This window comes from Euprymna scolopes, chromosome 3 (genome assembly GCF_053919585.1).
Source record: "Euprymna scolopes isolate OS-2025 chromosome 3, ASM5391958v1, whole genome shotgun sequence".
Taxonomy (NCBI): Eukaryota; Metazoa; Mollusca; class Cephalopoda; order Sepiida; family Sepiolidae; genus Euprymna; species Euprymna scolopes.
This window is the reverse complement of record NC_136484.1, coordinates 169388114-169460202: the sequence shown is the minus strand read 5'-3', so window position 1 is coordinate 169460202 and position 72089 is coordinate 169388114. Positions and strand designations below refer to the sequence as shown.

The window sequence follows — 72089 nt, the reverse complement described above, 5'->3', positions numbered from 1 at the left end:
GCTCTCGTCTTCAGGAGGCCTCAAGTTTTGACAAGGTTCTGGGCTTGACCATTACTCCTGATCTTAAATGGAACACGTACATCAAATCTGTTGCCAAGGCCGCTGGAAAAATGGTGGGATCTTTTTATCGATCCGGTAGATATCTCACTGCTGATGCTATTCTCTATCTATATAAGAGCCAGGTACGTCCAAGGATGGAATACTGTTGCCACATCTGGGCAGGAGCTGCTAGAAAGGACTTGTCCTGCCTTGATAGAGTTCAAAATAGACTTCGTAGCCTTGTAGGAGATGTCCTTTTCTCTTCCTTGCAACCTCTATCTCACAGAAAAGATGTTGCGAGTTTGTCTCTGATGTATCGTTATTTTCATGGAAAGTGTTCGACTGAGCTTCAATCTATGGTCCCCCCTCGCCAAACTTTCACAAGAAACACTCGTTTAGCTGTAAACACTATCAAAAATTCCCCTCACTCTTTATCTGTGCCTAAACCTAAACGTAGATTTCATGAACAAAGCTTCTTTCTTAGAACTGCACGCCTGTGGAATTGTCTTCCATTTTCCTGCTTTCCGGCTGACTACAATCTGATCGTCTTTGAGTCTAACGTAAATAAGTTCTTGATGAGCCGTTCCATATAAGTTATCAAATTTACCAAATTTTCATTACTAATGATTTCTATATTGTCCAATTTCTACTGTACACTCTTTAACCCTTATCCTTGAGTGGCCTCTTGGCCTTGATAATGTGGTGATGCCTTTGTAAAAAAAAAAAAAAAAAACGTACATCAGGTCTGTTTCCAAGGACGCTGGGAAAATGGTGGGACCCTTCTACCGCACCAGAAGATATTTCACTACTGATGCAATTCTCTATCTGTATAAAAATCAAGTACGTCCAAGGATCGAGTACTACTGCCACATCTGGGCAGGAGCTGCTAAAAACCGTCTATCCTGCCTTGACAGAGTACAAAATAGACTTCGTAGCTTAGTGGGGATGCCCTTTTCTCTTCCCTGCAGCCTCTCTCCCACAGAAGAGACGTTGCGAGCCTGTCTTTGTTTTATCGTTATTCCCATGACAAGTGCTCCAATCTCTCGTTCCCCCTCGCCAATCTTTCACGAGAAAACCCCGTCTGGCTGAAACTACTGTCAATAATTTTCCCCACTCTTTATCTGTGCCTAAATCAAAACGTAGATTCCACGAGCAGAGCTTCTTTCTCAGAAGTGCACGACTGTGGAACTCTCTTCCGTTTGCCTATTTCCCACCTGACTACAACTTGGATATCTTCAAGTCCAACATAAACAAATTCCTGACAAACCGCCCTCTTAAGTAAGACACTCTATCAAATCTCCAATACTAATGATTACTACAATACTATCTCATTGATTACTGTATACGCAATAACCCTTATCCCTGAGTGGCCTCCGGGCCTTGATAAGTGGTGACCTCCATGTAAAAAAAAAGAAAAGAAAAAAAGGCATTAAAAAAGGCGTCCGATACACCGACAGAAAAGGCCCTTCAGCAATATCTGCAGGTTTGCAGAATCACGAGAAATCCAAACAAACCAGATGCGGGATCCCAGCAGCAATCATGTTTGGACGGAAAATAAAATCCGTATTTGATAAACTGCTATCCAAACACATAGTACACAACAGAACCTCTACAATGCCAACGAAACAGGTGTGGATTAAACACCAGAGCGAGGTTTGCTACTCTTTTCAGTTGTAACCTTTTTACGTTGTTGTTCCAGTAATACATTGTTTAAACTCTATTCCGTTGTTTTGTTTTCTTTGTGGCTTATTGCAAGCCATAACAATTTCACTGTTATATTTGTGAATTTTTTAACAGCTTATGCAAGTGTGAAATCTATGAAACCTTGAACTTAGTATCCCTAGCAATTAAAACTGAACGTTACTTCTTCAGTAATTGTCTGTATATTTGAGATAAGGTGTTTTCATTGATTGAGATTGTCGGACTGACTTCCTCATCAACTCGGCCATATGTTACTAGTGACATATGGCCGAGTGGTCCTGGACGGTGTATCAAAGTAAATATATAGACGGTGTATCAAAGTTTACAGTTACCCAAAGGTGCTGAGTTCAATCCTGAACGAAGGCAGTAAAAAGTAATATTCAAAACAGAGAATCAGCAACTATGTCCCAAAGCCTAGCTGGAGTCCGAACACGGTACCCCTGTAATAATAATAAAGGGTTGGGTTCGAGACTCCTGACAAACAGTTCCCCAGTTCGATACAAAACACCTGATGAAGGCCGAAGGGCAAAACGGCCGAAACGTTGTGACGATAACAACCAAGATGAGTTGCTTCTTCATTTAAAAATTACTCGAAGCTTCTTCAGCCAATATGCATATAGAAATACACACTGCGTTTATTTACATATCTATCTATCTATATATATCTATTTACACTGGCTGGCATCCCGACTTTGCCTAGTCGTACAATACAGTTAAACATATTTTAATTTATGCAAAGTTTCTATGTATTATCATGGAATCAATCCTCTAACTATTATTATATATTACGAGGAATAATTTGCCCGGTGGACTAATTTGCAAAATAAATTAAAAAAAATAATAATAATGAGAATGTCGTTTATCAAATTCCGTCTGTGTTTGTTCACAATATCACGTTAGTTGATATTCGAGACGATTACTGTCCTGGGAAAGTCACTCCTGATTAATGTTTAGTTTCCAAGTATGCAAACGAAGAAATGTTTAATTTCCAAATATGCAAACGAAGAAATGATTTGCAGCGATTTTAAATGGTACTTCTTCTTTTATCATAAATTATCGTAATATAATATATTATCGGAAATTTTATTGCAATAACAAAAAATAAAAATAAAATAGTGAGGTACACCCGGGCTGGAACAGGGGAACATTTGATCTTTAGTTAAATGTTCAAACGCTAAGCTATATTACCAGCGTATAATAAATATGTTTATTTAAAAAAAAAATGACTTGCTAAACATTTTTTTCTCTCCCCTATATATAAAATATTCCCTTGTAAAAATTATCATTTTTAATCTAAAGGAGAGAAAAGCTATTTTTAAGATCGGCTTTTTTTAATTTTCGATACTTATCGGATAAATATCTGTACAAAACATATCTCAGAACACTGCCAGGCATAAATTAGCTTCGTGTGAAATTTGCAAAGGATAAGCTCAGCCGTTTCAGAACCTATAAGGAAAGAACTCACACACACACACACAAAGTGACTTTTATATAATAGTAGAGATAAGAGTAGTCGATAATAATAATAATAACTAATGATAATGAAAACGACTCAAATATTAAGGAAACCCCTTGAATGCGGAGAATAATACAAGACAATATAACGAATAAGCGTTAAAGGGAATGAAGAACACCGAAACTGCATATTTACAAGTTCTACACCCCCGCCCATCATGCATCCCCCCATTGTTTCATCACCGACCCCCCCCCCCCAAAAAAAAATGATACCAAAGGGCCGAGAAGGGTTAATAAGGACTGAAAGACCGAGGAGCGAGCGCCAACCAGACCTCGGCTGGACAAGTGCAAAGAGAACTGGGACCTTGGGAAGGCTGAGTGCCACTCATATTCCAGTATAAACCAATGGCCACTACCAGCGAGAAATAAATGGTAAGCGGCTGTTGCGATGATGCAAATTCATTTTCAAATGCTATCGAAGGAGTTGGAGAGAGCTGGACGTCTGGGAAGACTTGTTGTCACTCAGCTTCCAGAGAATACCACAGGTTTCCAATCAGATCGTTGGTTGACTTGCGTGAAAGCTCCATGTGAGCCAATAATAATAATAATAATAATAATAATAATAATAATAATAATAATAATAATAATAGATATAAGAGAAAGAAAATTAAAACTGTAAGTTGAAATTTACAATCAAAATTATAATTACTAATAAACTAAGAGTTTGCCATGCTTAAAACTTTCTAATCCTTACTCCTCACCCTTTTAATATTGACATCGAATTGCAACACTTTGCCGAAAGAATTGTTTCGGACTGTCGAGACAATATCCGGTTAAACTAATACAAACTTTCACGTACTGACCTTTTTTGTTGTTTAGCCTGATTTTTTAAAATTAGTCCGAAATCACCTTTTCTAATTAAGCCAGCGATGAAAGATGACATACTGTTTTTCTGTCCTTTTTATTTCTCGATTCCACTTGACCGGACATCAACTTTTCTTTGGACTACTGCACTGTCCGAAAAAACAATTTCCATTATTTCAGCTGATTTAAAAACTTTCCAACCGGATTATTAATTATTACGTTCAAGCAAGCGGTTTTTTTTTTTTGTTTTTGTTTATTTTTTACATATCCAACATTTTTTCACTTGCTTTTTTTTTTGGCAATTTATGACTATAATGAATTGCGATTTCACTTAATGCCATAACAAGCAAATTCCAGCATTGCTACAAATATAATTTGCTGATTTCTTTGAAACTCCGCGGAATAAGGACTTTGTAATTTTTTTCTTTTTTTTTTGCGTATTCAGTCGAATAATAAACTTTGATTATAAATTTCAACTTACAGTTTTAATTGTTTTTTCTCTTATAATAAGCTTTACTTTCTATTTTGTATTAAGCTTTTTTATTCGGCTTGGATTAAATTATCTATATATAAAACTGGTATTTATATTAAACTAGCGGAGGTACCCGGCGTTGCTCGGGTGTTTGGAGGTGTGTGTGGTGTTAAATAAAAAAGAAAACGGGGGTGGGGGATAGGATCGAACCCGAAGCCCTGAGGCGAAGTTTGAAAATAAAATCGGCCAGCCAGAATGAGTTACTGAAAAATGTTTAAATTGACAGGTGCGCGCACGGAAGTCGTCGGGCGTTACGACGACGACGAGGTTTGTCTGTTATAAGCGAAGTAAAAAAGAAAACAACGTTAAAACTTAAGCGGGGGGGGGGGAATAAAACACACACACACACAAAACTAACGTAAAGCAAACGAACGATGAAAACAGAAAAACAAACACGTGAAAAATGGCTTGAATAAGCCTGTTTCGATATTAAAATTTAAAAAATCGGTGGGTACCCGGGTGTTTTTGGGTATGTGGTCGGGGTGGATAAGCGAAGTAGGGTATGTGGTCGGGGTGGATAAGCGAAGTAATATATATATATATATTACTTCGCTTATGTGGTCGGGGTGGATAAGCGAAGTAATATATATATATATATATATATATATATATATATATATATATATATATATTACTTCGCTTATCCACCCCGACCACATACCCAAAAACACCCGGGTACCCACCGATTATATATATATATATATATATATATATATATATATATATATATATATATATATATATATTTAAAAATTCTAGAGACTACTTTTATTAAGTCTTTGAGACCTTCTCTTTGCAAGCAAAAAGAAAATCTTTTAGGACATTATTTAGTTTCTATGTCATTTTTCCCCGTTTATTTTCCGTTATTCCCCCCCCCCCGCCATATTCATGACTTTTTTTAATCGCATTTTCCTCGATTTAGCTCTGTTGAGCGAGGAACGAATCCTGGTTAGCTAACCTTTATTTTCATTTTTTATTTTTTAAATCATCATGTTGGTTGGTCTTTATTTAGCCAGTATTAAATTCTGTACCCCGAAAAATGTTCATATATATATATATATATATATATATATATATATATATATATATATATATATATATATATATCTTGCTTTTCTGACTGCTGGAAAACTGTGGTATCAGTTTCCAAGAATTCTGGCGAAAGAACTGGCCCATTAAATTATCCCCCCCATTAGCCTTCTCCCGATTTTCGCCAAAATATTTGAGTCCTTAATTAATCAAGCTCTATCACCTTACAGCTGCTAAACTCCTGACCAACAAGAAATATGGATTTAGGCAAAACCGTTCCACAGCAAATATCCTAACTGTAATCTCTGAACGTATAAACCATTCACTGGACAAAACAGGTGAGGGTAGCTCTTGATATATCTAAGGCTTCTGACACGGTATGGCACGATGGTCTTCTAAGGAAAATTAGATCATATGGTGTCACTGGAAGAATTCATAATATAATTCAATCCTTAAGTAAGAGAAAATTCCAGGTTGTCCTAGACGGTCGTACATCTAAACAATAGGATATAAATGCGGGAGTACCTCAGGAGTCTATCCTCGGACCTTTATTATTCTTGATATTCATAAATGACCTCCCTGATAAAATTGTTTCTGAGATGAGTATATTTGCTGATGACACCACACTCTATAACAGGCACGAGGGGGAAACAAATGAACACATATCTAAGGAAATGGCAGAAACACTAGAGGATGACCTCCAATCCGTAGTAAATGGGGACAAAATAGATGGTCACATTCAATGCTACCAAGATTAAGCTTGTTTTCTTCAATAATTACAAGAAACCTTCACTACCAACAATAGCAATGGCCAAGAACACATTACCAGAAAGTACTTCCTTTAAACTCCTCGGCCTAACGTTTACAGGGAACATGAACTGGAATAAATACATTGAGAGCATTGCCAAGGCCGCTGCGAAGAAGGTAGGTTCTCTCTACCGTGCTAGAAAACTACTTACACCTGAAAGTATCCTGTACCTCTATAAGGCCACCATTTGCCCATGTATGAAGTACTGTTGACACATTTGGGCTGGTGCATTTGCTACTTCTCTCTCACTCCTTGTCAGGGTTCAAAAGAGAGTCGCTAACCTGATGGGTCCTGAACTGGCATCTAAGCTTCAGCCTCTGTCCCATGGATGAAATGTTGCATCCCTCTGCCTGTTCTACAAATACTTTAATGGAGGATGCTCTGACGAACTACAAACACTTGTACCTCCTCGACGTGAATACCCTCCGACAAACCTGACATGCAGCTAAATCCAACCCCTTTACAGTAGATATCCCTAAGTGTAAGAAAGCATTCTACTCGAATAGTTTATTCCCCAGAACAGCTAGATTTTAGAACTCCCTTCCGGGATTCTGCTTTCCAAACTGTACTGACATGCAGAAGTTCAAGTGTAATGTGAACAGACGTCTTGCTACTCATCTCTCTTCATAATACCCCTGCAACTTATGCCCCCGATAGTAGCCCCCTACTTCAAAGTGACACTGTGCCTTGTTTGGGGTGAAAATTGAATAAAAAATATTAAAATCGGAGTAATCGATATAAAAAAAATGATTAATTAATGATACTGTTTCTAAAGTATAGGAGAAATTTTGTCTTTACTTTAGATTAGAAGCTTAATAAAATCCAAAAATGAAGCAATTTCTCCCGAGCAATACTAGGTATCTTTTTTTGAACTGTACCAAAATGAGCAAAAAACTCATCATGAATAAGTGTAAAAAAGAAAACATGAAACAATTCAGATGCACATACTTCTATAATAGCTTCCTTCGCATTAATCCAAGCTTCAGGCTTCAAAACTAGAGCAGTATACGTTTCCATACGTTTCCACGAACACATCATGCATTATTTACACCTGACAGATTCGGTATAAACTTGCACATTACAAAGAGAGATGTATTTTAATGAACTCTAGGATCATTGCATCAGAATGTAACACTTGTATTAAGATTGCCACTGACAGGTTTGAAATGACAGGGGAGGTAACTTTAAAGTAAAGTCTTCCATTCGCCGCGATTGAAATTCAGTGGCCAATGGCGATAGGAAAATTATCAAAGTGAAAATGTAAAAATTGTCCACACATAATAGTGATTTCAAGATTTCAGGTGACATATTGTCACTTTCTTTGGTTTTGTTGTTTTAGTAAGAAAAACCTATCATCAGAATAGATTTACGTTGGATAGAATGTTTTTAAGTAATTCGTAATGTACAGCGCATAAACATTGCTTATCGTATGTTAAAGACTTAACATTATTAGATAGATGATCATTGCCATTTACATTTCTGCTCATGATTTCAGTAGTTTAAGATGAGGAGTTCAAACAGAGAAAGAAAGACGCTAACTTTTCTCTGAGATACGCAATCGTCCTCTATAAAATCTGGTGTTATTTTTTATTTAAAAAATACTGTCACTATTAAACACTAATATAATTTATCAGTGAGATAAGCAGCTATGCTCTATAAAATCTGAATTTTTAAAATAAAAAATATTTTCATTATGAAACATTAATTTATAGGTGAAATAGGTATCCACATTCTATAAAATCTGGGTTTTTTTTTTAAACATTAACAATACTTTCACTGTTAAACACTAATATAACTTATAGATGAGATAGAAATTCATGTATGTAATTATAAAACTCTGTGGACCGGCCGGCCATGCTTGCTTGAACTTTGTCTTCAACGATCGGACGATTCCATCTTTTAAAAAAGGAATGGCAGTTGAATTATATATATATATATATATATATATATATATATATATATATACTTCGGAATAGTTTTTATTTAACAATCAGTGGTTATGTAAACGTGAGATTGTTGGTTTACTGGCAGTAATATTCTATAAGTTATCCCATCTAAACAAGAATTGCTCGATATGCAAGATAGAGCAAATAAATTAAATTGTAATTCAATGAATTTCTAAAAACTCTCATTGAAATGAAATGAATTGGTTGAGTTTCATATCAAAGAATTTTTATTATTCTAAGCAAGACAAAGAATGTTTTAGAAAGTTTATCTCCTTAACCTAAGTCTACCATCTCATCAGAGGAGTGAAAATATTAGCAAATAGTTATAAAGGTATGCACCCTATTTGCTAAAGTCAGTTACAATTTAAATAATATATATATATATATATATATATTATTATTATTATTATTATTATTTATTCGAGGATAAACAGTTATATGGTTGCTACAAACAGCCATCTGCTTCAGTCAATGAGACTTCATCAGGCGACCGTGAACCATTCGACGCCATAGAGAAAAATCTGAAATAGATGGCTGTTTGTAGCGACCATATGTAACTGTTTACCCTCGAATAAATAATAATAAATATTTTGCTTTTTTTGCCGAGCACTATCTAACAACCTCGTTGTATTCATTAGTCCCTACTTTTGAACATCTCAAGCCTGAATTCATATATATATATATATATATATATATATATATATATATATATATATATATATATATATATATATATATACACACACACATACACACCGTATATTTCAGCGTATAAGAAGACCTTAATGTTAAAAAAATCATCTTTAGAAACCAATATTTCATAAGATATCGGGAGTTGAAATCTCTAGCTTAGGCTAAACAAACATGGTTTCGTGATTTAGCAGTCTCTTATACAAGCGATATATGATAAATTTATGAAAATTTGCTTCAATTTTGTACCTCGTCTTATCTGACGGTCGCCTTATATGCCGAAATGCATGGCTCAGAAGCTAAGGAATGAAGGTAGAGAATTGTATTTTTTTAGCTTCGATTCTAGATGATGCCACCCAAGTCATATATATATATATATATATATATATATATATATATATATATATATATATATTAGTTTTGATTTCACTACTATATATTACGATTAATATAATAATCTATAGGGAATTGTTTCTATAATAATAAAGACGTAATATACACTAATACATAGCGTATTTAAGTGTATCTTATGACCAGACAACGCCGGGCGGCCTATTAGTACTCTTTAAAATTTGGATTTTTTAAAACTGAAAATGAAATTAAACCGATAAGAAAAATGGCGTTCCTATTATTAGTAATAATCACATGAAACAACATCCAAATTGATAAAATTATAAACAAAAAAAGAAAACGAAGAAAAAAAGAAAGAAAACGTTTCATTATTGAAATAAAGTGACATATTTCTTTCTGAATTCATTTCAGACTAGAATTTGCTATTTGCTTTTTCCCTTTCCCTCAAAACTTTAAATGGTTTCGTCCTATATTTTTTCTTTTTACTTGCTAACTAAATAGTTCCAAAAGTAATGCCTCCTATTTTTTGAGTCACCCGAATGGTTTAAAGGGAATTTCAGATTGCATTGTTATGATGACTGAACTTAAGCATTCATGATCTGAAAGTTATATCAGTCTGCCGCAGATATTTATGACGGTGTGATCAAGAAACACCTGCCATGGACGTATGTCAAAAGCAAAGATGCATCAGTGGATTTCTCTATGCAGAAAAAAAAGTGAGCCAATCAATATTCCCCAGCGCCTGTTGAACGTTTATGAAGCCAGTGTAGTTAGGAGATGGATTCGGTCGATTTCAGAGTGGTGAAATGCACATAGAATGGAATGTGGGTGTCATTGCAGTGGAAACGATATTGTCATCCCTAGGATACAGCAAAGTGTATACTACGAGGGTTCCACAAATACTCATGCAGGACCAAAATGACCACCGACAAGATATGTCGGGACTTGTTGAATCAGTGTGAAGCCAAAGATGACGGATTCTTGGCCTGCATCATCACTGGTGCTGAGACGTGGTGTTATCATTACAAGTCAGTATCCAATCGATGGAAAGCACCACTCACGCTCCTTAGCAAAGAAGAAGTTCAATATGCTGATATCTGCAGGCAAAGTAATGTACATCGTTTTCTGGGACAGAAACTGTGTTATTCTCCCGGATTTCTTGTTGAAATATTGACTAAGCTGATTACCTAGGTAAGACCAGGGAAAAGGGAAACATTCCATTTGGAATATGATAACGTGAAGTCACACACAAGTTTGAAGATCACAGAATGTGTGACAAAGTTCGGATGGACGGTGCTCACCCACCATATAGTCCCGACCTGGCATCCTCAGATTTCCACTTGTTTGGACCTCTGAAGGACGCATTATGTCTCCAACCACACTGTAATCGCAGCCAAGAGAAAATGAACAGGCACTGATTTTTACAAGCGAGACATCAAGGCTTTTGTTCATCGCTGTTCATTGAGAATAGCGGTGACTATGTAGAAAAATAAATTCTGGAACACAAAAGGTCGCTTGTTTTAATGGTACTACTCCCATCTTTAATAGCTGTTCAACCTTCTGAGTTAAAAAAATAAGAGGCATTACTTTTAGAATGACCTTCATGTATGTTTATCTCCACTTATATATAAAAGACACTGTGTGTGTGTGTTTGTCTGTCCGTTTTGAGTTCGTTCCCTATGGACTTCGAAACGGCTGAGTCGATTATTTTGAAATTTCACATCGATGTACTTTATGTGTCTGTGAGTGTTCTTAGACAGGTTTTGTATCACAATGCGACCAATAAGTATCAAAAATCAATAATAAAAAAAAATGTGATTAAAGAAGAAAGAGTCCAATTTTGACACCCTTATACAGCTTTACATCGCAAGTGCATTTGAAAAGTTTTATCACCGCACAAGCAAATTCAACAGTTTTTTATGAAAGAGTGGCATGTTCGAAATGGATGAACAATGATATTGACTTTTAATTTTTAAACTTTAATTCTAGCCATTATATAAAATAATTTTATGAAATTAACAGTCGTTTCTCTACTGTATAATTAGACAACAATGTACTGTGGATTGAGTCACTGCAGAGGAGCATGTGAAGCTTCCTCCTGGTGCACTGTGACGGAGTCTACGACAAGAGCAGGCAATAAATCGATTTGATTGAAAATTGTTACTAATTTCAATGGCAATAACAGTCAATCCAAGCAACATGACGATCTCCCTGTCAGTATATATATATATATATATATATATATATATATATATATATATATATATATATATATATATATATATATATATATATATGTATATATATATATATATATATATATATATATACTAGCAAAAGTACTCATCGTTTACTGGATTCAAAAACAGCCTACAGAAAATGGACTCTGATTTATGAAAGTATGATAGGTTATGAAAACGAAGGGTTGTAAAAGATAGCTTCGAATTTGGGAGTATCAAAACCAAAGCAAAATATGATGAAAGTAAAAATAAAATAGATAAACCCCATAATTTATTATACCATACCTGTTCATACTGAAACATTTATCACATTATTCTGTGGATCTATATTAAAAAACCTTGTTAAATTTTGTGACATATTTTCATTCTATGTAGGTCAGGCGCGAACAAACACCTCATAATTTTATTATACCATATTTCTTCAAACTGAAACATAATTATCAAAGTATACTTATGCAGATAGATATGAAAAGTCTTTATCAAAGTTTGTGCCTATTTCCATTCTATGGAAGCCAGGCGTGAACGCAGACCCCACAATTTTATTATACCATCCCTATTTAAGTTAAAACATACTTATCAAAGTATTATTATGTACATCTATATCAAAAACACTTGTAAACGTTTTTTTTTTTAATTTTTTATTTCCATACTTTGCGGGCCAGGCGCGAACACAGACCCCACAATTTTAATGAATCATCATTATGCTAGATCAAACATACCCATTCCTGTGTCTCGATACATCTATCATTATATGTGATCAGTTTTCTATAAAAGTCAACCATATAGGAGCCTATTCGTGACCAGACACACACACAGACGTTCAGCTTTATATATATATAATCGCCTATGCATAAATTTTATTCAAATTTGGAAGAAACTTTATGCGATTGCTCTTTACTATTAATGATTTTCTTTTTATTTTACCTTAATAACCTTTTACAGACAATAAATGCAGTTATATCTAAACGTCGTGTAACTATTCGTGGTAACTATGGTCCCAGAATTATGACGTATACTTTTGTTATATACTGTTCTTTATCCACTTTTTATTAACCATACCACTGTGTTTGTCTTGATTATTACTGGCCTGCAAGGCTACAACACATTACAAAGATTAATTTTCTTGTAAACATGAAATAAATATTTGTGTAATTTTATTTAATCTTTAGCAACCAAAATAATTTTCGTATTCAAAATCTTAACATTTTAGATTTCATAATAAGTGGATGGCTTTCTATAAATTCGTCAAAGAAATTAAAAGAAATTTTTACATGATTATTTGGATTATTCAAACTGATTTTCTAATTTTATTTTCAGAACGTTTCAGCCAGCATAACCTCCAATCTTCTTAAAGTGCATCTGTTCAAACTTGGACATTTTCATGTCAAACTCAGCAACCAATATGCAGTTTCCAACTGAACTCTTTATTTTTCAATTGCGCTTCAACCTATGGTCTCATCGCATAAAAAATCACTGTTAAAAATTTCCCTTACTCTCTTCTGTGTCATTTTTTTTTTTTTACACAGTGATCACCACTTATCAAGGCCTGGAAGCCACTCAGGGATAAGGGTTGTTGCAAGTACATTACGTTAGTGTGGAGATTTGATGAAGTGTTTACTTAAGGGGGCGGTTCATTAGGAATCTAAAACTAAACAGAAATTCTACGAGCAAAGTTTCTTTCCTAGAACTACCCATCTGCGGAACACAATACTATGGAGCTGCTTGTCAGCTGACTGTGACTGTTTTCAAGTTTAATGTAAACAAGTTTCTGTGGAGCTGTTTTTTGTTAAATAATCAAATTCCATTCAATTTCCACTATTACTGATTATTATATTGTTTTTTCACTGGCAATCTAACACCCTTATTGTCCAATGGCTTTTGGGCCTTGATAAGCGATAAACCTCACGTAAAAAATAATAAAATGTAATTTCTGGAGGTAGATTGTTCCTATCATGTCAAACCATGAATAAATATTAATTATATTATTTTTACTTATCATCGCTTGTAGCAAAAATTTAATTTTTAATCTGTTTGTTAATCAACGCCTTTATCCTTTGCACTATTTGGGAGAATTATGAAAATTATAATCAAGATAAGAAACCATTGTTGCACATCAAATGTAACGATTTCAATTATAACTTATTTTTATGGTATTTTTATTTAAAAAGTTATGAAGCATATTATTAGGAGGGAAATGTAAATTAATTAAATTTAGAAATTATTTTTCAAGAAAAAAGGGGTGTAAACAATATAATTTTTCTTCTTCTTTTACCAATAGATTTAGGGATATGTTGGATTATAGTTTCTGGGTAATTTAAGGGTGGGTGAACATAGATTGGATTTGTATTTTCCTTATTACAATATTCATAGATAAAGAGTTATATCTAGGAAATGATGTGAAATCATTTTCACATTCGACAGAAAAGCACCACCAACTTTAAGTAAGCTTCTTCAAAATATTTCTAACACCTGCTCCAAAGTGCACACATTAATCATGTTTATTTTTGCTACACTAAATATATTTTCATACATTCACAATCGCAGTCACGAGTCCTTTTCTTCTGGAGGTTAAAGATTCGATCCTCAGTGTGGGCGATAATAAGGATATAATTACAAATTACTTAAGACTTCTTTCCACCCATAACTGATATAAAGAGAGTATGTTATTACCAAAGATTGAATAAAAGGTTCTGCTAAAAATTCTGTACAGATTCTTAAGTTTGACAGAAAGATTCTTGAGTTTGACATGATACACTTGCATTATTTACACCTGACAGATTCGGTATAAACTTGCACATTACAAAGAGAGATGTATTTTAATGAACTCTAGGATCATTGCATCAGAATGTAACACTTGTATTAAGATTGCCACTGACAGGTTTGAAATGACAGGGGAGGTAACTTTAAAGTAAAGTCTTCCATTCGCCGCGATTGAAATTCAGTGGCCAATGGCGATAGGAAAATTATCAAAGTGAAAATGTAAAAATTGTCCACACATAATAGTGATTTCAAGATTTCAGGTGACATATTGTCACTTTCTTTGGTTTTGTTGTTTTAGTAAGAAAAACCTATCATCAGAATAGATTTACGTTGGATAGAATGTTTTTAAGTAATTCGTAATGTACAGCGCATAAACATTGCTTATCGTATGTTAAAGACTTAACATTATTAGATAGATGATCATTGCCATTTACATTTCTGCTCATGATTTCAGTAGTTTAAGATGAGGAGTTCAAACAGAGAAAGAAAGACGCTAACTTTTCTCTGAGATACGCAATCGTCCTCTATAAAATCTGGTGTTATTTTTTATTTAAAAAATACTGTCACTATTAAACACTAATATAATTTATCAGTGAGATAAGCAGCTATGCTCTATAAAATCTGAATTTTTAAAATAAAAAATATTTTCATTATGAAACATTAATTTATAGGTGAAATAGGTATCCACATTCTATAAAATCTGGGTTTTTTTTTTAAACATTAACAATACTTTCACTGTTAAACACTAATATAACTTATAGATGAGATAGAAATTCATGTATGTAATTATAAAACTCTGTGGACCGGCCGGCCATGCTTGCTTGAACTTTGTCTTCAACGATCGGACGATTCCATCTTTTAAAAAAGGAATGGCAGTTGAATTATATATATATATATATATATATATATATATATATATATATATATATATATATATATATATATATATATATATATATATATATATACTTCGGAATAGTTTTTATTTAACAATCAGTGGTTATGTAAACGTGAGATTGTTGGTTTACAAAATATTACTGGCAGTAATATTCTATAAGTTATCCCATCTAAACAAGAATTGCTCGATATGCAAGATAGAGCAAATAAATTAAATTGTAATTCAATGAATTTCTAAAAACTCTCATTGAAATGAAATGAATTGGTTGAGTTTCATATCAAAGAATTTTTATTATTCTAAGCAAGACAAAGAATGTTTCAGAAAGTTTATCTCCTTAACCTATAGGGTTTCGATGTCTACCATCTCATCAGAGGAGTGAAAATATTAGCAAATAGTTATAAAGGTATGCACCCTATTTGCTAAAGTCAGTTACAATTTAAATAATATATATATATATATATATATATATATATATATATATTATTATTATTATTATTATTATTATTTATTCGAGGATAAACAGTTATATGGTTGCTACAAACAGCCATCTGCTTCAGTCAATGAGACTTCATCAGGCGACCGTGAACCATTCGACGCCATAGAGAAAAATCTGAAATAGATGGCTGTTTGTAGCGACCATATGTAACTGTTTACCCTCGAATAAATAATAATAAATATTTTGCTTTTTTTGCCGAGCACTATCTAACAACCTCGTTGTATTCATTAGTCCCTACTTTTGAACATCTCAAGCCTGAATTCATATATATATATATATATATATATATATATATATATATATATATATATATATATATATATATATATATATACACACACACACATACACACCGTATATTTCAGCGTATAAGAAGACCTTAATGTTAAAAAATCATCTTTAGAAACCAATATTTCATAAGATATAGGGAGTTGAAATCTCTAGCTTAGGCTAAACAAACATGGTTTCGTGATTTAGCAGTCTCTTATACAAGCGATATATGATAAATTTATGAAAATTTGCTTCAATTTTGTACCTCGTCTTATCTGACGGTCGCCTTATATGCCGAAATGCATGGCTCAGAAGCTAAGGAATGAAGGTAGAGAATTGTATTTTTTTAGCTTCGATTCTAGATGATGCCACCCAAGTCATATATATATATATATATATATATATATATATATATATATATATATATATATATATATATATTAGTTTTGATTTCACTACTATATATTACGATTAATATAATAATCTATAGGGAATTGTTTCTATAATAATAAAGACGTAATATACACTAATACATAGCGTATTTAAGTGTATCTTATGACCAGACAACGCCGGGCGGCCTATTAGTACTCTTTAAAATTTGGATTTTTTAAAACTGAAAATGAAATTAAACCGATAAGAAAAATGGCGTTCCTATTATTAGTAATAATCACATGAAACAACATCCAAATTGATAAAATTATAAACAAAAAAAGAAAACGAAGAAAAAAAGAAAGAAAACGTTTCATTATTGAAATAAAGTGACATATTTCTTTCTGAATTCATTTCAGACTAGAATTTGCTATTTGCTTTTTCCCTTTCCCTCAAAACTTTAAATGGTTTCGTCCTATATTTTTTCTTTTTACTTGCTAACTAAATAGTTCCAAAAGTAATGCCTCCTATTTTTTGAGTCACCCGAATGGTTTAAAGGGAATTTCAGATTGCATTGTTATGATGACTGAACTTAAGCATTCATGATCTGAAAGTTATATCAGTCTGCCGCAGATATTTATGACGGTGTGATCAAGAAACACCTGCCATGGACGTATGTCGAAAGCAAAGATGCATCAGTGGATTTCTCTATGCAGAAAAAAAAGTGAGCCAATCAATATTCCCCAGCGCCTGTTGAACGTTTATGAAGCCAGTGTAGTTAGGAGATGGATTCGTCGATTTCAGAGTGGTGAAATGCACATAGAATGGAATGTGGGTGTCATTGCAGTGGAAACGATATTGTCATCCCTAGGATACAGCAAAGTGTATACTACGAGGGTTCCACAAATACTCATGCAGGACCAAAATGACCACCGACAGGATATGTCGGGACTTGTTGAATCAGTGTGAAGCCAAAGATGACGGATTCTTGGCCTGCATCATCACTGGTGCTGAGACGTGGTGTTATCATTACAAATCAGTATCCAATCGATGGAAAGCACCACTCACGCTCCTTAGCAAAGAAGAAGTTCAATATGCTGATATCTGCAGGCAAAGTAATGTACATCGTTTTCTGGGACAGAAACTGTGTTATTCTCCCGGATTTCTTGTTGAAATATTGACTAAGCTGATTACCTAGGTAAGACCAGGGAAAAGGGAAACATTCCATTTGGAATATGATAACGTGAAGTCACACACAAGTTTGAAGATCACAGAATGTGTGACAAAGTTCGGATGGACGGTGCTCACCCACCATATAGTCCCGACCTGGCATCCTCAGATTTCCACTTGTTTGGACCTCTGAAGGACGCATTATGTCTCCAACCACACTGTAATCGCAGCCAAGAGAAAATGAACAGGCACTGATTTTTACAAGCGAGACATCAAGGCTTTTGTTCATCGCTGTTCATTGAGAATAGCGGTGACTATGTAGAAAAATAAATTCTGGAGCACAAAAGGTCGTTGTTTTAATGGTACTACTCCCATCTTTAATAACTGTTCAACCTTCTGAGTTAAAAAAATAAGAGGCATCACTTTTAGAATGACCTTCGTGTATGTTTATCTCCACTTATATATAAAAGACACTGTGTGTGTGTTTGTGTGTCCGTTGTGAGTTCGTTCCCTATGGACTTCGAAACGGCTGGGTCGATTATTTTGAAATTTCACATTGACATACTTTATATGTCTGGGAGTGTTCTTAGACAGGTTTTGTATCACAATGCGACCAATAAGTATCAAAACTCAATAATAAAAAAAATATGATTAAAGAAGAAAGAGTCCAATTTTGACACCCTTATACAGCTTTACATCGCAAGTGCATTTGAAAAGTTTTATCACCGCACAAGCAAATTCAACAGTTTTTTGATGAAAGAGTGGCATGTTCGAAATGGATGAACAATGATACTGACTTTTAATTTTTAAACTTTAATTCTAGCCATTATATAAAATAATTTTATAAAATTAACAGTCGTTTCTCTACTGTACAATTAGACAACAATGTACTGTGGATTGAGTCACTGCAGAGAAGCATGTGAAGCTTCCTCCTGGTGCACTGTGACGGAGTCTACGACAAGAGCAGGCAATAAAATCCAAGCAACCTATTTTTCAATTGAGCTTCAACCTATGGTCTCATCGCATAAAAAATCACTGTTAAAAATTTCCCTTACTCTCTTCTGTGTCTAAAACCAAACAGAAATTCTACGAGCAAAGTTTCTTTCCTAGAACTACCCATCTGCGGAACACAATATTATGGAGCTGCTTGTCAGCTGACTGTGACTGTTTTCAAGTTTAATGTGAACAAATTTCTGTTGAGCTGTTTTTTGTTAAATAATCAAATTCCATTCAATTTCCACTATTACTGATTATTATATTGTTTTTTCACTGGTAATCTAACACCCTTATTGTCCAATGGCTTTTGGGCCTTGATAAGCGATAAACCTCACGTAAAAAATAATAAAATGTAATTTCTGGAGGTAGATTGTTCCTATCATGTCAAACCATGAATAAATATTAATTATATTATTTTTACTTATCATCGTTTGTAGCAAAAATTAAATTTTTAATCTGTTTGTTAATCAACGCCTTTATCCTTTGCACTATTTGGGAGAATTATGAAAATTATAATCAAGATAAGAAACCATTGTTGCACATCAAATGTAACGATTTCAATTATAACTTATTTTTATGGTATTTTTATTTAAAAAATTATGAAGCATATTATTAGGAGGGAAATGTAAATTAAATTTAGAAATTATTTTTCAAGAAAAAAGGGGTGTAAACAATATAATTTTTCTTCTTCTTTTACCAATAGATTTAGGGATATGTTGGATTATAGTTTCTGGGTAATTTAAGGGTGGGTGAACATAGATTGGATTTGTATTTTCCTTATTACAATATTCATAGATAAAGAGTTATATCTAGGAAATGATGTGAAATCATTTTCACATTCGACAGAAAAGCACCACCAACTTTAAGTAAGCTTCTTCAAAATATTTCTAACACCTGCTCCAAAGTGCACATATTAATCATGTTTATTTTTGCTACACTAAATATATTTTCATACATTCACAATCGCAGTCACGAGTCCTTTTCTTCTGGAGGTTAAAGATTCTATCCTCAGTGTGGGCGATAATAAGGATATAATTACAAATTACTTAAGACTTCTTTCCACCCATAACTGATATAAAGAGAGTATGTTATTACCAAAGATTGAATAAAAGGTTCTGCTAAAAATTCTGTACAGATTCTTGAGTTTGACAGAAAGATTCTTAAGTTTGACATGATACACTTGAAGAAGGTCAGAGTTTACATCGGCCAAAACGTAGTGAAAATAATATTTAAATGAAAGAGTAGTCCGAATAATCCAAATTTAAATTCAATTATTTTTGTAGTATAAAAGTTTTGATGTTAAAGATTCAATCTTGCTTGAAAAGCATTTTCAGCTACATAAGTGTCAAGATTTTCTTCCATAACTAGTTTTCAAATCCTACAAGAATTAGTAGTCAGTGGATGATATGTATGATGGATATGGTGGGTGAGGCAAGAGCAAAATGGAACATTTCGTACTGATCACTGCTGGGTAAATCTACAGCAGATATCTACAGTGCTGATTTTTGTCAGTGCCAAATGGGTAACCATTTTGGAATACCTGGCACTGTATGTGGAATGATGATAGTTCTTCCTTCTAAAAAAGTTAAAAAGTTGTCACGTTATTAGAAATATTTTGCCTGAGCCAAATACAGATATCACTGGAGAACATGTATTTGATATTCCTAAGAGACTTTGTGTTTCAGGGAAAGCAATCTAAATTCATTTAGGATGTTTGCTGAACCAGAACATGGTCAAAAAATCTACAGCATGTTCTAATCAATATATTGACAACATTTCTCTGCAGTCACCGTTTAACCAAGATTATAGATTATCTCCCTTGTAGACTAAGCAATCGCCATTAGGTTTATAACTTATGAGGTTTAGAGAAAAATTAAAACACTTTGATCCAATCACTGAGTTGATCATCACTTATTATAAAAGGATCCATTTTTGGAGGAACAGAATTTTTTCAAAATTGATCGCTTTTGTTCAACAAAAATGCGCCTATGACATTGCAAGTTGGTAATCTTTTTACTTTTCTTTGTGGAACTTCTGGAATTCTCTAGTTGCATGAGATCGTGCAGAACTACAATATAACTTACATTTTCCTACCACCGTAAGATCAATCACTTTAAAATTCTCTAAAAATGATATTACACAAAACAGAGCCTTTTGTTACTTAGCAGACAATTGACTTCTGTGTAAAACTATGCCACTTTTTGCTGATGCAAAGTACAAAAATGTAAACGTCAAACACAAAAAAAGAAAAAAGAGGGAAAGGAATGGCATTTTTTCTTATTTTAGAGTAGTAGTAGTAGCAGTAGTAGTAATAATAATAATAATAATAATAATAACAATAATAATTATAATAATAATAATAATAATAATAATAATATAATAATAACAATAACAATAACAATAATAATAATAATAATAATAATAATAATAATAATTCATTCATTCGAACTTCATCAGCTTGTGAACTATTTCACCCACGACTGCAAGAGGTTTGGACTGATTATCAACCTGAAGAAGATAAAGATAATAGTGCAGGGAAAAGAGACCCTTGTATGCACCTCCATCGATGGATAGAGTCACGGACTTCATCTATTTTGAGTCTACAATCTCCAATTCACTCTCCATCCATTCAGAGATAAACACCAAGATAGTGAACTCAGAGATACAGATTACGTGTCTACCAAACTTGCATGCTCAGTACTTTCCTCAATGATAGTGAAACACGGACTACCTATTCAAGGCATGAGGAAACTGAACAGCTTCCACAAGAGATGCCTGCATCGCATATTGCAGATCAAGTAACAGGATGGGCTCCCCAACACTGAGGTATAAGGTAAATAGATGAGCCAACATATGCAGGATGCACGTAATACTCTCTGAAAGATGAGTGTGATGGCTGGAACATGTCAAGAGGATGGACACGGAATGCGTCTCTAAAGGGCTTTTCTACAGTGAGCTGGTTAAGAGCGGAAGAAATGCAGGGGGCTCTTAACTACATTTTTTAGATGTTTGCAAGAGGGACAGGAAGCAGTGTGAACTCACTCTCCACACATAAAACCTGGCTGATACTTGCTCTGTTTGCTGACCGGCAATGCAGAAGCTGTGTGTGAGGAATCAATTGCCATAAAGAGAGTCAGTCAGTCATAGGCAGCAACAGATGCAGCTCCAGCAGCCAGCCATCCAACTCCATCTCGACCAAGGGCGACAGGGACTGCTATTTCTGAGTTGGACTGTACGGCCATTCCCGGCGGTGCAGATAGACACCAGAGTTACACCATCATCTTCCGAGACGGACGGTTACCAACAATCAATAATAATAATAATAATAATAATAATAATAATAGTGGATTGCAAAGGACTGCATTATCTTATTTACGCTAGAATAAATAAAACTGCCGATAGATAGAATGTCTTCAGTCTATTACACAATCATTACATTATTGTAGAAAACAACCAAGAGGTGCATGAGAAAAAACATGACAAATGCCTAAGAACAAAATATTGCAATAACATTCAATCAATGCATCTTAATGATATTTACATATGCATGTATTTTTCTAGCCTCAAGATAGATGCATCTTATTTGTTGGTATTTTACTGGCAGTAAAAATCTGACAGAATGGCCAGCCAATTAAGTGAATGCATCAATAAGGATACAGAAAAAATAGAATAAAAATGCTTATTTGATTTATTTCCCATCCTATTAAAAAGAAGTCATTCAAGTGTGTGTCTATATATATATATATATATATATATATATATATATATATATATATATATATATATATATATATATATATGTACAGGAGTAATTGTCTTGTCGCCTTTTCACGCTTTCTCTCGTCCACAGCAGAACAGAATGCAAGTTATGAATCACTTATAGCCCAAGGTTCATTAAAATCACCAAAAATTCAAAATCAACAAATACCTGGCATCACCTTTTTCTCTCTGACTAAACTGGTCACTGACATTCTTTTTTTGTGATACAAAAGATTGAAAGCAATGCTATGTTAGGCGGAGAAAATAGAGTATTCATGTTATTTGGATTCTTCGTGCCACTGTTCTCATCTTGACGGTCATTTTCACGTTTCTGTCGATGTAACCTCCAGCCTTCTTCAAGTGAATCTTGTCAAAGTCAGAAATGTTTCTGCACTGAATTTCAAACGGAACTCTTTATATTTAATTTATGAGGGTAGCATGTTCATGTTCTCTCAGCCATAATGTAATAGGTGTTCTAAGTAATTCGCAATTGTATTTTTCGGTCGCCAACACTGTGGATTGAACTCTCAACCTTTGACACTTATTGAATTTTTCATTTGTAAGTATTTTTGTTTTTTATTAAATCATTTTTTCCAAGGCAATAGCATAAACCCTAGAAAACAACCTTCAGTCTGTAATGGATTTGATCTGTAAGTGGATGTTAGATTTTGATGCTACTAGGACTAAGCTTCTTTCCTTTTACAATTACAAAAACACTTCTCAGCCATCGATTGCCATGACAAATGACACCCATCTTTCAAACTCTTCAGCCTAACATTCACAGACAACATGAATTTGAACATATACATTGAAAACATTGTGAAGGCTGCTGCAAAGAAGAAAGGTTTCCTCCACTTTCCTAGAAAATTACCCACACCAGCGATTATCTTATATCTTTACAAAGCCACACTTCACCCATTCATAGAGTATGATTCCACATTTAGGCTGGTGCATCTACTATTAGTTTCTTACTCTAACACAGACCTTAAAAATGAGTTTCAAATCTAATAGATACCACACTATCGGCCAAGCTCCAACCTCTGTCCCATCAGCCTAGTTTTGCATCCCTTTTGCATTATAAGTACTTCGATGGAATGAGCCCTGATAAACTCAAAACACTTGTGTCCCCTCGATGTTCATACTCTTGACTAACCTGATAAGCAACAAAATTCCACCCCTTCATTGTTAAGGTGTTAAGATGCCGGAAAGCCTTCTACTCTAATGGTTTCTTTCCTCAAATTGCTAGACTTTGGAATTCCCTCTCTGTTTCCTGCTTCCCTGACTATACTAATATGCAAATGTTTAAATGTATTGTGAACAGGCATTTTGCTGTCCAATTACCCACAGTCCCTTCTTAGGCATGATCCCAAAGACTGTTGGATAGTTATGACCGAAACCTTGTAGATATCTCAGGCGTCCAAAGACGTTTATCTGTACCAAACATGGTTGGACTGAAGAAGAAATCGTGAATTTTATAAACACTTTCATGGGTGTCAATTTTTGGAACGCACACGTATGCGTATACTTTATCAAAGACTTGTTACCAAGGATAACAATATTACACAGTGAAGAAAACAATACAGCATGTTATGCAATGTAGACACCATAATGAGGCGTTTATAGTGAAGAAATATTTTGGGTGTTTTTTTCCGAAATAGTTAACAAAGCAAAAACGGATGAAAAAGTTAATACACAACAAATAAATGTTACCAAAGGCAAGATTAGTTACTCTTCTATCCATTTAGATAAGTTATTTTGTATTTTAACTTATCTGAAAGTGTTTCTTTAGTTAAAAACTGTCGAATCAAAATGAAAAAAAAAAAAAATGATGATCTCATTCAAGCCATAATCGAGCCTTGATAATCGCTCTAAAATCGAAAATTAAGCAAAATACTGGTAGAACATTACTTTTACACACGATTGTTTGTATTCATTGGATGTGTTTCTATCAGTGCCTTGTTTAATTTTCGATTTTTGAAGGATTATCGAGGCTCGATTGAGACCGCCATTTTGTTTTTCATTCTAACTTAATAGGTTTTATACTACATATATTTTAACTAAAAAAACGCTTTAAAATAAGTTAGAACCAAAAAATCATCTAGGTAGGTAAAAGAGTAACTTATCTTACAATTGGTAACATTTATTTGTTGTTTATAATATTTTAAAACCTTTTTTTGCTGTATTAGCCATTCTGGAAAATCACCGAATTGTGTAATTTCCAACTGCATTTTTCCTGGCTCAGTTTTGTTCAATTCGAAATTATAAAGGAAAATACAAGAGAGTTGAAAGTAATGCCGGGATATGCAAAAAATGATATATGTTATTTTAGAGGGTTTTTTTTTCTAATAGATCAGTTACTCTACCAAGGCTTGAGCATCTAGTTTAGATTACTACTTCACCTGTTGTGGAGTGAAAGTAGAGAATAATTAGTGCCGTATCAAATTTTTTTTTTTTCAATTTTCTTATAATTTTGTTTTAGCTGGGGACGAGGCATCCAACTGGATGCCAGACATTCACCCACTATCCGATATGTTCCAACCTAGAAATTTTTTTAAGATTCTAGCCGTCTATATAAGTACAATTGTTTATATCTCTCTTACACTTGATTCACTGGGTATATTTGCCAGGTAGTTTTTATTATTCTTTTTCATGAGTCTGGTTGCTCTTATAATTGCTGAAATGATGGAGATCTTGCTAAGTTTCTAGTTTCTGTTCCTGTCATACATAAGACCTTGGTGTTCTTTTTATCCCCCCCCTCTGCTCTGTTTAACCAAGCATCATTCTACTAAGGTTGCTTCTTTCGCCGCCTTGTTTCATATCATTATGCTAGGTTTTATAGCTCGACTTTCTAGATACATAGCTGTAGGAATTGCATAGCCATATTGGATGGTGTATGACTTATTTTCAATGTTTTTTTTTTTTTGTACATGTATATGGCCCCAAGACTGACTGTTACATTCGATATTTAACTTTTTGCAGATGATCTAATCAAGATATTCACACACTCCATTTTGTCGTGTCATACAGTAGGCGTTCTCCAACAGAACCTGGCAACTCGATGCCAGTCTCTAATTGAAACTGGCGTTTGAAGTCTATTCAGAAAATTAAAACAAAGGTGCTCACCTCTATTAATATTAAGTTAGACATCTTTATACGTTTATGCATTGGCAAGAATAGGATTCACTCCTAAACTAATGATCCGATCATTATGAATTTTACAACAGAGTTACCAGGTTAAAGAAGTTGTTACATGGTCCATATTTAGTTTAATTTAGCTTTGTGTGAAGGGGACAAAAAGGAGGGAGAAACCTCTGACTTTTTGTGAAATTTTAACATCAATTAACAAATATAAGATGCATTAAATATGTTTCCAGACTTTTTTTCGTATGGGAACTTTCATTGATAGTACACACATGAATTCTAATCTTTTTCAGGGCGAGGAACTGTCTTGATGCCCATCTTGGTCAAATAGCCTGTGACAAGGATGGAGCACACTTGGGACAAACTTTGCACAATCTTTCACATCTTCGTGAATTATTGTGTATACAGTTCTCACGCTGATAGAGTAATCTCCACCGGCTGCAATGTACTTGCTGTACCGCTCTAACAATGGAAGTCTTCTTGTGTGAGCGTGTCACTGACTCTTGTCACAACCTCTTTCATCTCCTCAATTGTCTCATAATGAGAACCTCTAAGGTCCCCCTTCAGCTTGGGGAATAACCAAAGTCACAGGGAGCAACGTCTGGAGTATAGGGAGGGCGAGGAACTGTCTTGATGCCCATCTTGGTCAAATAGTCTGTGACAAGGATGGAGCACCCTTGGGACAAACTTTGCACAAATCTTTCACATATACAGTTCTCACGCTGATATCAAACTCTGCACGTACTGTCTCTATAGACACACATGAAATTCTTTATTTGACCATTTAACTTTGATGTTCTGGCTTCCTTAGTCCATCCACACCTCCAATCATCCCTCACAGACTCTCTGCCTTCCTTGAATCTTTTATGCCAATCCAAAACTGATGCTCGTGTCATGCAAGATGGTCCAAAAGCAGTTTGGAGCATTCCATACATTTCACGTCCAGATAGCATTTTCGAAATTCACCCGCTGTGACAATCAGGTTTTGATAGGATGCATTCCAATTCCTTTGGTAGCTGTTCATTTGAACCTGAAATCATAAAAATTAGTCAATCATCTTATAAGATGTATTGCAATAAGATACTGAATTTTCAAGAGTCTACGATAATTTTGTACAAAAAAGTCTGGAGAACCAAAATTATTTTACGGATCCTGATAAAATTGAAATAAGGATTCTAGAAATAAAGTTTTGTATCATTGTATCTTGGTTTTAATCTTCAGTTGAATACATAAATAAGTGCAAAACAGTTTGCTTAAAGGACTGCATTTTATTTGTCCTGGACCATGTTAGATTGGTTGGTTGGTTGTTTTTGTTTTTGTTTCTTCTCAGGTTATTTAATGCCGAATCCAAAGATTTAAGAAAATTTTTTTAATAGAATATATTTGTTGTTTTCAAATCTGTTTCTATTTAACCCATAGTTGGACCCTAACCGGTATTACCACTCCGGGTCAGAGTGGACCTGGAAGCAATGGTAATTAAAGGGTGGCTCCACACTCCCCAAAGCCCGCAAGCTGGGGCCTCACCACTGGATATAGTTTAAGGTCTGGACCATGTTAGGGTTAGTTCTAGTTAAATATATAGTGATATATCAGGAGCAAGATAAATAGGACAGGCCACAAAAAGATTAGACATGGCATGTCGCTTCTGTCAGCTGAAACAGCAGAATTTTGTTTGCAATCATGTGGCGAAGCTCAACGGCGTATGCACATAAGTCAAATATATAAGTATTAAATGTAGAAAGAGAGAAAGAAGGGGGGATGATGATGATGATGATGATGATGATGATGATGATGATGATGATGATTTGTTAAGCAAAGTATATTTTGTCTGTTTTATTTTTCATGTTCGTCTGAAGAAAAAAGGAAAAGAGTCTGTCTTTTCCAGAGTTCAACAGAAACTGCAGTTCTTGTCTTTGAGCTGGGAGCAATAAACAGTGTGGCAAACCGAGCACTTCATTAGTCTTGATTTATTCACTTGTGAGATAACGTCTAATTGGAAGGTTGACAGTTTCTTCTACAGCTGAGCATGAAGAGAAGGCTCTTGTAACATCGTGCCACAGAAAGGCAGTGGAGTCAGGTGAAACTTATATTAATCACGACTGCATCTACTTTTTAGATGCGAACTTGCATCGCTAAGAGAGGCTTTGTCCGTCGTTGGGCCTAACCCGCACTTTATATTGAAATAACAATCTCAGCAATAAACGTGTACATTGAATGGATGCATTTGTAATACATTGAACCCGCCAAAATAAATCCACGCATTTAGCGTGATTATTTTCCTTGGGTGTAAAAACAAAAGTTTCTGAGTAGTTTACTCGGCATAAGCATATTTCATACGATTACTAATCTCCCCTCCCCCCAATATATATATATATATATATATATATATATATATATATATATATATACGAGGGGGGGGGTCCAAAATTAATGCCTGCATTAATATGATGACTGAACCTATAGATTCATGAGCTGAAAATTTCATTACTCTGTTGCAGATATTGACGGTGTGAGACTCGAAGAAAACAACCCCTGTCATGGACGTGCGTTAGAAGCAGAGATGCATCATTGAACTCCTGGCAAAAGTACATTTAGAATAGTCGTGATTATGCAGAAAAATAAATTCCGAGGAACAAAAGGTTGCTCGTTTTAATGGTATCACTCTCATTTTCATGGCTCTTCAACTTTTTCAGTAAAAAATAGGAAGCTTTACTTTTGGAACGACTCTCATATAATTAATAGGTGTTGGTGATTTTTTTTTTTTTTTTTTACACAGTGATCACCACTTATCAAGGCCCGGAAGCCACTCAGGGATAAGGGTTATTGCAAGTACATTACGTTAGTGAGGAGATTTGATGAAGTGTTTACTTAAGGGGGCGGTTCATTAGGAATTTGTTAACATTAGACTTGAAGACATCCAAGTTGTAGTCCGGAGGGAAGCAGGCAGACGGAACAGAGTTCCACAGGCGTGCAGTTCTAAGAAAGAAGCTTTGTTCATGAAATCCGCGTTTTGATTTAGGCACAGATATAGAGTGGGGGAAATTTTTCACAGTGGATTCAGCTAGACGGGTGTTTTTCATGAAAGATTGGCGAGGGGGGACCAGGAATTGGAGTTCAGACGAGCACCTGCCATGGAAATAACGATAAAACAAGGATAGGCTCGCAACGTCTCTTCTGTGGGAGAGAGGTTGCAGGGAAGAGAAAAGGGCATCCCCCACTAAACCACGAAGTCTATTTTGTACTCTGTCAAGGCATGATAGGCTGTTTTTGGCAGCTCCTGCCCAAATATGGCAACAGTATTCCATCCTTGGCCGTACTTGGCTTTTATATAGATAGAGAATTGCATCAGTAGTGAGGTATCTTCTGGAGCGGTAGAAGGATCCCACCATCTTTCCAGCGACCTTGGCAACAGACTTGATGTACGTGTTCCATTTCAGATCAGATTTTGTGTGTGATGTTGTCTTGCTTTGTACTTTTTCTGAAGAATCCACAGATAAAAGATCCGGATTGTAATGATAATGTAAATGTTTTTCCGTGTAGGAAGCAGTGTGTAAAAAAAAATACTAAATTCATTTTGAAAAGATGATCACTAAAATGAACACAATACATTATCTTATATTCTCTCACTCTTTCTCTCTAAATATACGATGGACGCAGCTTATTTTAAATGCATTGAAGCATTTCCTTAAAAGGCACTGCCAGTCAGTTCATCTGTCACACTTTAGTTTGAAATAACTAGTGTACCCTCCTTAGTGTGATACTATCAATGTTACCTGCAAGTGTTTGGAAGTGGGGAAGAAAGAGAAAAAGAAAGATAACAAACAAACGAGGAAATTGGTTTATCAGCAGAACAATGGATACGAAGTTGTTCACAAAGGAGCACAAAAGAAAGCAAAAATTAGATTGTTGATCAAGGTGTGACAGTGATTTGTGACAAAATAACGGAACAAACGATCGGTGATTATATTATAGATTAAGTTTTAGGTAAGCGATGGGTTTTGCAATAGTTTACAATGGTTGGACACATTTTATGACAAGTTGTGGCTTGGAGGAGATGAGGAAATGAATTGATCAACCGACTGATGAACATCGTCTTGAAAGTAGATGTAGATGTGAACTTTAGTATTCAGAGAGTCAATGGTGTCGGCCCCTTCAAGTTTGGAAGTTTGTTTTATTTTGATTTATACTTGTGAACACGTGCGCCCCCCATCCGCAGCAATCACCAATGAGGGTGATGATGACACAGCTAAAACAAAAGAGGAAACGATGTTGGAGTCGAGTGGGGGAGTGCATGTCGTTATCACATCACTAACATTAACTTATTATATTTGGTTCGTGAAGCAGGGCAGATGGAGGTAACAGAAACCTTTATTTTACTTGGCGTTGTCAGGGAGTAATAAAAATGTCTTTATTAACATTATATTTGGTTCTACTTGAAAATGTAAATTACAATATTTTCAATAACATTTTATCTCATCGGACTATTTTCATCATCAACATAATTTCTTGCGAAAATTGATGGGAGAACGGAATTACATGAAATCAAGAATATCGTTGTGTTTTCTTCGACGTTGCGTTGCCTAGGAGTAATATATAGGAGATTACAATATTACACTGAAAAGAGATAGCTCAAGTATATGAATTACATTATTGTTTATTTTGCAGTATATTGAAACAGAGAGGAATGGGTTGGACAGATGATAAAGAAAAGGCTAACTGGATGAGAAGGAAAGAGAGAAAGAGAAAGATGAAAAGAAAGGCGACGATAGAAGTTTTAATATAAAGATATTGCATACATTATTAAACTTTTACTTAGTTCTATATGATCCCGGGAAACGGTGGGTAGCCATCCTAGTTAAGTTATTGATAGCATTATTCTTGATCTGTAACCGTCGGGTTATTAATAGAACTTTCATCGCTTAGCACTGAATTAATCACGATAGCATCTAATTTTTAGATGAGTCTATGCATCTTTAGGAGAGGTTGTGTCTATAAGGTGGTTTGTCGCACCTATGATTGTAATAGAAATTTAAGAGTTAGACACATTTTTTAAAAATTTATTTTTTGTCTGTCACGGCTAAGTTCTACATGAGTATTAATTAATTAAATTCTGAATAACATTTTCGTTGGTCTGTCACACGTAAGTTATGAACTGCATTTCATCAATTAATACAGATCCAATTGACGCATTTTAAGAACATTTGCTTTTGTTTATCTTTTTATCATCGAAACAATTTGATAGATTCTCATAACGTTCGTTCATAATTACTAGTTGTTCTTTTTTATATTAGCTCATAGATTTCTGCACGTATATCTATATGCATACAAAAGCGTCTGAAATGCTCAAAGGAATATGTATGCAACTTCATTTGGTTCTCGTTATAAATTGATAATCCTAATTGTTATGGATGTTTTTTTTATCATGACATAAATATTTATGAACAACTTTGACGAGCAGAGCATAATATAACTTCAGGAATTTTAATATATATGGCATACGAATAGGTGCAATACATATATAATAAATTTTCTCTCGTTCTCTCTCCATATGCAAGTGTGTACATGCATTTATTTCATATGAGTCGAAGATGACGAAACATGTGTCAGTGGATAATTATATTTTAAAAACAATACATATGCTGCTCCCCATTTGGGGCTACCAAATTGGTCAAGGGGGAAATTATTTCCAATTCGCATTTAGGTAAAAATGCACTTTCGTTTGAATAATTGAATTTAGTCAAAAAGTATCGCTAACAAAAACAAATAAACAACATATATATATATATATATATATATATATATATATATATATGTGCGTTCGATAAATATATATATATGTGTGTGTGTGTGTGTGTGTGTGTGTGTGTGTGTTCGGTTTCTTGACCCAATGAGGGTATGTGATGCGTCTAGTGTGTTAGGTACAATTAGTGTTAAGTTCATGCTTGCATGCCTTCTTGCTTTCAGCTAACACCACTGGCTAACCTCACGGTGAAAAGGGAACAGCTATGCATAAGTCTTCCCTGCCATTACATAGCCTCTTAATCATCAAGACTCCTACAATGCCTCCACGTTGGCCACACATGGTAACTGGGTGCCTTGTGGCCCCAGGCTAAACTTGTAGGAGATCTCGGAGTAGTAGGGGACCCCAGAGGTAATGCGTTATGACCCACCGATGTGTCGACATGCCCTGGCACACTACCAACCCCTATTCCACTGTTTTGTTGGTGCCCTTGGTTGGGCGAAGACTAGGAGAACCAACCCCAAAATCAAACACTACTGCCTTGTGGGCTTTATCACAGCAAAAGACTAAGAGATAGCAACTCTGATTTCAAATTCTGCTGCTGCCTTGCAGTATTCCTTAAAAGGCTATGGAACCTTATCCAGAAAGAAAGTGCGTAGTAGTGGACACGATAGGGCGACTGTCAACCTCACTGAGATTACTTTGGGCCAGAAGCTGCAGCCCCCTGTGCTGCCAGTCGTCGTGGGTTCGCTCCACTGGACATGAGCATTGGAGGTTCAGAAGGTCTCTATCTGATGCACAACAGATACTACACCTAAACTGCGCAAGCAAGTTAGAAGCCAAGGTGGAATGTTCTGTGGCGATGGAGTGAGGATAACGGTGGCAGGTGTGAGACCTGGGAGCCACTAGTCCAACCTTTGCGCATAAGCGGCCGTGTGTGAAGGTCGCAGGTGTACCGAGTGGACGATGATACCCTAAAGCAGCTCCACGGATGACCAAGCAGCCCTGTTCAGGGATAGCACTGCTTGCTCTGGAAGGGGACGCCTCTATAAAAGGTGAGGTAAACAAAGCTCATCAAAAGACCATCTGACTGTCAAACCGCGGGCAGTTGATCTCCAATCCAGCGGTAACAACAGAAGAAATAACAGCACTCAAAACTTGAACATCGCTACATGGAACGTCAGAGCCATGCTCAATACGGACTTGGGTGACAGACCACATAGAAGAACAGCGCTCATAGATCTGGAGCTCGAAAATACAAATATCGACATAGCTGCATTACAGAAGACCAGACTCAGCGACGAGGGCCAACTGAGAGAAGCAAGAAGAACCTATTTCTGGAAGGACTGTCCTGTAGATCAACCAAAAAGAGCTGGAGTCGACCTAACCAGGAGTCTCTGAAAGAATAATGACACTGAGAATCACCACATCCCATAACCATAACATCATCATCATCATCATCATCATCATCAACGTCTATGCACCGAAAATGACCTACCCAGATGAGGAAAAGGAGGCCTTTTACTCTCAGCTGAAAGACACCACAGCAAACGTCCCTGCAGTGGAGAAGCTTGTTCTCCTTTGGTGATTTCAATGCTAGAGTGGGTCATGACTACAATACATGGAGCCCTGTTCTCGGAAAGTTTGAAAAATTCAAATGGAGAACTGCTGCTCTGTTTGTGCACAGAGTTTGAACTGACAATTATGAACATTTACTTCCAACATTCGGATAACCATTACTACTCCTGGGAACATTCCGGGTCAAAGAGACGCCATCTCCTGGACTATGGTATCACAAGAACGAAGGACCTCAAAGATGCCAAGAACACAAAAGCTATGCGAGGACCAGATTGCCAAACAGACCACTACCTAATCAAGACTACCTTCAAGTTCTCCATAAAACCTGTGTACAGCAGGGCGACAACGAAGCGCAAGAGAAGGCTAAACACATCAAAGGTCGGAGATAGAAAATGGCAAGATAGACTACAACTTGCAATCAACTCAGCATTAGAACAAATCACTGATGAGTCTGATTCGCCGGAACAAATGTGGGACTTGCTAAGCAGGCCTGTATTCTCCGCTGTGGCAGAGGTACTTGGTTACACAAAAAAGCAGAATGTGGACTGGTTCAATGAGAATGACCAAGAGATTAGAGATGTAATAAATGAAAGAAACGAAGCATTAAAATCAAAACTAAGCAACCCGACTAGAGCAAACCAGAAGAAGCTGAACAAGTGAGGGCAGAAGTCTAGAAAAACTAAGAGAAATGGAAAACACCTAGTGGCTGAAAAAGGCTGAAGATATGCAGAGGCAAGCAAAGGAAAACAATTCTGCAGGTTTTTTCAGATCACTGAAGGAAATGTATGGCCCTAGAGCCCAGATGACTAACACCCTCTTATCAAAAGATGGAAACATCCTACTGACCCAACCAAAACAGATAATTCAAAGATGGCAAGAGTATTCCGGCACCCTACTGAATGTACAATCCAATACGGATGAGGAGATTTTAAACCACATAACAGTCTTCCCCCAGCAGATTGACCTGAATGACACACCAACTCTTGGAGAAGTAAGAAAAGCAATTGACAAAACTAAAATGAACAAATCTCCAGGAATTGGCGGCATACCCGCTGAAGTGGAGTGGAGAACAACTCATGAGAAAACTTCACCAACTAGTAGCAAAATGCTGCCCATAAGAAACGCTGCCACAAGAATTCAAAGATGTCATGATCATCCCAATCTACAAAAAAAAAGGTGATCACAAAGACTGCAACAATTACTAAGTCTTTGTTGACTATTGCCGGGAAATAATGGCTAAAGTGGTGCAAGCACGGCTAGTCAGACTGGCAGAAAGGGTCCTAACCGAATCACAGTGTGGATTCAGGCATGAAAGATCTCAGCAGCGTAACTTGAAACACGTGTGTACGTAGATTACTGTTTTAAAAATAATAAAAATAAATAAAATGTTATATACGTCCAAATAAATTATGGGCGACTTTCTAAGTAAATAAAAATTAGCTTTGAGGCGAAGCCACTATTTCACCGTATTTATCGTTAAAAACAACAACAACAATATATATATATATATATATATATATATATATATATATATATCCTGACCTATTGTAATTATTTTACTTTTGTTTCAATCTAGAAAGTTAAACTTTGGAGAACCCGGTTTTCACCATAATAAAGACCGATCTGGTGTCAAACTTTGCCCTCGTGGGGAGCATGTAAACAGGAAGAGAATCAACCCGGATTACCATTTGTTTCGTTACTTATAAAATAATTTGGAAGCAGCAGTTGTTTTTAACGGAGAAAGATGTTGAAACTGGCATTTGTGAGTTCTTCGAATCAAAGCCAAAAGGATTTTACAGTGATGGAATTAATAAGCTTGTTAATAGATGGAAAGAAGTCATAGATAACAAGGTATTGATGATGAAATCTTTAACAAAATATAACATTTGGTCACTTCTTTTCTTTGTTCATAAATTCGGACAGAACATGGGATGACCTGATATATATCCTAACCCGTTGTGATCTGGTTTGGTTTGGTTTGGTTTGGTTGTTTTGTTTTATGGCATATCAACCCGTTACAGGTTATTTAATGCCTAATCCAGTTATTTTGGAGTTAGTATTCATGTTGCATCCAGTTATTTCGTAGAAGCTTCTTCAAGCTTTTTGTATCTTCAATCGCTAGTTTGTAGTGTTTAGTTTGGTTGTTTTATAGTGGATTTTACCGTTTCTGTTTCCTGCCCTGCAAAACATGCATACGTTTTGTGCCATGGGAGAGGGAAAAGGACTACAGTATAGATGTTTGGTACATTTTTAGTTAGGAAACCAGTCAGAAAGTGGGAGGGAGATAGGAAGAGAAAGGGGGAAAAGGAAAAGAGAGGAAAGGTGGGTTGTTGCTTTTATTTTTGGTTTTGCAGAACATAAGTTTTACAAAAGGAAGTAGAAAAACAAAACGCATCAATGGTAGGTGCATTTCGTCTCAGGAAGCCAATATCTTCAGACAGCCTGATCTGGTAGCAGCAGTTGTTGTAATTATTACTTTTTACATTGATGGTTGTGAAAGCATGAAACACTAGTAGGCAAGTTACGGCTAAATACATATGACTGCACCCATTATGCAAATTGTATATGTGAATGCATTAATATTTAAAGAACACTTTCTAGTATGTCTTCCTTTTTAAGGACAGACACAAAAACCGACGGAGAGATATTCTCTTTTATTATATAAAAAGACATAGATCTAGATATATGAAAAGAAAGAAAGAGAAAGACAGACAGACAGACAGACAGACAGACAGACGGACGGAGAGGTACTACACACTAAATATACCGAAATTCTTCGCTTACACTTTATTAAAGAAAACAATGTATTTTTTGATTTCATATTATTTTATCTAAAAATTATTAGGGAGCCTAGAATTGAGACAGCATAGTCTGATAGTTTCCCAATTAAACAATGCAGACATTCATTAAGACGACCTTTAAAATAACACAAATCGGATATACATATTTAAAGTTTTAAGACTGACATATAGCTATCATCGTCACTACCATCAACAGCAACAACTTGGAGGTTATAGTAGCTGAGTAATTAACAATATGAACTGACGATTTGAGTGTGCCAAGTTCGAATCTTGTGTGTTCCACAGAAACACTTATAATTATGGATGTTGGCAATCTTAACCTCGTCCCTCCTATAAATACCCAATATCTTTCAATAAATAATTCAAGACAATAAATATAGTTAAGTATGAAGCCAGCCAAATACATTGACATATAGTTAATTAGGTAGCATACCAGATAGACTGACATATAGTTAATAGATAGCACACCAGAGTGACTGGTATATTGGTATATAGTTAAGTAGGTAGCACACCAGATAGGCTGATATATAGTTAACTAGGTAGCACACCAGAGTGATTGGCATATAGTTAATTAGGTAGCACACCAGATAGAATGACATATAGCTTACTAGGTAGCACACCAGATAGAATGACATATAGCTTATTCGGTAGCACACCAGATAGACTGATATATGGTTAATAGATAGCATACCAGAGTGACTGACATATAGTTAAGTAGGTAGCACACCAGATAGGCTGACATATAGCTTATTAGGTAACGCAGAGATCAATAGGAACTTGAATGAAATATACTTGATAAGCAATTTGTTCAGAAAAATTCAGTACATGTGATGATACATAGGTTGAAAACCAAACTATAAACGTTCTTACTATCTCTTCCACACAATGAGGAGGTGTTTTTCATACCAGTCTATGATGCGTCCTGATCGCAACCTCAACGATTATTTCAACCATGGCCTCGTTGCTTCCAGAGTTAAGTGTACTTCTGTTCTGTCCTAGAACCTTTGCCCTTTCCAGGATTTATCGTTTTTCTTGTGAAAAGCTAATAATTTATTATTGATCGCTTGATGCACTCCTACCGCTGAATATTGACAGGGCAGTTTGGGTAGTTTGTGCTCACTCTTCCTAATCTTCATCTGAACTTGTGTCTAGCCTTCTGCAGAGAAGCTAAATAAATATGCAATGAAACATATTTGGATTAAAGGATTACAAACATAAATGTGTGTTTATTATTCTGCCCATCGAAAATGTGTGCACTAGCGTTGGGACGATTAGTCAGGTTCAAAGATGGGTGTACTAATCAGATTCAGGATTGAGAATAAAAAAAAATGTGAAGTTTTTTTTTTATGTATCAGGAAAATCTGTGCCTAATTTCTGATTCCAAAAATGATTCTTTGAATTTTAGTTTAAAACTTAATTTTCAATTGCTAGTATTAATGATAAAATGATGAATATATATTGATTTTTAATTATCAGTAAAACTAAAATCTATAAATCACTCACACACAAAAGAAATACATACATTACATGAGTTTTAGGGCGATATGAACATTAAAAAAACAACGCTATAGTTGGTGCTGATGCAGAAAAGGTATCGTGCTACTTTTTGGTAATATTTTCAAGTTAAATTCAAGTTTTATGATATTTTTATTTTATTAGTTTGTTAGGTGAAAGCGCAAAAGTTACAAAACATTCTCCCTTCTAAGTGTCTGAATAATAACGATATTATTTCAGCACGATAATTCTCTGCAAAGATATATAGTTAAATAGCTAAATAATTTTAAAAGAATTGGAATCTGGAATTTAGAACAGAATTGGTAATTGTGATCATGAAAAATTTGGAGTCATCCCATCACTAATATGCATCTAACCAATGCATGCAATATGCAATCATAAAGTAGAGTCGAAAGACTGAATTAGAACAGACCATAAATCCAAGAGTCATTAGTCTCAAGAACTGTGAAATAAATCTCCAAGATATTTTGGGAAAATCCCAGTCATTTTGGAGATCTAAGAACCAATTGGCTGCTTTGATCTGAGCAGACAACCTTTCATTATTGTGCATGCAAGAACACGCACTTTCCTGCAGTTATGGAAATTCTAATGGATTACAACTGAGTTAATGTAACATTCATAAACAAATTTGTTAACATTTTTTTTTAAAGATTATTCAAAAGAAGAAAACGCCTTAGTATTATCGCTTCCACGTAGTCAAGAATTTGTTAACAGTTTGTAGTAAAAAAAAAAAAAAATCGTGCAAACCTTTTACCACTGGCAACGCCCGCTTCAGAGAGTGAAAGAAGAAAGAAGAAGAGAATGGCCACTGCGTCTATTTATAGACTAGAGATCATAGGAAGAGTATGCAAATAACTTTGGACGGTTTTGTCCTATAAAAAGTCTGTATTTGGGAGAGAGGGGGTCTTTTTTGTTTGACAGAAGCAATTGCTGTCAGAAGTGCATTGGACTGCAGGATTGAAGAGTGAAGATTGAGTTGTGGGGTCATTGTATTTAACCACAAGCTATTTCGGCTAAGAACAGATCATGGAATCTGGGATGTTGAGATTGGGGCACTATCCAATTGCTGGATGGCTGCGATTAGCATGCAGTTATGTGAAAAGAAGAGCAAATGGAATGGATTGGGAAGAAAAAGTTGATTGCAAAACCATGAAAGTGATGCAGGAGGTTCTAGCTGAGGTGAAAAAAGAAGACCCTGTTAATGGCGCTTGGCACATACCTGAAGTGAGCACAGGAGTCGTGTGGTGTGATGCAAGCAATGTTGCAACTGGCGTGGTTGTCGAGATTGGCGATGTGGTGGCGGAAGATGCAACTTGGCTGAGGAAAAGTGATGACTTTAATCACATTAACATAGCTGAATTAGATGCTGTTCTAAAGGGTGTCAATTTAGCTATCAAATGGAGACTGACAAATATTGAAATAAGAACTGATTCAGCCATTGTACTCAGTTGGGTGAACTCTACTGTGGAGGAGAGTGGCAGAATACGAACAAAGGGTGCCGGAGAAGTGATAATAAAGCGGAGATTAGGGATGCTTAGAGAGTTGATGTCTGAATTGAAACTGCAAATAAAAGCAGTGTTTGTGCCTTCTGAAAGAAACAAGGCAGATGCGCTAACACGGATAAAAAAACAGTGGTTAATTGAGAAAGAGGAGGCGCCGATATGCTGTCTTGGAATTGGAGAAATTAAAGAGTTGCATGACATGCATCACATGGGAGTGGAGAGAACATTATATTTGGTGAGGCAAGTGGATCCGAATGTAAATCGGGAAGAAATTCAGATGATAGTAAAGAACTGTGTTCGGTGTCAATCGATCGATCCTGCCCCAAATATACATAATCCTGGGGAAATTGGAGTTTTAACGAACTGGACGAGACTAGCTATTGACATAGCACACTACCGAGGGGGAGCGTACTTATCAATAATTGATTGTGGGCCAAGTAGACTGGCGATATGGAAGGAACTGTGAGTGGAAGCCGCATCTGCAGTTGCAACTGAATTAGAAAAGGTGATGCTTGAACGAGGTCTAGTAAGGGAGGTGATAATGGACAATGGCACTGTTTTTCGATCAGAAATCTTTCAGACGATGCTAAAAAAATGGAAGATTAAAAGTTATTACAGGGTAGCCTACAGACCTGGAGGAAATGGCATTGTGGAGCGACATCATCGGACCGTGAAAGCAATAGCTGAGAGAGGAAGAATATCGCCTGAAGAGGCCACATTTTGGTACAACATGTCCCCTAAGGTCGGGCAAAGAGATGACACAGTACCACATAGAGCAATCTTTAATTACGAATGGAGGCATCCTAGAGACATGTCACCGGAAATTAATGATCAAGGACCAGCCAGAATCCAAATAGGAGAAGAAGTTTGGGTGAAACCGCCTAATGCCCGATGCACAACGCAGTGGGGAAGAGGAGTGATAACAGGAGTGCAATCCCCAAACAACTTAAGTGTCAATGGAATGCCACGACATGTTTTAGATTTAAGACGTGTGGTCCATTTAGGTGATGAGGATTGTGGTACCGAGCCAGGGAGTGATGAAGATGAACCGGTGCCGATGCAGAGGCCGCAAAGAGAACGCAATGCGCCGATCTGGACACGGGATTATGAGATGTAAATGATCTTTAATGATCATGGGGGCGTGTAGTAAAAAAAAAAAAAAAAAAATCGTGCAAACCTTTTACCACTGGCAACGCCCGCTTCAGAGAGTGAAAGAAGAAAGAAGAGAATGGCCACTGCGTCTATTTATAGACTAGAGATCATAGGAAGAGTATGCAAATAACTTTGGACGGTTTTGTCCTATAAAAAGCCTGTATTTGGGAGAGAGGGGGTCTTTTTTGTTTGGCAGAAGCAATTGCTGTCAGAAATGCATTGGACTGCAGGATTGAAGAGTGAAGATTGAGTTGTGGGGTCATTGTATTTAACCACACATTTTTTTTTTAAAGATTATTCAAAAGAAGAAAATGCTTCGGTATTATCGCTTTAAAGTAGTCAAGAATTTATTAACAGTTTTTTTTTAAGATTATTCAAAAGAAGATAACAGTTTTAGTATTATCGCTTTAAAGTAGTCAAGAATTTGTTAACAGTTTTTTGAGATTATTCAAAAGATAATAGTTTTAGTATTATTGCTTTAAAATAGTCAAGAAAAGAAATTCATTTGTTTTATTTATTCATTTTTTTTTTAAGATATAAATTTAGACGCAAAAATTGAGCATGCAAACGTGTTCTCGAACTACTATTGTTAAATAAGAAGAAGGAATCAGATATAAAGAAGGTTTTGATTGGTCAAATGAAATCACGTGTTAGGAGATACGGTCACTTTGAAAGAGCTAGCATTTAACTCAAGTCAGCTAATGATAAGAAGCATAGAAGATTTGTTTTAAAAAGCATGTAATTATCAGTTACGTTAGAGAATAAGGAATTACTTGTCTTTAACATCCTTGCATTAAGCATTAATATTAATATGCGGTTAAAAGGTAAAATTGACCTACACATTAATACCTGGAAAAAAGACTAAATTAAAATACAGTGGTTGGGTTTAAGCATTAATACCTGGTAAAAAAGCAAAATTAAAAACACGAGTAAGGTTTAAGCATTAATAAGTGGTTAAAATACACAGTTTAGGTTTAAGCTTTAATCCGTGGGTAAAGGTCCAAATTACAAATTTAAGGTCGGTGTTGTCTTCTTACTCTTATTTTTGTATAATGCCAACTTTTTCTCCTCTTCTGATGAGATGCATTTAGCTTCGAAATGTCATGGCTTAAAAGAGTTTCCCCCACCTTTCTCCCCTTTCTTTAACCCTATTGAATAATTGATGTAATAAAGTTCCTATGTAATTTTACTCCTTATCTTTTTATCTTATTATATATATATATATATATATATATATATATATATATATATATATATATATATATAATAAAAGAAACAACCACAATGATGTCGTTGGAATAGTATTTCCTTTATTCTCTCATATATATATATATATATATATATATATATATATATATATTGTAATAATAAATAATTATTTTTATATACTTACAGACACTAGTGTTTCATGCTTATGTAATCATCAGTGCAGGAGATGACAATCAATTTTGGTTGAAGGGTTTAAATCAAGCCACGATGTCAACTTTGACCCCATTAACAAGGAAAATACGCATATATATATATATATATATATATATATATATATATATATATATATATATATATATATATATAATAGAAAGAGAGAAAGAGAAAGAGACAGAATAACAGAGTCTATACTGAGCATAAACTTCCACAGTAAACTTTTAAAATTGGAGCGGTTTAGAGCATTTAAATTACAGAACAATCTAACTAAAATTTCCAATCATAAAAAAAAACTAATGAGTTTAAACTACACAAAATTGAGTCTTTTTCACCCTAAACTACAGCATCATATTTTCAGTTTTCAAAATAAATCATAATGTTTTTGATTACTTCAATGTATCTGAAATATTTGTTCCTCTTGCACTTATTTAAGGGGTCAAATGTGTTTCAGTTTTGTGAGTGATGTTTTATTCTAACGTATGTACAAATGTATTGCGTTTGAATAAGAATTCTTTTACGGCGAACGATTATGACAGAAATTTTACCAAACTTTACCGTTCATACATTATCTGCCATATTTATGCAAATAGACGCAGAGGAATAGTTCTCCTACTTTAATGCATATCAGGTAGATATTTGTTATAGGCAATTTATTATCGATTTTTCAACTACCTGTCAGTGTAGACGAAAACTGTGGTGACAGTTGCAACACAGTTTACCTGCTGCAGCAGATTCCGAAGAAATATTCTTAAAATATATCATCTGCCATCACGTGGAAGCATTAGGAAAACATTAAAGATGAAGAAAGTGGATTAGCAGGTAATGCACTAAGAGAATTACATTATGGAAAATAGGCATAAAAACCCAGAATGCATTGCTCTAATGATAATCATCACAGAAGAAGAAAAAATACATTATTTCAAATTATGATTATTAATGTTACCACGATTCCATTCATTGGCCGGCGGGAGATATTCTTGGCCAAATGGATACGATCACAAGCTATGAAATCCGTTTATAGTTTGATCAAATATAACATGTTTGATTACACACTAATAGTGTGAGGAGGCATGAGACCACAATTTTCATGTGGTTACAGTAGCAACGTATGTTCTATTAATCGTTTACAATAGGCAATGTGTTTTAACACTGATTGGTTGACTTCCTTATAATCTCCATAAGAATACTTGCATGGTGAAAAGTTTATAGTGAAGCAAGAATTGAGAAATCCCCAACCGCATTTTTTGGATTCTTCCTTTGTTCTCATCTTGAGTGTTATTTTCACAACGTTTCCGTTGATGTCACTTCTGACCTTCTTCAGATGTATCTGGTCAAATTCGGAAATCTCCGCAGAATTACGATTAGAATCTTTTATTAAGTCCATGGAATAGCATACTCTCGTTCCATCAGCCATGACTGGGTAGAAGTTCTAAGTAATTCAGAATCGTATTTTGAGTGTAGCCTGCACTGAGGATTGAACCTTTAATCTCCAGATGAGTGTAACTTAAATCTGATTTTTACCAAGTGCTTTGTCCACTATGCCATGCATCCCTGTGAAGTAGTGGATCAAGTACTTGATAAAATTAACTAAGAGTAGAGGTTTGCAGTGATAAAGTGAACAACGGTGCGTACTGATGATTCAGTCACTTCCATAGTACCACTTTCACTTATGGATGTTGGCAACCTTCACTTGGCCCCTCCTATAGATACCTAATTCTAAAAAAAATTAGGGAAACCAATGTCACCAATGGAATCAAGTCAGTGATACAATCATATGATATCGATTCAAATGTATTTACTTTACTTTTATTTCTATTGTTATAGAAATCGCTCCAGACAAGACATGAAGTAACTTGATGTAAGAAACTAACAAGAATGAAAGATTATTATTACAAAGACAAACAGATGCTTGCTGGCCTTAGTCTTGAATAGGCCAAAGTTATAGGTAGAAGGAAATTAGTCATCAGGCAGAGAGTTCCATAAGCCTTTAATTTTTTAAAAGAAGCTATGTAATTCAACATCCATTATGTTGATATGTGCTGGACGGCTTTTAAGAAATTCACTTCCAAACTAACCTATGTCTGGCCAGATCTCTATCCCTCCTTCTCGAAAAATCCATTCTTATGTTTTCCTTGGTCTTCCCTGGACATCTAGCCCTACTACCTCAACTGTTCTACATCTACTAACCCCCAAACTTCATCCATTCTTTGAATGTGACCAAATCAAAGAGTCTCCTGTTCAATACACATTCCCTTATATTGGCCAGATTTAATCTTTGTCTAATGTCATCAGATCTAAGCCTGTCAGCAGAAAGAGAGTTCGACAAGCCTGTAGTTATTTGAAAGAAGCTACTTTACATATGTATTACAAGAAGGTATCAACACTTTACTAGCTAAGCAGAGTTAGTATTATTTCGGAATTTTTCTTTCTCCCTGTCTAGTTGACATATGCTATTTCGCCACCAGCTCCAGGTACCAGAAATGAGTTTATACCGTTCTATCATATTACAGCAACATCAAACAAACACTTCCTCGTCTTCTAAAACGATTACCATCTAAATTATGACTAGTAACAACATTGTTTACCTTCGGTGAACCAACAACAAATGTTACAAATTGAATTAGACATAAGGATGAAAAGAAAACAAAAAAAAAACAGAAAAAGTGTTAATATGCCCTTAAATAAACAATAAACCATGCATTGTAAATAACATTATATTAACAGGAACTATACTAATTATCATTATCAAATTTTATTTTTAGATAATTATTCGCGTTATTGTATATGGTCTTACTAAATTGTAAACCATTCCATGTTATGGCATTTAAAAACGATTTGTGATTTGTCTCAAAAATGGTAGCAATTAATCATAAATTATTTGGATTATCCAGATTACTCTTCTAATCTTGAGTGTTATTTTCACAATGTTTCAGTCGATGTAACCTCCGACCTTCTCCGGGTGTATCTTGTCGAACTGTGGAATCTTTCTTTCAAATTTGGGAATCAGCACAGGATTTTGAACAGAACCTTAATTTAATTTATGAGGGTAACATTCTCTCATTTCGTCAGCCATAATCAGGAAGAAGTCTTAAGAAATTAGCAAATGTATTATTAGTATCACCCACATTGAGGATTGAACCTTTAACCTCAAGAAGATTTTCATTTAAAACAGAATTTTACTCAGTACTTTAAGCGTTACACCATGGGTTCTTGTATGAAATAGCCCATAAGATGAGAACAGTAGTTAAAATAATTCAGATTATCAATCTTCACCTAAAATATTCAGAAGCACAAAAATCGGTTGTTAGGTTCGCTTCAAAAGCCTCATTTGCTTTTACTCCAAAAGTTGAAGAGCTATGAAGACGGGAGTGGTACCATTAAAACGAGCAACCGTTTTTGTTCCAGAATTTATTTTTCTACATAGTCACCACTATTTTCAATGCACTTTTCCCAGAAATTCAAAACTCTACTTCTCAAGCACGTGTATGACAGGGGTTGCTTTCTTCAATATATGCAACAGAGCGATCTTTTGTACGCCAGAATATATTTTTCTACATAGTCACCACCATTCTTAATTCACTTTTGACAAGAATTTAATGACACATCTCTGCTTCTGATGTACGTCCATGACATGGGGTTGCTATATTAGAGTCTCACACTGTCAATATCTGTAACAGAGACATAAAACTTTATGGTGATAAATGCATAAGTTCAGTCATCATAACAAAGCAATTTCCAACGTACTTCTGGTGTATATTGTCAAACTTGGGAATCTTTCTGCCAGATTTTCAAACAGAACTCTTTCTTTAATCCACAAGAGTAGCCTGCTCTCATTTCATCATTCATGACTGCGTAGAAGTCCTAAGTATTCTGCAGTTGTATTTTTGAATGTCGCCTGCTCTGAGAATTGATCCTTCAACCTTCAGAAGCATGTAACTTACAACTGAATTTTATCAATACTTTATCCACTATGCCACGAGTCCTTGCAAGTCTCAAGTTCAACAAGATACACCTGAAGAAGGTTGGAGATTACACCGATCGAAACGTTTTGAAACTAACATTCAAGATGAGAACAGTAGTCTGAAAAATCAAAATAATAAAAATTTGTAATAAAAAAACATAATTTAAATGAGTTAAAATGAAGTTTGTCTCTAAAACTGTCAATTCCAACAAGAAAACCACATTAAGGCTTTGTTGACTGATAAGAAAAATGAATAAAATCAATATTTGCAGCATCGTCAATATTGAAAAAATACATTAATTCAGTAGATTTTTGAGAGAATGAAAATATAATTTAATAAAAAAAATAAACGCCTAACTTTCGACAGTTTTCAAAACTTCGTCAAAAACCACACACACAAAAAACACTTTTCCATCTTGACATTAATTTCAGTTAATCTAATTAAAATAGGTTCAATTAGTTTTGCTCACAGCATTTTTGAATTTAGTGCATCAATATTTTTCGATTATTTTACATATTTTCACACCAGTATCATCTTATTCTGTTTTTTTTTTTGTTTTTTTTATGAAAACGTGAGTGAAGTCGAACATGTTATAGTGTATTTTAGAATTATTCATCACCTTCTCACGGGGGAGATGATGTTACACAAGGGTCGGAAAGTGGGATTTGAAAAGTCAGCTTCCTTGAGGTAGAGCACTCTGGCCTGCGATAAATGTATGGGCAGAGACAATCACATATTAATAACAAAACACACTATTCCAAAACAACAACAACAACAAAAGGGGATTAAGAAAGTGGCTAATGTATGCCAATCCCTTTCTGTTATATTCAATCATAAACTGTCTTCTTAATAAAAATCTGTAACATTAACTCGATGAGGGAGATGTGATTAAATCTGGTCTCCTTGCCCCACAATTATTTCACATTATCACTCTCCAATACCCTTCCTCGAACATGTTCATACCATTTTCCATCGCACTCAAACCTTTTTCTTTGCATATATCCCAATGTACCTTTCTCACAATATTGTCATGACGCCTCTTCTGCTCCTTTTGAGCTTCTTCTTCTTCTTCTTCTTCTTCTTCTTCTTCTTATTATTATTATTGTTGTTATTGACTATGAAGAAAATCTCAATTTGTACTATTTAGATTATTCATTATGTTAACAACTGTGCGGCATAATAGATGAAGTGCTAAGTAAAATTCAGTTCTAAGCAACACTCTTCTGGAGGTTGAAGGTTCAATCCCCAGTGCACGTGATACTAAATAATGCAATTTCAAATTACATTAGGCTTCCATCTGGTCATGGCTAATAGAACGAGTTCATGCTACCCCCGTGGATTAAATAAAGTGTTCTTTTCAAAATTACACACAGATTCCAGAGTTCAACAAGAGAAATGTGAAGAGGACAGAAAAGTTGTTTGAAAAAAACTCAAGATGAGAATAGTAGTTCAAATAATCAAAATAATACGTTTTATCAATCCTCATCTAAAAAATTCACAAACATTATTTATTTTTTAAATGTGACATTAAAGAAAAAAGAAAAAAAATTTTAAACATTTGTCTTTTAACTTGCAATTTAGAAATAGATTACAACTTATTGAAATCAAGTTGATCCATCTAAGAAGAAAGAATCATTTGAACACAATTGCTTAATATTCGTGCAAGAAATAAAACAATGTTAAAAAACAAAACTAGTTGTTATATTAACAAGTCATAATAATCATTAAATTGATAAAAAAAACGTTAAGTAATAATTAATAAAATGTCCTTTATCAAAATCAATATGCAAATTAGTATAACTTGTTTCTTATATCACACATATAAGACATTATATACAAAAAGGATTCGCCTATGATGTAAAGTGGAATTAATTGGAAATAGTCCAAGAAATGGACCCAATTTTCACATTTATTCATTTACCTAAGAGAGTAGAGTAAACCCTCGTCTAAATTGTGTAACTAATCTAGGAGGTCATGGGGTCAATCTTACGTTGCTTACCGAACAATTTTGTATAATTATAAATGTGGTTCACTAAACAGTCTCGAATCTAATACGCCTCGCACTATCAGCCAAGCTCCAACTTCTGTTCCCTGTGTCTGTTTTACAGGTACTTTAATGGACTGTGCTCTGATGAACTCATAGCATTTATGCCCCCTCGGCGTACAATCACCGACTAACAAGCAGCAAAATCTCACCCTTTCACTTGTGAGATCTCTCGATCATGGAAAGACTTCTCTAATAGTTGCTTCGCTCAAACTGCTAGACTTTGGAATCCCCCCCCCCGTTTCCTCTTTCCCTGACTGTACTAACATACTAAAGTTTAAATGTAATGTGAACAGATATCTCGTTACTCAAATTCCTACAATCCCTTGTTAGACATGATCCCAAATAATAGCCTCTTACGTCCAAATGACAAGACGCCTTGTTGGGGTGAAAAAGAATAAAAAAAAGAAATGGACAAGGAGACTAGAGTTCAATCCTCAATGGAGTTATACAGAAAAATATTAAAAAATTGCTACTTAATACTCCTTTGATAAACACTCAGCAGTATAAAATGCGGATCAAGGGTAATGAAGTAATCTTAAAAAGAATTAGCACTATCCCATACTCCTTGGAGCCTTCGGATCGCCCTCAACTATGATCGACCACTTTATTATTTGAACTATTTATTTACATTGTTTTTTCTGCCATTGTTTTCAGTCATTGAGGACTTCTCCTTGTCACTGGACCCAAGCAATGCCGGTTAAAAATAGATGCAGTTGGAGATTATACAACTATTGTTTCACTGTAAATTCGTTACACATACGTCCTTACAGATGATGTCCATTGTTTCTCTATAATTGCGATTGCACTGTTTACCTCTCATTTGTACGCAATACCGATTGCTTTTTTGGTGAATAATAAAAAGAAACGGTAAAATCTTTGTTAGTGCCTTACTTTGAAAAAGAAGTTTACAATATCAGGCAATCATTAGTAGATTGCAGTATGCAGCAACGCAAATATTTCATTTGTATGTAATAACACACACAGCAGTAGAATGAGGATGACGAGGTGGATGAGGATGCAGTGAAGTTGCTCGGTAGTAATGGCAATAAGTGCAACCGATGTGCATATTTACTCTATATTCATAATGAATGCATTTACCTGTTCGTTTTTTCTTTTTTTTTCCGTGGGAGTGCAGGTGTAACGAAGTGATAAGATACGATAAGCCAACAACTGGCACGCGAAGATTAAAAATAGATCCGGCAAAGCAACAGGAATATGATTAATCCAACCTGAAGATCTGCTCGAACTCATTTCTAGAATTGCCGATTTTATCGTCTTTTTTTCTCTGGTCATTATCAGGTGGCATACGCAGAATATATCAGGCATTTTTTTTTCATCTATGCTTAATTAGATGATATTTTTTTTAAAAATGTATCCGTATTTGTGAACTGTATAAAATATATATAATTAATTAAAATTAAGAAAAAAATGAAATTTCGAAAAGTAAAAAAAACAAAAAAAAAAAAACATCCCCTCCTTCCAATATTTGTTACAGTATTATTATTATTGTAAGATAGATTACTAGTTTCCATGCTATAAATTATGAACCCTTACCTCCGATATGCAACCGTATAGATTAGGTGAGATATAATGTGGCAATATTGAAATTATTTTGCTCACACGTCACATTCCGAACGCATGGCCATGGGCCGACATCAGTGGACTGTTTCTGTTGTATGAAATGGTAATAAAAAATGTTTCAAAGTGTAATTCAGAAAAAATAAATCATTTTCTTCACACTTGAAAAAGCCCCCTAAAAAAAAAACAGTGGGCGAAACGTCGAGTAATTTGGTCTTCCTTTTCCATTTTTAATTCATGCTGTCGGAATTGGTTTATTCTTTTACATCATAATTCTTTAATATAGGATATACGACTTTTCCAATTAAATCGTTTGCGAAAACAATATATATATATTTTTTTTTACACAGTGATCACCACTTATATATATATATGGCTTAGTAAAATTTAAAAAAATATATAATGGCAACTTCTCTCTCAATTTCAGGATTTTGTTAGCATACCCATATGCATTTATTTATTTATTTATTTTAAATTAATAAATGCTTTTTCTCCTGATTAGTTAAGGGCAAAATAAATTCATTAATTGATATAATCATTAAATGAATGATTTTGCGCTACAAAACAGGTGCTGTCAAGAATTGTGCATGTCAATATACTTAAAGGAATAGTAAGATGGTCAACATCTTGAAATTTGGAATGTAAACTTTTGTCATTTAGTTTTCATATGCTGTGTAAGTACATCGAGCTTTATAAATTAAATGATTGAAGTATAAATAATTGAAGAAACATATTTCCACACACAGACACATATAAGCGCATGTTACGACCGGGCAATGCCAGGCGGCCTGCTAGTATATATGTATAACTGAACTTGGACTTATATATATATATATATATATCTGTGTGTGTGTGTGTGTGTGTGTGTGTGTGTGTGTGCGTGTAAAATACGCTTAAATATTATATTTTTATTAATGCAGATTTCGTATTTATTATTATATTATATTGGACCCAATATAAAGTAATGATTAAAAAAGTTTTATAAAAATGACTCGTGCGCCACTACCGATAATCGAAACCGAAACGTTTAGCTTACGATTTACTTTTTCTTTTGAAGTTAATGTGCTTGAATACCCTATATATGAAGTTTCATGCCTGTAGACCAAAAACTGACAGAGGAGTTTGGTAGGCAAATTCTTTTACACAAATATATATATACGCATGCATAAATATATATAGAAAGTGTTTTGTATTTACTATAACCTTTTTACGCAAATATTACGCAAGTATAAATCATTTAGAATATCTGCATGAATATAATTACACGTAATAGTTAACTAAAGATGATCATCCTATAAAAAAATCGAAAAAAAACTAATAGAGAATTAATTAAAATGAATGTTTAAAAAAATATGCAAATTAGCTAGATCATTTGCAGATGAATGCAATTCCACGATCTACATATAACAAAGTTGTATTTTCTTTTTAAATAAATAAAAAAAGAGTTTTTAATATGAATATCAATACACAAAAAAAAAATTATAAGAGTATATATATATATATATATATATATATATATATATACATATAGTTTACCATATATATATATATATATATATACATATAGTTTACCATATATATATATATATATATGTATATATATATATATATATATATATATATATATATATGGTAAACTCCCACTTGAAACCATTTCAGTTTATCTTTAAAATAGTGAAATCAATTTTAATTTACTTATTTTTCTTCCGTTTTTATTCAATTTTCTGTATTTTATCTTAAATATATAAAAAGGAAGAAGTCCGTTTCTCTTGGGAGCCTTGTTCAGGTGTGCACCGTTGTCAGTGCAGGGACTTTGTGGTCACCGATTATAATGTTCATTCTAGCTGGGCATTTACCTAGAGAATAGTTAACAAGAAACAAGAGCGAAAACAAACCCCACATAATCTCACATCATTTTTCTTTGCACACGGCAGCAACATAGATTTTTTTTTATGGTAAGAAGAAACTTTAAGAAAATCGTTATAGACTGAATGTTCAGATTTGTTTACGTTAGGTTGGGTTCCTGTCAACACATTCAACAGATGAAAGTAAATAAAACGATTTTCCTCCCCCTTACTCCCCACCTTGATTTTTAAGTATTTGTTAACAGTGAATTTGATGGCTTAAGGATCCGCCCTTTTACGCTTATATCACTTACAAATAAAACGGAATACATAATGTACAGAAACGAATGAATAGTGCTAAATTCTAAAAAAAAAAAACAAAGTAAAAGAATATGGACCGTGCTAACACCGACGTTGTGTCAGGATATTCCAGCAGGTTGCGTAAACCGCCGGAACGTGCTGAAATGTTTAACCAATGAAATGGCAGCAGCTGTCAATATCTGATAACAAAATTCAATAATTTTTTTAAATGCTTACAATCGACTTCACACAAGGTTGAAAAATAATAGGCAAAAAGGGGTACTTGTGCAGTTTACAGATCGTGTTTTCTTTATATCTTTTTTTTATTGAATACTTAGGTAAAGTACATTGTAGTTTACAAAGCCTCCATACCCATGTTAAAAATGGCTTTCTAATTAATCATATTATTATTTCAGAATGGTCCATAAATTGCATAAATACCAAAAATATTCTTAGAAAATAACAAACAATTTTGTTTGTTATCAATTTTTGTACTTTATTTTCTTTGTATGAAAAAAATATTTAATCATGAAATTTACCACACGATGTGTGTTTTTGTTTTCTTGATTTGAATGTATTTTCTCCTAATTTTAAAAGTTTCTTATTTTTCCATTATTTTTAACTTTTTGTTAGCGTTTTAATATTGACCAGCATTTTCGAAAAAAAAAAAATCACAAAGTTTTCATTTGGCACCATCGATGATTTGCATAACTTGTAGAAATGATAACGAAAAGATACTTTGCATGGCAAACAGTGCTGAAATAATTACAGATACTTATTTTATCTTTTTAATGGAAGTCGCTCGAGATAAGTCATGAAACCACTTGATTTAAGGAGCTAACAAGAACGAAAGATAATTATATGCTACTAGGAGGAAAATGGTCATCGGGAAAGAAGTGCCACAAACCTGCAGTTTTTTTAAAGAAGCTACTAAAATAGAAAGCTGCGTTAGAATGTAGTATCATAAACATTGAATTGATGAAGACCGCTGGACTAAAAAGTCAAAGAAGCTGGAAAATAGGAAGCAGGGAATAAATCAGATAATTCTGAATAGCACATGCCATAATAGTATTTATAGAACAGAGTGAGATTAGCAACATCACGTCCGAAAGAGGAGTTGTAAAGAAGAAGAAAGGTTGAGGGCCAATCAAACTACACATACGTTTCTGCCTGTTATCAGTAACCCTCCACCCTCAAATAGGATCAGATACTCATCAGAATATTATTACACAAACAATTATTATTTCACTAACAAAACCCGTGGAAATTCCATAATTGTATCCTTCATTTGTTGTATATTGTATATATTCCATTCTATGGACGTCTTATTTCTTGAATCATAGCGTTTCTTTGGTACAATAGAGGTTCTTTTCAATTTTGGTTCGTTTGGTAACAATTTTTCAAATATGGGTCATATCTTCTGCTGGAACTAAGCCTCCATTAGTGATAATGCTGATGGTGCCTTATGATTAGGTGAGATTCTATAGACCTTTAGAAAAGGTTGCAGTGTCGTTTCTGTGGGTGTGCCACATGCTTTTCTTGTGTGCTCGTTTCAACGTGTCGACGAAACGTTCCACCTGTTGTTTTTTTTTTTTTTTTTTTTTTACAAAGGCATCACCACATTATCAAGGCCAAGAGGCCACTCAAGGATAAGGGTTAAAGAGTGTACAGTAGAAATTGGTCAATATAGTAATCATTAGTAATGAAAATTTGGTAAATTTAATAATTTATATGGAACGGCTCATCAAGAACTTATTTACTTTAGACTTGAACACAACCATATTGTAGTCAGCCGGAAAGCAGGAAAACGGAAGACAATTCCACAGGCGTGCAGTTCTAAGAAAGAAGCTTTGTTCATGGAATCTACGTTTAAGTTTAGGCACAGATAAAGAGTGGGGGAAATTATTGATAGTGTTTACAGCTAGACGAGTGTTTCTTGTGAAAGTTTGGCGAGGGGGGACCATAGATTGAAGCTCAGTTGAACACTTTCCATGAAAATAACGATACATCAGAGACAAACTCGCAACATCTCTTCTGTGAGATAGAGGTTGCAAGGAGGAGAAAAGGACATCTCCTACGAGACTACGAAGTCTATTTTGAACTCTATCAAGGCAGGACAAGTCCTTTCTAGCAGCTCCTGCCCAGATGTGGCAACAGTATTCCATCCTTGGACGTACCTGGCTCTTATATAGATAGAGAATAGCATCAGCAGTGAGATATCTACTGGATCGATAGAAAGATCCCACCATTTTTCCAGCGGCCTTGGCAACAGATTTGATATACGTGTTCCATTTAAGATCAGGAGTAATGGTCAAGCCCAGAAGCTTGTCAAAACTTGAGGCCTCCTGAAGACGAGAGCCATTCATTTCAATTGATGACAAATGTGGATTAGAATGTTGATGATGTAAAGAGAGAAGCTTGGTTTTAGATGCATTAAAAGTAACCAGCCACTCCTTTCCCCATTGTACTACGTGCTCAAGATATGAGGAGAGAGAATTGGAGAGAACTTGCTCGTTTACTGTCTTAGATGTGGTACCATAAATGGTAGTGTCGTCAGCATAAATGTCTACAAATGATGTAAGGATATGATTTGGAAGATCATTAATGTAGATCAGGAAAAGAGTTGGGCCCAGGATGGATCCCTGAGGGACACCGGCATTAATACTGTGAGCTTCTGATTTTTGCCCCTCAACTACTACTATTATGAACCTATCAGAAAGAAATGATTTAATAATTGAGAAGACTTTTCCAGCTATACCATAGCTAGCGATCTTATGAAGTAAACCTTTATGCCATACCCTATCAAAGGCTTTAGATATGTCAAGAGCAATTGCCCTAGAAAGATTGCCACCGTCGAGAGATTTGCTAATCCTATGCGATATAACTGTAAGGACATCTGCTGTAGATCTAGCAGAACGGAAACCATATTGAGTGTCACTAAGAAGGTTATTTTTGTTGAGATGTTTGATTACTTCTGTATTTAACACAGATTCTAGCAACTTACTCATGACGCACAGGAGACTTATTGGCCTGTACTGAGAGGGGGATGAGCGATCACCTGAATTCTTAAATACAGGGCATACTGATGAGATTTTCCAGGGAGATGGGAAACTATTCTCCTTAAGACAACGTTTAAATAGTTTTGTAAGTATGGGCGCTAGTTCAGGTTGAAGTTTTTTGAGTACTATAATTGGAATACCATCAGGGCCAGTTGCTTTACTCGAATCAAGGTTTTTGATTAGCTTCGCAACATCAGGTACAGATATACGTATATCACATAGCGTGTTTTCTGATACAGGAGGAAATATTGGGGGTTTGCGGTCTTGGTCGCAAAGGGTAGAATTAGCTGCAAAGTTCTTGACAAAGAGTTTGGCTTTGTCTGATGCTGACGAGATTACCTCAGGTCCATTGATAATAGTTGGGATGGAGCACACGCTTCTGTTCAGGATTCTGTTTGCTATTTGCCAAAACTGGTGGGAACCAAGCCACTGCTCAGCTACTTTGGACTTAACAGATTGAGCATACAACTCTCTTGCGTTCCTTATTACTTTCTTACAATGGTTGCTGGCAGTCCTGAAAACGGCTTTAGTTTCCATACATCTATTACGTTTGAAGCAGTGGAAAAAGTGATTTCTGTGCGCAATGGCAGCAGCACATTCTGGAGAGAACCATGGCTGGCTGTTAGGTTTTTGCTGAAACTTTTTAGAGGGTATGAAATGGTCAATACCTACAATTAACCATTCCGTCATGTCTAATACTATAGAGGACACATCCTTTTTAAACATGGAATGCAGAGGTAGATCAGATATAAATGTACGGAAGCTATCCCAGTCAGCCTTAGTGTATCGATATACTGTACGATGAAGAGGTACGTCTGGGGACTTATTACATTTCATTTTTATCTTAATTGATACAACAGAGTGGTCGGAAGATCCAAGAGGCGACAGAACAGAAACTGAACATAGTTCAGGGCAAGTTGTGAGAAAAAGGTCTAGTAGGCTCGCATACTGGCCGTCATTATCGGGCACACGGGTAGGTTCCTGGACAATCTGAGTGAGGTCATAGGCAATGGAGAAATCATGACAGAACCTCCCCTCATCATCGGTCTTGTTTGAGTGGCTCAACCATTCGACGTTGTGAACATTGAAGTCTCCACATACGTGAATGTTAGCTGAAGGATAAGTAGCGCGTGTGATACTGGGGAGTCGTGACTTGTTTGATTTGCAACGTTTCACAGAACTCTAGGTACCTCCACGATGATGTGTAAAACGTCAGTAGTAAACATATTAATAGTGACGTCATCATTTCGTGTGTTTGTGTTAATTTCTATGGATAAGCGTTCGCGTTATAATTATTAATGGAGTAAGGTTTTTTTTTCTTTGCTATGGATAAAAATAATATAAAACTTGCCTTTTGTAAAACAAATACATTTTTATTAACGAACTACACAGACTTGAGTTAATAAAATAAAATTAATTTTAACGTCTTCTGTTGACACATGTATTTAAAAATAATGTTCCTTAAAAGCCCCCGTACATTTTTTGAAAAAAAAAAAAAAGTGCCAAACATAAGAACCATTCTCTATCAATTTAAATAATAAAATCAAAATGAATTTTTTTAAGGTTGATTTTGGATTTACAATTTTTATTATCTCAATAGTCTTATATTCTCTTATATGGATATATTTTTTATTGTTGGAAACCTGTTATTAAAAAAACCCATTTAAACTTCATATCGCGTAATATTTGAATTTAATATCATTTAAAGCTTTTTAAAAATAATTATCATTTTAGAATTTTTTTTTTTTTTTGTTGTAATTTGAATAATTATATTACCGAGAAAAAAATTATCAAGAAAGTGTTTTTTGGTTTTTTTTTAAACATAATATTGAATTTATGTCCAATTTTATTTACAACTTCGAGGTAAGTGAAATAAATAACAGGATTACATATATATATATATATATATATATATATATATATATATATATATATATATATATATATATGTTACTTTTTTTTTTAATTATTTCATCATTTCAGCTTTAAAAAATGTTGAAACTTTTATCAACCCACATTTATTTTGTTTAAGTTTTGGACCATGAAATATAGGGGGGGGGTAGAACGCCTAAAATATATTTCCTCTAATATATTTAACGAAACCTACTTTTAATATGTAAGTTTATTTAATAATGAATAAATATAAAAGATTTCAGGAAAATATGACAATTATTTGATTTTTACTAAATTTTTAAAATATGGGTGTGTGAACGGCTTAAAAAACGTCACTACATAGGAACGTTGTTTTAAAGCGTCGATAATGTAAACACGATTTTTGTCTCGCATTTTCATTATTTGTGTATGCTGTCATTTTTTTTTTTTAATATTAGCAGTTTATTTGAAGCTTTTTGCTTTTAAATGGTAAAAATGTTAGGATGATAATATTAAATTAAATTACAATTACATCGTGTTACATATAGGGGGGGGGTTAAAACTGTGATACGCGTTGGAGGTACCTACAGAACTCCTTTAAGTCGTGGACGTAAACTGAGTCCCGTTGTAGCTTACTACGCAGTCGCCAACTTCAAACCGTACAAATAATTAATGAAAGAAATTAATGATACCAATCCTCCAGTGACCCCATGAAATCTATATGAATTCTAAACCAGGGTGGGTCTGGTTTGGACCATGGCTTAAAAGTGATTGAATGTGCCTTTGCCATCCAAGCACAATCCTTACATGGGTAGATCATATTCTTGATGTCTTTATTCATTATTGTTCAATATAGGTAACTACGCATGAGGCTCTCCATACTCCTGGGTAATCCATAGAAAATTTTTCATTATCATTTTTTTGTAATTCTTTTGGTCTGACGAGCCTCTTGCTGTTGCATAGTAGGACGTCATCACAAATATAAAAACTATCCTGTATTCGTTGGTCTCTATTTGTGATTTTCTGTTTTGTAGTACTGATAAATTTGTCTTTTTGTGCTTTTCATTCAATTTCATGTAATGTGGCTGGAAGGTTTCTAATAGTATAGCACATCATAGTACGTAAGGGAACAATTACGTCCCATGATGGTACAACAAGGGGTTCACTGTTTCAGGACAAACCTTGAGAGTCCGTCCACATATCCGATCTACTTGGAGGAAAGGTGCTCTAATTTGAAACTGTAATTCAGTGGAATAGTGCCCCACCTCAGCAGTCTATTTGCTGTATAGACAGGTAATCCTTTCTTCGATCCAATGATGGTCTATGGAGTTTATGGTATAAGGAATCGTCCGTGTAAATATCGGTGGAACATTGTAACTGTAAGTGTAATATTAGGAGCTTCTTTCTCGATTTGTGAATAGAGCTTTTCTGTCGATAACAGACATCTTGACGTATGTGCAATCGTTTTTTTTACTTCCGACCGACATTTTATGTAAGATACAGACCCCTATTTCGTATGAGGTCACACCGCTACCGACAATTATATCTAGTTTTGGGTCATAGTGAGTAACGAATAGACCTAACGTCAGAGGTATTTTTATTTTAGCGAATGCTGCCTGGCATTGGGGCGTCCATTTCCACACTCTTTTCTTTTTGTAGTACTCGTTCATTGGAGCCTGTAGGTCGTGCTTATCGGGAATGAATATCTGGTAATAATTCTTGAACCTCCAAAAACTTTATAATTCTGTAATATTTATTGGAGCCGGCATATCATTCATAGCTGTAACCCTTTTTGAGTCTTGTCTCTTACCGGTTTTGTCTATGATGTATCTGAATTATTTTATTTCTTTCATGACGAAATCACACTTTCCTTCTTTTATTTTAAATTCAAAATCCTGTATTTGAGGGGACATGTTCTTGATGTTGTTCTCTGGTCTTATTTATTAGGATAATAGCATCCAGGTATGCTATCGCGAAATCAAAACTGCTCAACATAGCATCCATAAGTTCTTGAAAATGGTGGGCGCTACCTTAACTCAAAGCTAATCTTTCAGATTTGAATAACTCCTTATGGATGTTAATACAAAGCAACTTCGAGCCATTTTCATGAACTGGAATTTGAAGGTATGCGTCAATCAAATCGACTTTAGAGAATATGTGTCTTCTGTTTAGCTTAGTGAAAACTTCTTTAGGGTTAGGAAGTAGCTAATGGTTATTTTTTAGTACTGAGTTCAAACCTGTGCTGAAGTCAGTGCAAATGCGGATTTCTTTTGACTTCTTTTTGACAAAGGTTACTGTTGTGGGGTACAAATCACCCCTTATTTGAGAACTAAGTGGAATCAACCAGTCCTATGAATACCACTAGTTTCAGAGACTAAATGGAGACATTCATACCATGTTTAACCGCATGCTGCGAACCCGTTCCTCTCATACCACTTTAGTGGCTCCTGTATTCCTTATGATAAATACATATTATATTTAAAAACTTTACCCTAATTGTGGTTTCTTTCATTTGTGATCGCTAGCAAAGATCTACAGCAGTTACCCATTGACTGAATTCAACTTTTGATAAGATGCCAATTTTTCAAGTCTTTCAAGCTCCTTATTAATTTTCCCCAGTGCTGCGAACAGTATACTTTTTCTTTCTTTAGTTCTTGTTGTGTATAATCTTTAAGGTGGAATCTGCATGATATTTTTGTCTATTTTCCTAGACCGCCTGATGAAACTTGAGGGAAACTTTCTTTTAATTCTGACTTGAGATTTTCCCTCATTATTCGTTCGAGTTTCCACTTTTTTGACAAAACATCTTTATAAGCAAATCTCACAAATTGTATTGTTGCATCCAATCTGTCCCAAAAAGATTTCCTGCTTTGTTTAACAGGAACACTTTTTTAATTTTTTGTCGTATTGTTACCTGTAACATTAGTGATTAATTAACATCCAATATTTATTTTCGACCCAGTCACCGTTCTGCCTGTTTTATAAGATTTTAGCATGGTTGGTTAATTTAATCTCTTTAATCAATTTTTAGTTAAATAAGAAAATAACTTACAGATTTTTCAGTTATAACTTTTTGCTCGAACAGTCTCTTTCGTTTTTAGTTGGTGCGGCTAAATACAAATTGATGCGCTTTTAAAATTTGTAAGGCTTAGTGCAGCTTTTAGAGTTGCTTCTGGTCCTTAAAACGTTTTGTCGTTTGGTTTCACGGCACCGACTCTTTGAATAATTCCTTCTTAGTGTTTTTGGAATACTATTTACTCTTTTGCATACGTTGTCGCAAGATCGATGTTGTTGAGGATGATTCATTTGAATATCACGTTAGTTTGAATAACTTGTCTCCAGTTGTTATGGAACATTGAGCTATTTTAAATTCGACGTTTCAACGTGCAATCTTGAATCCTTATCGCCAGTTGTTGTGGGAACCCTGGGGTATTTAAAAATTGTTCATGAGTTCTTGAAACCTTGTCACCAATTGTTGTGGCCCTAGGAAAGAGTCATAAAGAAAGACGCGAGTAACAGGTTTAGATAGGAAGAATATATTGTACAAGACAGTGAATACAAAGAAGGTTTATTGGTGTTTGTTATAATGTCACGTCAGCTAATATGTGAGCTTAAATATGAATGCCCTGGAAATGTCACTTCTAATTAATGTTTAAAAATATGCACACGAAGAAATGATTTGTGGCGGTTGGTGATCGCTCAGAAATTGAATCCATTAATAAGAAAAAGTAAAATGGTGAGGTACACCCGGGATAGAACAGGGAATCATTCAATCTGTAGTTGAATGCTCTATCACTAAACTATATCTCCAGATTATAATAAATATGTTTTTTTTTTTAAGAAATGATTTGCTGAAATTTTATTATTTCCCTTGCCGGCGTAACATAAAATATCCCCCTGTAAAAATTCTTCTTCTTCATCTATAAGAGACAAAAGCTATTTTTTAAGATCGGAATTTATCGATTTTCTCACTTGTCAGATGAATTTTTTTTTACAAAACATATCTAAGGACAGTGCCAGACATACAAATTATTTAGCTTTGAAATTTGCAAAAAAAAAACAAAAAAAAAAACAGGTTCAGCTGTTTCGGAACCTATGAGAAAGGAACTCTCTCCCTCTCTTTCACCCCCACCCACAAAGTGGCTTTCTTATAATAGTAAAGATAACTTATTAAAACCTTATTGAATTAAAAATATATATATATATAATTTGGTACAAGTGTTGTAATCAGATTTATATTTGTTATAAATAGTAATTTAGTTCAAACTATTTATATATAACTAGCAAACGTAAGGCAAACGAACGATGTTAAATGTAAAAATAGGAAAAACAAAAAAAGAAAACGTGAAACAGAGAAACGAACGTTAAAACTTCGTTAAAAAATCTGAAAAATAATCCCCCCCCAAAAAAAAACACGTGAAGAATGGCTTAAATAACCCTGTTTCAATATTAAAATTTAAAAAATCGAAAAAAAAAGAAGACATCTCACACCACGATTCGAACCCAAAACCTTTAGATAATGACCCCGCGCTCTAAGCAACTGAGCTAAGACGACGTCGACGAAATTGTGTCTGTTTTTTTTTTTAAATATTTAAAGTAAATCATGTTCCGACGTCGTATGAAGCGAACTTATCATGAGAGGACGGTTTTTGCTGACCCCTCCCTATAGAAAACTGATGATTTTAGGGTGAAGAAATTAATGTTTTTGGCCAATTTTTCGATATATGTCGGGCGAAGGTCGAAACTTTAAAATGATACCGATCTCGTAAAAATACGTGACACGTGTCGAAAGTTTTTGCGAGACATACAAACACACATACATACATATACACATTTTCGCTTTTATATATATAGATTATTTCTTGATAGTTAAGCGGCCATTGAGAAGTGTGTTGATCAAGGATGATGAAAGAAAAGAGAATAGGAAGTCGGAGGAGGGATATGTTCAAAAACTTAAATGTAATGAAAGAGAATGGAAAAATTTAAACCATTTTAATTCTTATTTTTATGCTCCAGGACAACGCCGAGTAGCCTTGCTAATTCATAAATAAAACTGAAATATTCGAAGCTATGATTAAAATTTATTTGCTACAAAAACAGTTACATACATTTCATCCATTCACAACTTTTGCAACCGGTTCTAAAGCTAGAATTTATAACGTTGCTAACATCAGGCAAAATTGTAATATTCATTCGCATGATCAAGCCAAGATAACTTTCCTATCTCTCTCAAAATTGTTGACTCTGTGTCAGACTAAGATATACTGGGCCATAAAATTAGAATTATTCATATATTATATCGATTTTTTCTCGTTTTTATTTTATTTATGCTCATACATATATATATATACATATATATATATATATATATATATATATATATATATATATATATATATATATATATATTCTTTTTTTGTTTCCTAAGTAAACCATAAAATGTTTCCTTTCTTTCTTTATCAGGAATTGCCCAGACAGGTATTTTTGTAACCAATGACTCTAACCTCTGCCACAATCTGCCAAAGAGACTTCATTTTATGGAGTTCCATTGACCGAGCATCATATCGTCCTTCACGATAGTCAACTGCCATTTCATATCTTGTAATACTCCGATGCTGTTTTTATTTATTTATCTCCTCACCCCAACCCACCCACAGTTGTTACAAGAGTCAGAAAGTAGAACTGAAGAGCCAGCACTCCCGAGGAGGAGCGCAATATGTCCTGCAAAAATGCATGAGAAGCCCCATAGACATTCTCTGGTAGAGGCGCATCAGGCGATTAGGAATAAACTAACCCTTTCTCAAAGAGATAGGGCACAGCCTTGGAGGGTAGACCTCGTTAAACTGTACAGAAATAACAACATACAGCATTCAACAGGGTCAAGGTCATTTCAAAAGTGGCCTTGACCCTATTGAGTGCATTATACATATCAATGTTTTTGTTGTTTTTTTTTTTATTTGACTTCCATAAGTCTTTGCTTGGAATTTTCATAAAAAGACGTCTGCAGAACAGTAGACTTTGTTGGTATGGTCACGTTGAAAAAATTGATGAGAGTGCTTGAATTAATAAATATAGAACAGCTGAGTTAGTAAGAGAAGGCCAAGGAAAGCGTGAGAATAAAATGATAAGGATGAACCTGAGAGAAAAAAGGTAAATCAATAAAGATCTGACCGGAGATAGTTTGGAAGTCAACTTCTAAAAGCTGTTCAACACATGCCAATACGTAAAGTAGACCTTAAATATGATAATGATGATTGAGTTCAATTCAATAAATTTGGCAAATAAATAAAACAAACTTCAGTTACCATGATATGGGGAAAAGGTGCTAGAAACTTATGCAGCAGAGTAGTGACATGCAGAGAACATTTTCAGAGCAGGGTTAGGTGCTCAAATGAAAACAAAACGGCAACAATATAGTAATGAACACCGTCTCGGTGGGGCATAGGCTTATAATACATTTCTCTGAAAAGGACACTTTTAAAACAGGAGTAAAAGAGGCAGATACTTTAGCATTTTCCCTCTGCGCGTCCCTGCAGAAAATGATAGAGTAAGCCAGAACTTGTTCAAGTTTGCCTCTAATTGCTGTGCTGTTGGAGTATTTATTATCTTTTTATGAAGTTTATCCCTAATTTCAGGGATCATGATTGAGAAAGCAACCAACTCTGGTTCAATGGAAATCAGCAGTGAACAGTTTTTGGTGAAGAAATGAACAATAAGTGGTGAAGGAGATCGCATTTGCCATTGATTGCCATTGTAGGCCAAAATAAGATCAACATGAAGAGAGAAAAGGCTATATTTTTGAGTGAGCTTTCGTAGGGAACCTCCGTTAGTCCCCACATGACTAGCTTCTTTTTTTCTTTTGAACTTTGTCCACATGCTCGATATTACATATTAAATACAGAACAGAGGCCTGGACACCAGACTCTAACAGTCATCTGACGATGGCAGAAATATTTCATGGGTGAGTTTGCAGAAGGGAATCGAATGAGAAATCGGGTGCTCCTTGTTTTGTTTACAATGTTTGATGCAATGTTTAGATGGCTTGAAGGACGAGTCGATAAGAATGCCAACACTTTTTGTCTTGTTTTTTTTTGTTGTTGTTTTGTTTTTATTCAATTTTCACCCTAAACAAGGGACAGTGCCACTTTGAAGTAGGGAGCTACTATCGGGGACATAAGTTGCAGAGGTATTATGAAGGGATTATTGCTGAAAGTAAGAGTTCAATCAGAAGGAGAACCCATTGCAATATGGCAGCATTTGTCGACATTGAGGTGTAAGTCCCATTTAATGGACCATTTTCAAGCATGTTGAAGGCTAGACTTGTGGTTGTCAATTGTATTTCTATGGGTTACTGAATATGATCATGAAAATGGTGATCAGGTTTCTGAATTTTTGAGATGAGGATTAGTTATTCGTATTATTTGGATTCATTAAACTACTGTTCTCATCTTGAGTGTGATTTTCACAACGTTTCGGTCGATATAACCTCCGACCTTCTGATGAATCCAAATAATATGAATGATGAAGAGTTATTATTTCGGCTTCAAGGTTCATCATACAGATTATCTAATGATAAACTGGGAGCCAATCAGAACAGAGAATAGATTTGCCATCTGAGCATAATGGAGCATAACATAAAAAAAATGCAGTTCGTTGGTCGGAACAACAAAGAATATTAATTGAGTGTACATAGTAATATCTATGTACATTATACTGGAAGCCCTTGTGTCAGACCTGATTCATTAAAATTACAACCTTTTTTTTATCTCCCAAGTTTCATTGGCATACTCTGACTATTCGTCACCCTCCCCACCCATGTTGAAATAACCAAGCTTTAATAATTCCTGATAGTTAAGACAAGCGAACACCTGTAGATGAAGTGTTGACAGCTTTTCCGGCTTGCGTCTGGTAGGGAAATACTGACAGAAAAGTTTGAGAAGGGAGGAGTCAATAAGAGTCTCTATTTTTTTTTTTTTTTTAGTAAGGAAGATAGTGTTTCTTCCTCTCCCACAGTGGAAAATGTGACACAAGGGTCGGAAAGTGGGATTAAAAAGTCAGCGCCCCTGAGAATAAGCACTGACCCACAAAAATGCCCGGGTATCCTCGTCAGCATTCCCTGGTAGGGGTTTCTCAATAATAAACTAACCTCTTCTCAAAGAGAGAAGGCAAAGCCTGAGAGGGTGAACCTCCTAAAACTGTGCAGGATCAGCATCATATCACAATCAACAAGGAAAAGGTCATTAAAAGAAGGGTCTAGATTCTTTTGATTTTAGTGCCAAGAGAACAAGTTCAAATGTGGAGATATGCCATGGGAGAGACTTTTGTATAGAACTGCAGGTTTAAAAGAATCGAAATATAATGGAGCATCAGCGCTTGGCTAAAAAATAACAGAACTTTGAATATAAATTATATATTTCAAAGATAAATGTACCTTGATCATTTCTTTGTTTGCAGACTCAACCATTATTTTGTACCTGAAATTAAAACATTTTCTCTGAAGCCACAGAGAAGTAATGCCAAACCAAGAAGAGTTTTTGTTACAAGAGAGTCACAATTTATCAAGGCGCGGAGGACACTCGAGGATAAGGGTAAATGAGTGTACAGTGGTCATCGGGACAACCGTATAGTAATCGTGAGTGGTGAAAATTGAGTATAATTTGATTATTTAAGAGGATGGCTCAACAAGAACTTTTTTGCATTTGACTTGAAAACGACCGTGCTATAGTAAGCTGGGAAGCAGCCCCAAGATATTGTGTTCCGCAGACGGATAGTTCTAGAAAAAATTTGCTCATGGAATTTTCATTTAATTTAGGCGCAGGTAGGGCGTGGTGGAAATTTTTGATAGTGGGTGTAGCTAGATGAGTTTTTTGTGAAGGTTTGGCAAGGGGTGGGTCTATAGATTGAAGCTCAGTAGTTTTGCAGATATATTTTCACTGTGTGGTCGAAAACTACTGACAAAATATTTACTCACTCTAAAGTTCCCCCAATGCCGAGAGGCTTTTATTCAGAAGGTTTTTTCCCTCAACTGCTACACTCCGGAATTTCTTCTCTGTATCCTACTTCCTAGACTGTACTAACATGCAGAAGTTTAAGCATCTTACTGCTCAGTTAAAGTGTCCCTGTAGGCATTGTCCCTAATCTCAGTGGTCTTTAGATATTATCACGTTGCAAGAACAACCATAGCATAATGATGCTTCAAACTAATACTCGATACAAGAATATCCAAGATTTAATAGTTTTATTGTTACAAGGTAATTTCTTAATGGACAATTTCACTTTTATAGATATACTAAAATTTCAACCCGGCGTTGCCCGGGTGTTTGGAGGTGTATGGTGAGCAAAAAACAAAAAAAAAAAAGCGGTCAATTTTTTTAAATTTGACCCCTATTATGACCCCTTAAAATTTATTGTTTTGGGCTCGAATCAAGTTATTAAGTTAGATACATGCCCAAGGAACCTATATCTAAAATTTCAAGTGTTTAGACCGAAAATTGTCGAAGGCTTTTAGTAGAGTTCTCAAAGGTCAAATCGTTGAACTTTGATCCCTTAATAACCAAATTTCTGACCGAAAACCAATCACAAAGATTTTCCCAAATCTCAGTAACCTGTATATCAAATTTCGAGTCTGTAGACTTAAAATTGACAAAGTTATTGCGTAGGGAAATGTACACACACAAATACGTTCACTTTTATAAATATATAAATACTAGCATTTCAGCCCGGCGTTGCCCGGGTGTTTGGATGTGTCTGTTGAGCAAAAAAAAAGAAAAGTGTTAGTAGGAAGGCAGGCTCGAACTCATACCGCGAAGGAGGAAAAGATTGGGGAAAAAACCTGACGTCTATGCTGTTACGACCACTGCCAAACCGGAAGTTACATTTTTTAAAATTAAGGCTAGACAATCGAAAGGAGAGGAATACTTTCAAAAATATAGGCGAAAAAAGCACCCCCTCCTTGTAAAAAAGTTCCCAGTTGAAGGTGAAGATATTAATGTTTTTAGCCAATTTTTCAATATTTGTCGTCTGAAAGGTGGAACTTCAAAACGATACTGATCTTGGTAAAATCCGTCGCTTCTGTCGAAAGTTTTAGGCAGACATGCAAACATACATACATAAATACATACATACATTTATATATTAGTAACTAAAAATTTTCGACCCAAACCAATTAAAAAGCTTGCACTATCCCTGAATACCCTTTATGTAAAATTTCTTCACCTTCAACTGGGCACTTTTCTACGGAGGTCGGTCGCTTTTTTCGCCGATATTTTTGAAAGTCATCCTCTCCTTTCGATTGTCTAGCCTTAATTTAAACATAAGTCACTTCCAGTTTGGCGGTGGTCGTAACAGCAAAGGCGTCAGGTTTTTTCCCTGTTCTTTTCCTCCTTCGCGGTACGGGTTAAAGCCTGCCTTCCTACTAACATTTTTTTTTTTTTGCTCAACATACACATCCAAACACCCGGGCAACGCCGGGCTGAAATGCTAGTATATATATATTTAAATATGTATAGTCGAGGAGTTGCAAATTCTAATTTTGCCTGATAAGAAAGAAGTCTTATTTAAAATAGATATTAATTCTGCTCAAGATGAATCAATCAAGTTCATTCAATAAATAAAGAATCACGAGTAGTGTAGTTACTTGGGGGAAAAAATCACCATTCTCAAGAGTTGGTTGTTTTTGGTTTACAGCATATTGACCATTTTGGTGTTCTTTAATGCCAAATCCAGTAACTTAGTAAAAAAAAATATGCTTTGAATTGTTTATATCTTCAAAGATTTTATACATGGGGTTTGATTTTGTTTGGTTGTTTTGTTTTACAGTATATCAATCTTTTCTGGTTATTTACTGTATTTATTTGCTTCTCCACAAAAGCAAATTAGACACAAGGTCCTTTTTAATGTGGGATTAAATCAGTTCTCCTAAAACAAGGGTAAAAAGGGGAACTCTGGCAGTATCAAAAAAAATAGTAATTGTCTCAGTATGAAGGGTTTCCCCTACATTAACCAAGGACCAATTAACTTATGTGCAGCATCTGTAGAACAGATACTACACTTTGATCCCGGCCTGGAGGCCAAGAATAACAGAAAAAAGGCAACCCTACTGTTGAATACAGTAATTTTTAAAAAATATAATATAAAACTTTTTCAGGTTATTTTATGCCGAATTTAGTAATTTTGAAAAACTTTTTTATACTTTAAGTTCTTTATATCTTCAAATATTTATTCATGGTGTTTAGTTTGATTGTTTTGTACAAGTAAAATATTGTTTTATTGTTTTTGACTTTGCAGAACATGATTAATCTTTGTAAAGGAAAGGGAGAAAACAATAGCATCAATGTTTTGGTGCATTTTTGTTCAGTATTTTCAGACAGACTTATTTGTTAACATCAGATGCCTTAAGAGATATTACGACTCAGGGCTAGACCTGGGAGCAACGATAAATAAGGTACTCCCAGATTCATTCCCAAGAAAGATTAAAAACTACTTTATATATCACACAAACATTCTTCTGATCTAATACAAGTAAAAACCAATTTATTGATAATATGTTCAGTTGAAGAGTTGCAAATTCCCGCTTTGTCTGATAGGAAAGAAGTCGTTTCTACAAAAGGCCATTTCTTCTGCCCACGATGAAATAAGCAAGGATGTTCAATAAATACTAAAAAACAGAAATGCTTAACAACCTGCTAGTGTGAAGTATCACCAGACTGTCTACACTGAAGACTCTTATCTTTGAATGACAATAACTGATGGAAGGCTGTGTTACGTTTAACACCAAAAATATTCAACAATATCTTTTGAAAGATAAATCAGCACTCTTTAGTAACTTTGCCTGAAATCGTGTGATCTTACTTAAATAAAAGAAACGAAAAGAATACCCGTCCCAGGATAGATAAAATTATTTCCCCTGAACAGAACAGTTTTGCACATAATATGTGCCCCCCCTTACAAAGGTTAAAATCGAAATAAATTATACTAAACCTTATGCCTAGAATCCTTATTCCAATTTTGATCAAAGTCTATTGCATTATTTTGATTGTAGAAAACGGTAAAAATTTAAAGCTTATATTTAAGGGGTCTTAAGAAAAAATTGAAATTCAGAGAACTTTGCTTAATTCGTGTTAAATCACAACGGATAAAATACAATTAAAATCTGAAATATTTGAATTTTCAAATGAGATGATTGTGCCCTAAAACCCTTCTAAATATTCCAAAGAAACTGAAATTTGAGGACTGTTTATTAATTGATTTGTAATACGTATTAAAATTTCACAAATAAATCAGAAGTATTTGAATTTTCATAAAAAGATTCCACCCTCTTTATTTCTTTTCCTAAAACTAAAGCTAAATATAACCTACATTCAGACCTCTTATGCCTACCACCTGCATTCCAAAATTTGCCTGATTAATTAATTTAAAAATGAATTCTATACATGCAAATATGTAAACATGCACACATTCCTAAATTTATATAAATACTAACAGGCCGAACAGTGTTGCCCAGTTGCAAAATATGCATAAATATGCATCATAATAAAAAAAAAATACTCGAGCTAAGATCAAAACCAAAACCTAAATACAGTGAGTCCAGTTGTTAAAGAACAGCTGCCTGTTCTTGTAAGTGAGTAAATATGAGATGGGATAGCCGAGGATTCGAACTTGCGAAGCTAGATTTGGAATTGAGAATTCTGATCATAAGTTAAAAATAATTAATACAGAATGTTATAGAAAATAAAATGTAGAATTACCATTGTTTAGTTCACATAAAATAGTTAGATATCTGTTTATTGAAAAAGGAATGTAATGATGTAATTTTGTTTCTGTTAGAGAAATGAAATTAAAATAAGGAATTTAAAAACGGACAATGGAAAATGTTTGTAAAATGGGTTAATCAAAAATTAGAGTAGAGAGTCGGCTTTGTGAAAACGTGAGGCATGTCAGGACACGTGTCTGATATGCACGTGTTGGTCATGCAATGACGTCATGAGTTTTTAATATAGGGAGCTTGGCAGTGAGTCAGTCAGGGGAGAAGAGAGGAGTCAGAGACAGAGCTGACATGGAACCTTGGAAGTGGAGGGGAGAAGAAAGAATCATGTAGAAACTTGAATTCCTTGATGCAAAGCCATTGACTGGTCGGAATGGAATAAACGAATATCATCATCTTTTTGTATCTGCGTCTTCGTGTTATGTTATTCAACAGAAAAGGTATTGTGAATTTATATTATAAGAACTTTGTGAAAATCATGATCTCAAAAATAGGTAAAGAAATATATGTGCCAATGTTATAGAAACACTCCCATTTGTAACACTAAAGAGAGGCCACATCAGACCTGTAGGGTTGATGTGACGTTTCTTTTGGTTAAAAGTAATTTTTTGTTCCCGGACGATGATCGGGTTGAAGGAATAAAAATTATTATTAATTTTTTTTTTGTGAATAAATTATGAGCTAAGTCTGTTGTTGAGATGGCGGCGGCAAGAGTGCCTTTGTAGCGAGAGGTTAAATCACATTCTAGACTTCAAAAGCGAAAAAGAATGCATAAAATATTTTAGCCAAAATACACAGGCGTTTGATCTACAAGGGCCGAAATCATAGTTGTAAATGAAACCGGAGGGGTGGGATTTCACACCCGCAATTGGCAAAACTATGAGCCAAGTTGACCTGTGAGTCTGACAATTGAAAAGTCGGGTTGTTTTTGATCTGAGAGAAACATACGCAGTGACTCGGCATTATGTTTTAGAACAAAGGATAGGAAAAAAATGAATTGTCCGAAATTTCAAAACAATAATATAACGTATCGAGAATTGTCATTTGGTGAATCAGGTCGAACGAAAATTGAAGTTATGAAATATTTTTGCTCGGATGGGAAAATGTGTTGTCCGATAAGTTCAAAGTGACAAATGCATTCTTGGTCTTTTGACGTAAACAAAATGTCTGATATAATGGGATGGCCGACAACCAGAACTTAATTCAAAGATAAACTAAAATTCCTTTGAATTATCAAAGCGAAAAATGAGATCAATAGATAATTTTAAAACAAATAAAATCGCGTGATTTGCTTTAAGTCAAAGGAAAACTAATTTTCCTGGATATGGAAAAAAATTCCATTAGTAAGCCAGGGAGGAGTTAATTAATACAACGTGTAGGTTGGGCGTTAATTAAAGGAGGAGTCAGTCCAATTTTGGAAATGGACCAATGAAAAGGGGCCCTGTCGAAGTATAATCAACCAATGAGAAAAGGCCTCGTCGAATTATAATAAATGCAATTTGATTGGTCGATGGCAAACACGGGTGTCGTCATCATTCCATAATTGTATTATAAAAGAAATGAAAAATCAGAGATTAAGTCAGTAAGAGCAGTGAGAGAAGAGAGAGTCCGGAATCAGAGTCAAAGAGAGCTAAGTCTTGGCAGAATCACCTCTCCTCTCTCTCCCTCTCACTTGTTGCCTGATAACTCAACGCTTATAACGTGTCGATCACTTAACGAGAATTACGCAAAGTCCGCGATACCGACCAGGTATTTCAACAACAGAAGCTCAGTTGTAGAACTAACTGCTTGCTTGAATTAATTGTCAACTATATGTATATGCTGTAAATACTTCTTTTATGAATTTCCGAAATATATATTATATTAACCAACCTCCGGAGTTTTGTTGCTGATGTGCGTTGATCCCTATATATGTACATTCTTTATTTGCCATTTGTGACACCGTATCCGTCAATGAACACCCAGGATAACTAGACGATCCACGGAGAACAGGCCTTGAGGACCGAGCATCCGAGAAGAATCCCCAACGCCTTAACGAAGAACTCACTGGGTGACGCGACGTACTAACGGTTGGCAGACCTGGTTGCCCAGTCGACATATCATAACTGTACCGACCAGGGTGCAGATCATAACTGGGCCGCGATCAGGGGTCAAGGTCTTGTAAGATCACGTTACAAGGTCACACATTCACAGAACTGTCAAACAATATAAATGTCAAACAAACTATCTCTCGGTCTATCTATCTATATATCATAAATCTCCTCTCATTGTGTATTACATGCTGTCGGCTCTCCTGTATTAACATGTACCCTGTTTCTTTATATATAAGACCTGTCTCTATCTCACAACATGAACACTCTAAGACTCTCTCTCTAACATGAACAACAACAAAGAGATAATATACGTCATCTCTTCTGAAATAATCACTATGTAACAGTATGATAACCATCACACCAGATTGGTATGACGTTTAAAGATCATTTTCAAACCAACTCATACTTAATATAAAAAAGCTCTAATGTTTCATGACCGTGCATGTGCAGTTGTGAAACAAATAAAAATCCAGTGGTCTCCCACATACCAATTTTGGAATTTTGACCCCTTAGCAGCCTTTTTTTTCCAAGTGAAAATCGATTAAAAAGTTTTATCTGAATACTCTATATACCAAATTTCAAGTCTGTAGATCCATAATTCGTAATATAGGTTAAGAAGTGTCCTCTCTCTCTCTCTCTCTCACACACACACACACACACATTCTCACTTTTATAGATATACAGATTATGGTAAAGCCTGGGAGGATAAAGCTCCTAGAACTGCGCAGAACAAGAGAATACCTCAGCTAACAGGAACAAGAAATCTCAACAATGGCAGATACCCTGTTGGCTTTGTTGGTGGATAGAACACCAAAATGGCGCATAAACAACATCATAACCAAAAAAGAGAATTCAGTCTCATTTTATTTATTTAACTTGTTAAACAAATAAAATTCTGCAATAGTCCTTAACGAAACGAGTTTATATTACAAATAAAACAATCGTAGAATTAAAAAAAAAAAACAATAATAAAATATAGTTAATAAATAATCTTTTTACCCAGCAATATGCAAATTAGTTAAACTATTAAGATCGCATATATATATATATATATATATATATATATATATATATATATATATATATATACACATACCTACTGGAGAGAAATTGAATGTCTACTATACACATTCCTTGAGTGTTTAAGATCTCTCTGTACAGAGATTTGTCAGGACAACTTTGCATGAGAATAATTTCCCTACAAGTAAACCCTTACTAAATATTCAAAATCACATAGTGTTCGTGGCCCAAATAAGTATGGCTAACTCTTAATAGCTTTTACAAGGAATTGCGCACCATCTCTAAGTAATGTTACTTCAAGTAACACCACGAAGCTGGATATTG

General features: G+C 34.8%; 1 protein-coding gene across 1 annotated transcript; it reads left to right on the top strand.

Annotated features, from left to right (window-relative positions):
- The first annotated feature begins 32862 nt into the window (after positions 1–32862).
- LOC145263097 (uncharacterized) lies at positions 32863–62598 on the top strand. Its single transcript, XM_080120016.1, has 2 exons — positions 32863–33352; positions 62525–62598. Exons 1-2 carry the CDS (start codon positions 32863–32865, stop codon positions 62596–62598), a joined length of 564 nt encoding a protein of 187 aa, XP_079976142.1.
- Positions 62599–72089: the final 9491 nt, after the last annotated feature.

Coding starts and splice junctions, on each gene's coding strand:
- LOC145263097 (XM_080120016.1), top strand. CDS start 32,863: ATGACTACAATACATGGAGCCCTGTTCTCGGAAAGTTTGAAAAATTCA. Junction 33,353..62,524: donor CGCTGTGGCAGAGGTACTTG/GTTACACAAAAA, acceptor CCCTAATTTCAG/GGATCATGATTGAGAAAGCA.